We start from the raw sequence: 71,512 nt of genomic DNA, 5'->3' as shown, positions 1-71,512 counted from the left end.
CAGTATGCTGCCACCACCAAGTGTTTTAAACAAAGAACAGGAAAAGAGACCACTTGGAGACGTCTTCACCCAAAATACCCCCCCAAGCCTGACACCCCCTTTCCTGGGGACGGCTTGTTAAGAATCCTCACCAATTGGTACAGGTGAACACAGACCCAAACCTTGGATCTTAAGAACAATGAAAAATGAATCAGCTTCTTAACAGAAGAATTTTATTTAAAGAAAAGGTAAAAGAATCACCTCTGTAAAATCAGGATGGAAAATACTTTACAGGGTAATCAGATTCAAAACACAGAGGATCCCCCCTGGGCAAAACCTTAAAGTTACAAAAAAAACAGGAATAAACCTCCCTCTTAACACAGGGGAAATTCACATAAAACAAAAGATAAACTAATCTGCCTTACCTGGCTTACCTATACTGTTTGCAGTATTAGAGACTTGGATTAGGATGCGTTGGAGAAGATGGATTTCTGTCTGGCCTCTCTCAGTCCCAAGAGAAACCCAACACGTAAACAAAGAGCACAAAACAAAAGCCTTCCTTCCCCCAAGATTTGAAAGTATCTTGTGTTAGAGAGCTTATTCCTTCACTCTCCCACTTCCCTGGTCCTTCTCGCATGAACAGAGAGCAACAATACCCGAAGTCCAAAGGTGCAAACAATTCGATGTTTATTGGGGTGAACTTCCAGCAAGCTTAAATACAAGTTCCTTTTCCTTATTTTCGAATCCCAACTTACTTCCTGTTTGCCCCTAATTTATATAGTAATATTCTTAGCTATACCTTAACCAATCATTCTACTGAAATTTAACTAACCAATCCTAACATATTGTAACATGATTAGCTAACCAATTATATCCCACCACCTTAATTAGATTACACCCAGCAAAATTAATTATACAGCAGACAGGAACAATCACAGAACCAGACAGAGATTATACAGACAAACAATAGCAAAGTGGGAAAACAATACAGAAGTGAGGATTTCACATCCCAGCTATTGATAAGTGAGTTCTTGCCAGACAGGATGCTATCAAACTAAGTTTCCTTTTACATTTTCTAGGCACTTCCCTTTCTTTGGAGGTGATAGGAATTATCAGGACAGGATTGTATTCAGGACAGGATTGTATTCCTAACAGCCCAATAGCACCTTCTTTCAATGTGGCTAGTTTGGAATGTGAGGATGTGACTGTTCGCTTCCTGGCTTATGGCTGCCTCTGCTGCTTAGCCAAAGGCCTTAGCCTAAGAACAGGGCCTCAAACTGTCACAGTAAGAGAAGGCCCTTACACCAGCAGACAGTGATTTTGATTCTTTCTTTTATACCTCTAGAACTAGCCAAGTAATAAGAATACCCCTAAATTCTTAAAGTACAGGCCTTTACAGACAGGCCTGAATATCTATATCCTAACACTCCACCCCTTTTTTTTTCTTTTCTTTTGGGATCCTCCTGCCCAGGTATCCCTGGAAAAGCATAGGACATATGGCGACACATTTCCTGATAGGGCCAGGCATCAAGGTGGAAGGTGTCGATGCTCCATCTGTCCCACTGCCCCTTGTGTAGTACCATGCCCTGCACCTTCTCTCGTACGGGCATACTACACCTATTCCAATTAGTGTTCCAGACTTCCCAGTATAGTGGGCCCGAGAAGGTTGGGTCCGGGTTGTCTAGTACACTTGGGGGGGGCTTACTACATTACTTATAGGTTATAATTAGTGGCTGTTCTCTAGGGGGTTGTGCCCCCCTTGATCGTTTCCATATGCAATGTAACATACATATAATTAACAATACACCAGCTGCTATGATAATCCACAGCAACACCGAGAGTCCTGACCCCTGCAGTATGGTCCAACATCCTGGCCACCACCAAAAACACTGCTTCTCCTCCTTTGATAAGGTTAAAATTTTGTCAGCGCCATCCTGTAGTGTGTATTGTAAGTGTGTCCAACTGTTGGCGCTTGCAGCAAGTTGCTCTTGTAATTTTTGTGTACTTTTGTCCATATTGTGTGTCCATTGAATATCCACAGTGAAATTTGGTATTGTCCAAACCAATTCAACTACTTGGTACGGTATGGGGTAGTAGGTGCTGGTTTGATTGTTTACAACGATTAAGTCCACTGATCCATTGGTGCACCATAGTCCAGGTGGCAGTGTATAGAAGCTCATAATTTTGTCATACACTGGAAGGATTTTGCCTCCTAGTGTTATATTGCAGGATTGGATACATTCCCAACAGAATACACCGTACCCCATATACATTACCCCTAAATGCCCCCCCTTTGCAATAGGCCATTGATCCTGCTCCTCCATAGTCATAGGAGAGGGGCACATCCATATTCCTCCTCTGGATATACAACTGCTTAATGTGATGACAGTCCAGTTTACCCCATTCCATCCCCCCCACCTATTCCCTAGTGGCTCCCAACGTGCTCCCCCTTCCCTACTTTCTCCCATAGGGGTCAAGGGAACCACCTTATTTGCATTTCCTTCCCATGGTATCATAGTAACAATTACACAAGAACTCTCCCCACAGGTCGGGGATGTTATTTTCCAGGTAGATGGGTATGTTTTTGCAATTGTGGATAGATATGGGCTAGCCTCCCGATTTAATACTGAAGGCCATTGTTCTGACCATCTCTCATAATATCCATTAACATTATTAACTGAGCATTTTGAATACCTACGCACACTTCTCCCCATGTTAGTCTTCTGAAGCCATCCTCTACCCATGTCACCAGGTCCCCTGCCCAATGCGTTAACTGCAAGTTTACCTCTACTGCTGTCCTCCACCCTGTGGCAACTGCTGATAGATGCTGTGCCATTAATTCATTAATTTGTTGTTGAAATTTCACATTTTGGCTTACTAATTGTTTGGTTACCCACTCGTCCCCCAGATTCCATGTACCCAGCATAGTGTTCCCAGCTGCCCACAATCCCCTTTTCCGACGACGATTCCAGGTGTGTCCCCTCACCCATGCATTGAATTGTTGTTTCAATCCTTTTATGTACATACTACAATTAGGATGGATTTGGTCCACCCACCATTCCTTGGGGCGTACCACCCATGTAATAGAGTGAAAGGACACGTTAAAAAGTGCAGGCTGCACCTGCTCCCACAATGGCTCCCAGACATTTGCTCGTCGGGGAATATTCTTGGCTCCAGGCTGTGGCCACTTTAAATTTGGATTCTTCCAACTTGGCATCCATATCACCTGTAGGGTTACATTCTGTAAAATGGTTAACTCATCGTACACCCAGCGTCCCAAAGGGGATTTTACACCTAATGTAATATGTACATAACAATCACACCCTCGGGGATTATCTTCCATGGAAGTACCATTGTGGTTACATATGGTAACATCACACCCTAAATGTGGGGCCCTATTTTCCCAAGAGGGTTCATTTGCTCCAGGGGACCAGAGGGTTATATTCTTTGGACCCTCTGTAACAAACCACATAGCTGGGTAACTGTGTTTTCCACTATCGTTAATCATGGCAGCACCCAGGGAGTACCATGCGATATTTCCTGATAAATCTGATATTCTCCACCTGGTTGGGATTCCCCCATCTAATCCATAAACCATATACCGACACTGCCAAATTCCTGTTGGAGTATTAGTGGTACATCTTTCTATGGGGAGATTCTCATAGTCTTCATTAGCTTTATTACCACAGGTTGCATGTGTAGCCGTCCATGTGTTTCCTCCTTTTGACACTTCACATCGTGGGATCTGAATAGAATTTGTAAATGTGACAATTGTGATTAGCACTAGTAATTGTTCCATCCAGGGCCAGGGAATTTTCATCCTTTTCTCCTTTTTGAATTAACCTGTAATACACACATAACAAAATTTACACGTCCCCTTTCCCAATCCCCTGTTTGTACCTTTTTATTTGCGTGCAGTGAACCCACTCCCGTCCTCCATTCTCTGTACCCAGTAATAGCAGACTGGGCCCTAATTGGTCAAGGACAAGATAGGGGCCCTTCCATTTAGGAGCTGGGAATGGATGGTGTTGACCTGGAATCTTGTACATCACTAGATCTCCCACCATGGGTAGATTACGCTCCCCAGGCAGGTCATACCATGCTTTGACTCTTGCTGCTCCTTGCTTGTCTCGCCAGGCCACCGCCTGCTGTACTTGTTTTACATGTTCGATTAAAGTTAAAATCCATTCTTGTGTTGAGCCATGTGTAGTGACTTCCCCAGGTACTGGGGTAAGTAGATTTTCCCACCGTTCCATGGGCCTTCCCATGAGAGCTTCATATGGAGAAAATCCGGTGCCCTTTGATTCTCGGGCCCTTATTCTCATTAAGACAAAGGGCAGTAACTGTGACCAGTTTTTTCCTCCGATTTCCACTCCCTTTCTTAGCTCACTTTTAATGGTGCGGTTCATGCGTTCCACCTGCCCCGCAGCCTGGGGGTGATAAGCAATATGGAACAACTGTGTGATTCCAGTGAGGGCTGATAGCTCCCCTAACAGATCTGACCGAAAAGCAGCTCCTTGGTCTGAGTCAATCACCTTTGGGACCCCCCAGCGAGTGAATACCTCATTTACCAGTATTGCAGCAGTTACCCGGGCAGTTTGATACTTTGTGGGGAAAGCTTCCACCCACCGGCTGAAAGCATCCACTACCACCAACATGAATCGGTTTTTCCTGTGATCTGGTGGTAAGGGTCCTGTGTAATCAATCTGTATTCTTTCCCATGGTCCCCTTGGGGTTTGTCTCATTAATTCTCCCCTTAGCACCTTGTGAGGTGGGCTGTGCCTGGCACAGTCCAAACAACGTTCCAGATGTGATTTTAAATCAGCTGCCATTCCTGGCCACCAGCACAACCTTTTTAAAGTTCCCAGTGCCTCCTCAAACCCAGGGTGTCCCCCTGCCAAGCTTCCATGCACCCAGCTTAAGAAAGCCGTCCGACTTCCCTGAGGGCACAACATTACCGGTCCCTCAATTGTTAAGACACACCAAATCCCTTCCATTAGTTCCACCTTTGGCACATGCCTGTCCCCAAGTTTCATGATGCCTTCCAGTCCTGGGTCGGATTCCTGCAACTCTCGAATTCGCCCTCCCCGATCTGTATCCACCCCACTTCTTGTTATCACTGCTACAGGCACTCTCTCTTCTGGCTCCCAGGGCCATGGGGGTGCCTCTGTTGCAGCCCGCCTGGCCTCTACGTCAGCCAGATTATTTCCTTTGCTTAGGGGTCCTGTTTTCTTGTGTGCCTTTACCTTTACCACATTGATCCGTGTAAAACAGTGACTCAGCTCCTCCACTCGCTTCCACCGGGTAGCATGCTTGATTGTGGAGCCGTCTGTTGCCCTGAAATGATTATCTGCCCACCATCTCAGCATTAATGTGTCACCACGAAATACATAATCTGAATCTACCACCACCCAACATTCTGGCTCCAATTTGGGATCCACTTCATTTAAAGCTGTTAGCAAGGCTGCCAGTTCTGCCTCCTGAGCTGACTTTGCTTCTAGTGAGAAACCAATGGTGCTGACTGTCTCATTTCCTCTGATTCCCACAACAGCTAAGCCTGCAGTTTTCCGTCCCCCTTGATACCTACAACTTCCATCCAAAAACCATACCAGTGTCCCCTCTTTTACCTGATTGGGGTTAGCCGCCCGAAACACCTGATGTTGGGTTTTACCTGGGCTGGCTTCACATTGGTGTGGGGTGCCAGCCAGATGTAATCCAGCTACCCAGACTGTGGGTTCCTTTAACACCTCTGCTGTAATGTTTTCTGCCTGTAGAGCCAGCAACCATTTAGCAATACGCTGCCCACTCACTTGTCCCTGTAAGATAGTGTGCATGTTTAACAGCCGCAGGGGGTCATGATGAGATCGGACTATTACTTTCTGCATTCCTGTAAGGTATTTAAATTTCCCTACCCCCCAGTAGGTGCACAACAGCACCTTTTCACACCATCCGTACTTCAATTCCACAGCACTCAAAAGTCGAGAGGCAAAGGCCACAGGTCGGTCCTTTGCTCCATACTCCTGTGTTAATGCACAACCAATGGTAGTGTCTGATACCAAAGGATACAGATAAAAGAATTTCTCCCCATCCGGGGAGGCCAGCACTGGAGCACTGGCCAGGTTTTCCTTTAGCACTCTCACTGCCTCAGTACACTCTTCTGACCATTCCCAAGTTGAGGCTCGGGTTAGATCAAATAGAGACTGGGCTATTTCTGCATAATTGGCCACAAAATCCCTGCAAAATCCAGTTAGACCCAGAAAACTTTGCAAGCTTTTAACATCCGTAGGCAGTGGCAGGGACTGAATCAGTTGCACCCGTCCCTTATCGATTTCCCTTCCCATCTGAGACACTTCCACTCCTAAGTAGGTCACTCTTGTCTGTCCCATCTGAGCCTTTTTCCCATTGACCTTCAATCCTGCTCTTGCCAAAGCTTGCAGGACCTGCTCAGTTAGTTCCCTGTCTTCTTCCTCTGTCCCTGACATTAGCAACAGGTCGTCTACATATTGTATGCACCTTGCTGAATCCACCCCCTCCAGAGCCTGTCTCATGTATCTGTGAAAAATTGCAGGGGAGTCCCTATATCCCTGGGGTAGGAATGTCCAGCAGAATTGTCTGCCCTCCCATGTGAATGCAGTTTTATACTGACATGAGGTAGCTAGTGGCAGAGACCAAAACCCATTAGCTATGTCCAAAACAGTGAAAATTCGGAATTGGGGTCCAATACGGGCCAACATTTCAGGGTACGCTGCCACCACTGAGGCTGGCGAATTGGCCAGAGCATTTAGTGCCCTGTAGTCCACAGTGAGGCGCCAGGTACCATTTGGCTTCCTCACGGGCCACACAGCAGCATTACAAGGGGATGCAACTGCCCGAATCAGTCCCCTCTGTTCCAATTCCCCAATAGTTGCCCCCACCTCTGCCAATGCCTCCCGAGGAATAGGATACTGTTTCTGTGGGGGAGGGTCCCCTCCCTCCATCAGTACCTCCATGCTGCCCCTACCACAATCCAGGTTATCCTTCGCCCACACAGGGATGTGTTCCCACCCAGCCGGCGGTGGTGGGAGGGCATGTGCCGCTTTAATGGTCATAGTGGCTATCCCCATGGGAATGGTATAGCCCTGACCGTCCTGCGTTTGCCCCAGTAAACACACCCAATTGGCTAAATCCAGTACAAGTCCCAGTTTGTGTAAATCTCCTGCCCCCAACAGATTAAGCATATCATTACAACCCCACATAATCTCCCCTTCCCCCCAGATTCCTTTGATTTGTCCCCGCCTCAGGGTTAACTGTGTCTCCCCTCCTGTTGCCCCTACAATTGTCACAGTCCCTTCTGAGGGTCTCCCCTGCCCCCATGTGGTTAAACTGATGGCTGCTCCAGTGTCTATCAAAAAATCCCTCATGGGACTCCCTTCGATTGCCCCCTGGAGCGTGGGGCGACCAGATGCATCCCGTCCTAAACTGAGAACATGGACAGGACGCCTCCCAGGGCACCCCTAAGTTGCAGCACCCACCTCTGTCCCTCCCACTGGTTCATGGGGGGACCGGGGGTCCTGGCACCGAACACATTCCTGTCTCCATGCAAAATTGTGTGTCTGGCATTTCAGGCAGTCCCAGTCCCTTGGTCTCTGGGACCACTTTCCCCCTGATCTGGTAAAATCATGGGTAGTCAGTTTAGCCTGCAGTCTCTGGATCTGTTGCTCTATAGCTGCCCGCTCGTCCCTGACTACCCTCCCAAAGCCACGAACTCTCCCTCTACCTCCTCCTCTCCAGGCTGACCCACTCCTTTCCACCTTGTATTGATCCCCCGCAGTAATAGCATGGACTGGCTCTTCCCCCTGATGCATCTGCCTCCACACATCTGCCTGTTCCAGAAACTGGGGTAGCTGATTGGGAGCAAGTTCAGGGTGCTGCAACCTTAAATGCCCCACAAACTGCGGATTGCTCAGCTCCAACCATTTCTCCAGCAATTCCACACCCCTACCCTGCTCCACACCCCCACCAGGTCCCGGTGCCCCTGCCTGTGGCAACACCCATGGACCATCCAGGGGATTCACCCAGCACCGTGCCCATGCCTGTATGCGATTAAGTGTATCCCGCCCTGTTTCCCCAGGGATTCGCTTCATCTTATTCATCCCCGCAGTACGAGAGTACACCCCAAACAAGTGTTTTGCCACCTGTCCGGGGATTAGAAATGGGTGTGCCACTCCTGCCACATCGATTCCCAAGGTACCTCGTCCCAAAAGACTACGCCATAAGATCACCTGGTCCTTACGAGTTAGACCCTCCATCTCCCTGTCCACCTCCACTAGCCACAGCACAAACTGATCCCAATCATTCCGGGGTACCTTTCCCAAATGACCCAGTACTGCCTCCCGGTCCTTCAGGGACAAGGGGCGGATTTCTGCCTGTTCTACTACTTGTGGGGCCTGGTCCCCCCACCCCGCAACCGGGGCCACTATTCCTGCCTCCTGCAGCTCCTCCCGGGTAGCCTCTCTCGCAGGGGCTGTAACTGTGGATCGCCGGCTTACAACATCCACCGGCAGTGGTGGGTACAGTGTTTTTTCAGGGTAGGGTGGTGGAGGTGTCTCCTTCAGTTCCATTAGTGGGGCGGATGGTTTGGGGTCCCCAAGTCCATTGCCCCCATGTTTACAATGATACAATTCCTCCTCTAAGTCTCCTACTCTCCCCAGCAGTTCGTCCCTCTCTCTTCGGATTGCCTCACAAGACTCCTCTGTCCGTGCAGCATCCCGTGCCTTCAAATCTGCTACCTCTACTGCTAACACAGATTTTTCTGTTAAAATCCGTTGCTGATCCACAATCCCCTCCAAATCCTTAATGTGTTGGAGGAGATCAGCTTCCCTTTTTACCCAGTATGCCATCCCAGCACACAAACCTTGTAATACCATTCCCTTTTTCCTACACTCCTTTCCCTTGGGGTCTCCCAAAACCTCTCCCATCTCCTTCTCAATCTCATCCCAGGTGAACCCCTGCACCTGGTATGGGCCCTGATTCTTCCTTATCCATTTGTTCAAAAAATCCGTTACCCCAGCTTGCCAGAACCCGCAACTACCATCACGAGAGTTCGCCATACCCCCTCCAAGCAGCTGCGCGGACTGTTGGGGAGGGGGACTTACAGGCTGCCACTCACCTATCCAATGCGATGTATCCAAGTCCCGGCACCAAGATGTTAGAGAGCTTATTCCTTCACTCTCCCACTTCCCTGGTCCTTCTCGCATGAACAGAGAGCAACAATACCCGAAGTCCAAAGGTGCAAACAATTCGATGTTTATTGGGGTGAACTTCCAGCAAGCTTAAATACATGTTCCTTTTCCTTATTTTTGAATCCCAACTTACTTCCTGTTTGCCCCTAATTTATATAGTAATATTCTTAGCTATACCTTAACCAATCATTCTACTGAAATTTAACTAACCAATCCTAACATATTGTAACATGATTAGCTAACCAATTATATCCCACCACCTTAATTAGATTACACCCAGCAAAATTAATTATACAGCAGACAGGAACAATCACAGAACCAGACAGAGATTATACAGACAAACAATAGCAAAGTGGGAAAACAATACAGAAGTGAGGATTTCACATCCCAGCTATTGATAAGTGAGTTCTTGCCAGACAGGATGCTATCAAACTAAGTTTCCTTTTACATTTTCTAGGCACTTCCCTTTCTTTGGAGGTGATAGGAATTATCAGGACAGGATTGTATTCAGGACAGGATTGTATTCCTAACAGCCCAATAGCACCTTCTTTCAATGTGGCTAGTTTGGAATGTGAGGATGTGACTGTTCGCTTCCTGGCTTATGGCTGCCTCTGCTGCTTAGCCAAAGGCCTTAGCCTAAGCACAGGGCCTCAAACTGTCACAGTAAGAGAAGGCCCTTACACCAGCAGACAGTGATTTTGATTCTTTCTTTTATACCTCTAGAACTAGCCAAGTAATAAGAATACCCCTAAATTCTTAAAGTACAGGCCTTTACAGACAGGCCTGAATATCTATATCCTAACATCTTGTCCCCTTATTGGTCCTTTGGGTCAGGTGCCAGCCAGGTTAGCTGAGCTTCTTAACCCTTCACAGGTAACAGGAAGTTGCCTCTGGCCAGGAGGGATTTTATAGCACTGTATACAGAAAGGTGGTTACCCTTCCCTTTATAATTATGACATATGGTAACATTGTAGGAACTATTTCAGGGCAGGTCTCTGGCCTGTGCTATACAGCTGGTCAGACTAGGTGATCACAATGGTCTCTTCTAGCCTTGAGATCTGCCAAGAGGTTTTAGTAGCACTACCCTACTGCACAGGGTATTGTACTAAAAAATATGTTATACATTGTGAGGTTCTCGGATGCTTCAATAATTGGGGCCACAGCTAAGTGCCTTAGAGAGATTTCAGCTCTGTACAGCTCATAAGGATAGTTTTGGGCAGTGGATGGAGAACCTGAATTCCTCAACACCCCTTGCTGATGAGGCCTGTAATTAGAAAGCACATTTAATGAGAGAGTTCTGGACTCCTCCTGCAGCTCGGCAGTAAGAGGGGGAATCAGGACATGGTTTCAGAGAGCGAAGGATTTCGAAAGTGTAGCCTGGCTGAATAGAGCCCTGCAGCGTTGCCCCTTGGTCTGATCCTGACACCACCCTCACCCTGAGCAATGAGATCTGCTTTAGCCCTGGAGACTGACCTCACACCCTTCATCCAAATTTCCCACATCACCAAGTTTGGGGACAGCTAGATCTGGGGGAGAGGGTTGTTTGGTTCCAGTAGAGAGCTAGCTTGCTTGCTTCCTGGGTGTGTGCATGTCTCATGCCTGAACATGAGGAGGAGACACTCTGAACTGTTGCTCAGAAACCAGTGAATCTGCGAGACAGTCACTGTTATGTCCGGCTGCCTGTGGTGTAACCCTGTTACTTACAGCCGAGGTCTCTGTAGCCTAGTGTAGAGGGAACCAGCGTATCTGCCACAAATTAACTCTGTGACCAGAAATGTTCCCTAACCAACCCCTAAGTGTCTTCGTTTGTGGGTGCTCCGCTTGAGATATGGCCAACAGAGCCACTTCCTGGGATTTTACTGGGAGTCTTGCACTATTTCCTGTCTTTCTTAAAGCCCCAACTTCTGGGATCAAGAATCATAGAATATCAGGGTTGGAAGGGACCCCAGAAGGTCATCTAGTCCAACCCCCTGCTCGAAGCAGGACCATTTCCCAGTTAAATCATCCCAGCCACGGCTTTGTCAAGCCTGACCTTAAAAACCTCTAAGGAAGGAGATTCTACCACCTCCCTAGGTAACGCATTCCAGTGTTTCACCACCCTCTTAGTGAAAAAGTTTTTCCTAATATCCAATCTAAACCTCCCCCATTGCAACTTGAGACCATTACTCCTCGTTCTGTCATCTGCTACCATTGAGAACAGTCTAGAGCCATCCTCTTTGGAACCCCCTTTCAGGTAGTTGAAAGCAGCTATCAAATCCCCCCTCATTCTTCTCTTCTGCAGACTAAACAATCCCAGCTCCCTCAGCCTCTCCTCATAAGTCATGTGCTCTAGACCCCTAATCATTTTTGTTGCCCTTCGCTGGACTCTCTCCAATTTATCCACATCCTTCTTGTAGTGTGGGGCCCCAAACTGGACACAGTACTCCAGATGAGGCCTCACCAGTGTCGAATAGAGGGGAACGATCACGTCCCTCGATCTGCTCGCAATGCCCCTACTTATACATCCCAAAATGCCATTGGCCTTCTTGGCAACAAGGGCACACTGCTGACTCATATCCAGCTTCTCGTCCACTGTCACCCCTAGGTCCTTTTCCGCAGAACTGCTGCCTAGCCATTCGGTCCCTAGTCTGTAGTGGTGCATTGGATTCTTCCATCCTAAGTGTAGGACCCTGCACTTATCCTTATTGAACCTCATCAGATTTCTTTTGGTCCAATCCTCCAATTTGTCTAGGTCCTTCTGTATCCTATCCCTGCCCTCCAGCGTATCTACCACTCCTCCCAGTTTAGTATCATCCGCAAATTTGCTGAGAGTGCAATCCACACCATCTGCCAGATCATTTATGAAGATATTGAACAAAACCGGCCCCAGGACCGACCCCTGGGGCACTCCACTTGACACCGGCTGCCAACTAGACATGGAGCCATTGATCACTACCCATTGAGCCCGACAATCTAGCCAGCTTTCTACCCACCTTATAGTGCATTCATCCAGCCCATACTTCCTTAACTTGCTGACAAGAATACTGTGGGAGACCGTGTCAAAAGCTTTGCTAAAGTCAAGAAACAATACATCCACTGCTTTCCCTTCATCCACAGAACCAGTAATCTCATCATAAAAGGCGATTAGATTAGTCAGGCATGACCTTCCCTTGGTGAATCCATGCTGACTGTTCCTGATCACTTTCCTCTCATGTAAGTGCTTCAGGATTGATTCTTTGAGGACCTGCTCCATGATTTTTCCAGGGACTGAGGTGAGGCTGACTGGCCTGTAGTTCCCAGGATCCTCCTTCTTCCCTTTTTTAAAGATTGGCACTACATTAGCCTTTTTCCAGTCATCCGGGACTTCCCCCGTTCGCCACGAGTTTTCAAAGATAATGGCCAAGGGCTCTGCAATCACAGCCGCCAATTCCTTCAGCACTCTTGGATGCAACTCGTCCGGCCCCATGGACTTGTGCACGTCCAGCTTTTCTAAATAGTCCCTAACCACCTCTATCTCCACAGAGGGCTGGCCATCTCTTCCCCGTTTTGTGATGCCCAGCGCAGCAGTCTGCACAGGACATTGCACAGGAATCTCAGCTTTCGGTTTTCTTAAAAAAAAAAAAAGTGAGTTGCAGAAAAAAAAAACTAGAAAACCTGAAGCAGGTGTACCTCAAAGGCTCAAACACCAAAGGCACATGCAAATGACCCCCACATTAGTATATTTTTAAATCTCATTATTTTTAAAGCAATCCCCTGATTTTTTAGAGGTGTGGCTCATACTTGTTAAATGTGGGTTGTGTAACTAGTTCAAAAGACCTGAAAAACAATTAGAAAAGACACAAAAACTAAGAGCAAATATTATGAAGTACAGTGGAAGTGGTCAGCCTGCCAAATGATGAGTGGGGCCCTTGGAAGATTGAAGAGTTAAAGACGCACTCAAGGAAGATTAAGCTGTTGCAGGGAGGATAAATGGTCTCTTTGCATCAGTCTTCATTGCAGGGGATGTGAGGGAGATTCCTGCACCTGAACCAATCTTTTTAGGTGACAGATCTGAGGAACTGTCCCCAATTGAAGCGTCAGTAGAGGTGGTTTTGGAACAAATAGACAAAATAAACAGTAACAAGTAGCGCCGTTGATCAATCACAGCTAACTTACATGATTAATAAAAAGATTAATCACAATTTAAAAAATTAATTGTGATTAATCACACTGTTAAACAATAGAATTCCAATAGAAATGTATTAAATATTTTGGATTTTTTTCTACATTTTCAGATATATTGATTTCTATTTTAAACACAGAAAACCAAGTGTACAGTGCTCACTTTATATTCTTTTTTATTACAAATATTTGCACAGTAAAAATGATAAAAATAGTGTTTTTCAATTCACTTCACACAAGTACTGTAGTGTAATCTAAAACTTTAGATCCTACAACTTCGCTCAGTTCTATTTCTTATTGAGCCAATCACTAAAACAAACAAGTTTGTTTACATTTACGGGAGATACTGCTGTCTGCTTCTTATTTACAATGTCACCTGAAAGTGAGAACAAGTGTTCCCATGCCACTGTTGTAGCCATCATTGCAGGGTATTTACATGGCAGGTATGCTAAACATTAATATGCCCCTTCATGCTTCAGCCACCATTCCAGAGGACATGCTTCCATGCTAATGATGCTCATTAAAAAAAAGCATTAATTAAATTTGTGACTGAACTCCTTGGGGGAGAATTGTATGTCTCCTATTCTGTTTTACCCACATCCTGCCATATATTTCATGTTATAGCAGTCTTGGGTGATGATCCAGCACATGTTTGTTTTAAGAACACTTTCATAGCAGATTTGACAAAGCACAAAGACGATACCAATGTGAGATTTCTAAGGATAGCTACAGCACTCAACCCACAGTTTAAGAATCTGAAGTGACTTCCAAAATCTGAGAGGGATGAGGTGTGGAGCATGCTTTCAGAACTCTTAAAAGAGCAACATTCCAATGTGGAAACTACAGAACCCGAGCCACCAAAACAAAGAAATCAACCTTCTGCTGGTGGCATCTGACTCAGATGATGAACATGCATCAGTCTGCTCTTCTTTGGATCTTTATCGAGCAGAACCCGTCATCAGCATGGACTCATGTCCTCTGGAACGATGCTCGCAGCATGAAGGAACATGTGAATTTTATCATATCTGGCAAGTAAATATCACACGGCTACAACAGTTCCATGTGAACACCTGTTCTTATTTTCAGGTGATGTAAACAAGAAGCCAGCAGCAAATTCCTGCAAATTGTAACCATACTTGTTTGTCTTAACGATTGGCTGAAGTAGGACTCAGTGGACTTTTCGGCTCTAAAGTTTAATATTGTTTTATTATTGAATGCAGTTATTTTGTACATAATTTTATATTAGTAAGTTCAACTTTCATGATAAAGAGATTGCACTACAGTAATTGAAAATACTTTTCTTTTTTTTTTACAGTGCAAATATTTGTAATCAAAAATATAGGGAGCACTGTACACTTTTTATTCTGTGTTATAACAGAAATCACTATTTGAAAATGTAGAAAACATCCAAAAATATTTAAATAAATGGTATTCTATTATTTTTAACATCATGATTAATCATGAGATTAATCTCAATTAATGTTTTAATCATGTGATTAATCACAATTCATTTTTAATTGCTTGACAGACCTAGTAATAAGTCATGAGGCCCAGATGGGATTCACCCAAGAGTTCTGAAGCAATTCAAACATCAAATTACAGAATAACTAACTGTGGTAAGTTACCTATCACTTAAATCAGCCTGTGTACCAGATGACTGGCAGATGTGATGCTAAACATTTTGAAGCCTATTAGCTAAATTCAGTACCATGCAAATTGGTTGAAAATATAGTAAAGAACAGAATTATCAGTTACATAGATGAACACATTTTATTGGGGAAGAATCATCACAGTTTTTCAAAGGGAAATCATGCCTCACCCATCTATTACAATTATCTTGAGTGGGTCAACAAACATGTGGACAAGAGTGATCCAGTGGACATAGTGTACTAGGACTTTCAGAAAGTCTTAAAGGTCGCTCACCAAAGGCTCTTAAGAAAAGTAAGCAGTCATGGGAGAAGGAGGAAGGTCATCTCATGGATCAGTAACTGGTTAAAAGAGAGGAAACAAAAGATAGCAATAAAGGATGAGTTTTCAGAAGAGAGAGAGGTAAAGAATGGTGTCCTCCTGGAGTCTGTACTGTTCATCATATTGATAACTGATCTGGGAAAAAAAGGGTAATTAATGAGGTGGCAAAATTTGCAGACAAGACAAAAGTACTCAATGTAAAGTATGAGATCTTGAAGGCATTGTGGATAGCTCTCTGAAAACATCCATTCAGTATGCTGCAGCCGTCAAAAAAAGCTAACAGAATGTTAGGAACATTAGGAAAGAGATAGATAATAAGACAGAAAATAGCATGCCTGTATATAAATCCATGGTATGCACACACCTTGAATACTGTGTGCAGTTCTGGTCACCCCATCTCATATAAGATATATTAGAACAGGAAAAAGTACAGAGAAGGGTGACAAAAATGTTCAGGGCTATGGAATAGCTTCCATATGAAGAGAGATTGAAAATTCCCAGACTTTTTAGCTTGGCAAAGAGCTGACTAAAGGGGGTATAACAGGATGCTCACCATGCCCCACTGGTTCAGCCTCCTTGCCCCACTTCCCAATGAGTCAGGACCACTGCAAGCTGGTGCTATACCTGTGCTCTTTATTCATGTATCTGGTTCCCACCCCCAAACTCCCACTATTTACAGACTATTTTTAGGTCTGGCTTTAGTGGAAACAGAGTAACAGGTTCCTAGCTCCTTCTGAGCTTACTCTCCCCTCCTGGTCTCCACCCCCCAGACTCACTTCCTCCCAAGCTTTTAGACCCTGTTAACAAGGCTGGCAGGTGTTGCCAGTTTCCAGGTCAGTCCTCACTAGTTGCCCAGCCCCAACCTATTTCCCCTGATTAGGACTGGAGTGGTAGGAGCTGATTGCAACTTTCCGTACAGTGTCCTATGTAACAAAGCTGCCTCTGGTGGGACACTGCTGAGAGTATGAATTCAGGACAAATTATTTAGAGCAGGGAAGTTATAGCCCAAGGCTGGGGTTTCTCTACTTCCAAGGCACACCAAACCTGCCAGACAGAGAGGACTTCAGTTTTACCAAACTGGCTAACCAGAAGTCATACAAGAAATTCCCTTAGATACTCCAGTTTCCCAGTATCACCACCAGTGACACTCCTTATGGGGATGAATAGTTATGAAAGCCAATACCCCAGTAAAAGAAAAAGGTTCTCCCAATCCCAAAAGACCAAGCCCCAGACCCAGGTCAATACACAAGTCTGATCTTACCCACAAATCATGCTGTTGCCAGTCCTTTAGAATCTAAAATCTAAAGGTTTATTCATAAAAATAAAGAAACATAGATGAGAGCTAAAATTGATTAAATGGAGTCAAATACATACAGTAATGGCAAAGTTCTGGGTTCAGGCTTGTAGCAGTGATGGAATAAACTGCAGGCACAAATCAAGTCTCTGGAGTACATCCACAGCTGGGATGGATCATTCAGTCCTTTGTTCAGAGCTTCAGTTTGTAGCAAAGTTCCTCCAGAGGTAAGAAGCAGGATTGAAGTCAAAATGGAGGGTTTCTAGGGCATTTTATATCCTCTGCCATGTGGAAGGACCCCTTTGTTCTTACTGTGGAAAATAACAGAAGCAAGATGGAGTTTGGCATCACACGGGCAAGTCACATGTCCATGCATGACTCAGTTTGCAGGCGGCAGCCTTTGCTCACATGCTACCTTGAATGTTCCCAAGAAGGCTCGTCAGATGTAGATTGGAATCTTCCAAGGTCCATTGTCAGTTAAGTGTTTCTCCTATCTCAAGAAGCTGACCAAATGCTTCACTGATGCTACTTAGAATCAAACACATTGAGATACAAGTACATAGCCAATATTCATAACTTAAAATACAAAAATGATACACACATACAGACAGCATAATCATAATCAGCAAATTACAGCCTTTTCATAGACACCTTACTTGATCTCCTTTGTACAAGATTTGGTGCCACTTTCAGACCTTGGTTGGGACAATTATCTATACAGTAACAGTTCATGTCAATAACGTCACACTCTGACACAGGGGGCTATGACAGAGGTCTATAAAATCATGAGAGGTGTGGAGAAAGTGAATCAGGAAGTGTTATTTATCCCTTCACATAACACAACAATCAGGGGGTCACCCATGAAGTTAATGAGCATCAGGTTTAAAACAAACAAAATAAAGTATTTATTCACACAATGCAGAGTCAGCCTGTGGAACCCATTGCCAGGGGATGTTGTTAAGGCCTAAAGTACAACTGGGTCCAAAAAAGAACTAGGTAAGTTCATAGAGGATAGGTCCATAAATAGCTGTAAGTCAAGATGATCATGGATGCAGCACCATGCTCTGAGTGTCTGAAAACCTCTGATTGCCAGTATATGGGAGCAGATGGCAGAGGATGGGATCACTCGAAGTATCTGCACTGGCCACTGTCAGAAGATGGGACACTGGGTTAGATGGACCATTGGTCTGAATCATCAGTATGATCATTCTTGTGTTCTTAAATTGTTGCGCTAATGGATGGGCTGCTGCAGACAAGCCTTTTCCAGGGGCTCCCTCTGTTATAAAGCTGGTGTAACCACCGTAGTAGACGTCTGTGGTAGGGTGACCACACGTCCTGTTTTGGCTGATACAGTCCATTTTTTAAGCCCTGTGCCAGCTGCCCTGACTCCCCCCCCCCGCCCCCCCAAAAAGGAGGCATTTATCCCAATTGCTCTTGCTGACTTAATTAGTTGGCAAGAGCAAACAGGACAAATGCCCACTTCTGTCAAAAATGTGTGGAAGTGGGTTACGGAAGAATATTCAGGGAAGGCAAAACTTGATACTACACTTGATCTGAGATCTGAGTGGCCCCTCGCGCATGGGGTCGGGAGAGATTGGGAAAGCAACTGGGGGTCTCCTGTTCACCCTAGTCCAGGGCCTGCTGAGTATGGGAGACTGATGCAGGGCGAGTGCTGGCACCTAGGGGCATGATCCTGTAGCACGTGGGACAGACCCTCATGATTTGAGCTAGAGTTGGGATAACAGAGATATTTCCCCGCATGAAAAATTTTGACCCAAACAAAAATGTTTCCTTTTCACCCATTTTTTGAGGTGAGTTTTCACTGAAAATGGATCATTTTTTCTCTGTAAGCTCAGCTGCCAGGATGCTGCCCAGCTACAAGTGCCAGGATCCCCAAGAGAAGTTGGAGGCTTTTCATCTGTCTCTTCCTCATATAGTAAATGAAGGTTGCACTGATGGAGTCTCTGGCTGCACTCTGGGTATGGAAAGGTCAAAACTTCCTGACCAGTCTAGGGCTGGGATATTGAGCCCACCAGCTACTCTAACCAGCCCTCCCATCTCTGTGCAGCCCTCTCCACCCTCTACAACACCCCTTCAGAAGGTCCTGCGGGCAGTGGCTACTGTGACAGGCTCTGGTACCACATCTCTGTTGAGCCTGTGCTAGCAGGGAGCTAGAGAGGGTCCTAGAACAGTTGTGGAGGCCTAGAGATTGTGGGTGGGGGGCCTAGCTACCAGTGGATCACTGAGATCTATGCTTAACTTTGGGGATTCAGTGATCCTGGGTCCCCCTTTTCATGCCTTAGAGAGAAGGGAAGGGATCTCGCATCGTGGAAATTTCCATGAAGGGAGCCTTGTGGAATCTCCCTTCTGTGGCCTCCACCCTGGATTTGTAATGCAGGAAAGGGGGCTGCCGGGGAGAAATTTGGTCCTACGTTATTATTAATTAATTAATTATTATTATTATTACTATTATATTTTATTTCAGCAAGATCACAGCTGTGGCGGCTTTGTGCTTACCGCTTCGCCACTCTTGAGGTAGCCATGTGACTAACTGGAACCATACGAACAGTGATGGCAAGCCCTCATTCCAGGAATAGTTCCTGCAGCAGGGCTGGCGCTGCAGTCCAATTAGGTATCATCACCACGCATCCCCTGTGGTTTGGACTCCTGCAGTTTGTCATTGGCCATGACGGGGTTAAAGCTGATGCACACGAAGCCAAGCAGCTGATGTTCCCTGATGGCCAAGTGGACCCCAAGGAAATTTGCATGCATGCTTCATAAAGACACCTGCCTCCCTGTCTGAACAGATACTGCCTGCTGCCCATGTAACCTCTCAGATAGCTCCTTGTCCTTTCGGGTGAAGACCTCTGGTGTCAGCAGCTCCACGCCGAGCAGGAACTGGGTATGTTGGCAGGTTTCACTGTCTTTAAAATACGAAGTGAAGGGGAAAGGCTGGAAGCTGTTTCCATTTTCAAACGTTCTGTGCAGTGACAGAGGACTCAGCTGGGCTGTCGGGGTGACTCAGTGACGGGGCTGGAGGGCAGGCAGCGCTAGGTAGCTTGGGAACCCCTCCCCTACATCTGATCATGCTCCATGGTGGGCTCTTCAAGCTACAGAGAAATCTAAGATTCAAAGCAAGCTCGGAGTGTTAAAACCCTGATGCCTCAAGTCAGGATTTCTCTAGTGTCCCTGTTCTAGAGGTACCATGTGCTCTGGGCCCAATCCTGCCAGGGGCTGAGCGACATGAGACCCCCCCCCCCCCGGAATCTCAGTGACTAGTTCCCAAATCGCCTCAGGTTTATTTGCTTCTGGAAATGTAATCAACAAATGCATTTTCAAAGGGTTTATTCTCTGGCTCGATTGTGAACACAGAAATTCAGAGCTGTTTTGCTCTGTGGTAACAGGTCAGATAGGTTTCAGAGTAGCAGCCATGTTAGTCTATCCGCAAAAAGAACAGGAGGACTTGTGGCACCTTAGAGACTAACAAATTTATTAGAGCCTAGGATTTTGTGGGCTACAGCTCACTTCATCAAATGCATAGAATGGAACATATAGTAAGATGTGCCTGTCAACCTGAAGAGCTCCTCAGCAACAGCTGCCAAACCTCTGGACAGACTCCCAGCACTGGCAAAACAAGCTGTGTAATGTGGCTGGAGCCCGGAAATAGGCTCTTCCCAGCTTGTAGCTCCGTTGTGTTCTCTCAACCTCCCTTGTGTGGTTACTGAGTGGTGGCTTTTCTTGAGCTCTTGCTTCCCTTCCTTCATGTTTTCCAGCAGCCTGCTATTAAACTAAGAAGAGCCACACTGGTTTTACCCAGTACAGCCATAACATAAACATCCCAATACTTAACCCTATATAGCTCTTCAGCAAACATCCCAACAACTGGGTTTAACATTCGCATTCATTATGGCAGCTCAGCTCCACGTCTGTGTCAATGCCTGTCCCGGGTGCTACAGATTTTACGAATACAGGACAAAGACAGCCGGAGACAGAGAGAGCAATAGGCTACTTTCCTGTGGGAAATGAAGTTCCATTTCCATGAACACTCATGCATTTGACATTGAAAATCATTTCCTGCAAACCCGCATTGCGGCTAAATAATAGTTGCTGGGATTACTATGTATGAGAGTGTGGGAGCTCAGGGAATGAATATTTTCTTACTGATGCCAATGCCTGTTACCACTTTGGGTACAGGCTACAGACTGACAGAACAGAACCCGAGGAGACCCAGTCAGCGATTAACCCAGGGACAGGGGAGCTACTAGACTTCTGTTTGCTCACAAGTGACTGAATGAGGGGTGAGACGCTGCGAAATTTTCAGGTTCTGAAGAAATCCAGATGAGAGATATTACATTTTAAGTCACACTCTAACCTGAGAAATCACTCTTGTCAAGGTTCCTTCCCCACTTTGAACTCTAGGGTACAAATGTGGGGACCTGCATGAAAACCTCCTAAGCTTACTTTTACAAGCTTAGGTTAAAACTTCCCCAAGGTACAAACTATTTTACCCTTTGCCCTTGGACTTCCACTGCCACCACCAAATGTTTATCTGGGCTTACTGGGAAAACATGGTTTGGAAATGTCTTTCTCCCCAAAATCCTCCCAATCCTTGCACCCCACTTCCTGGGAAAGGTTTGGTAAAAATCCTCACCAATTTGCCTAGGTGACCACAGACCCAAGCCCTTGGATCTTAGAACAATGAAAAAAGCATTCAGTTCTTGAAAAGACACATTTTAATAGAAGAAACAGTAAAAAGAAAAGGATCACCTTTGTAAGATCAGGATGGTAAATACCTTACAAGGTGATTTGATTCAAAATATAGAGAATCCCTCTAGGCAAAACCTTAAGTTACAAAAAGACACACAGACAGGAATATTCATTCTATTCAGCACAACTTATTTTCTCAGCCATTTAAAGAAATCATAATCTAACGCATATCTAGCTAGATTACTTACTAAGTTCTAAGACTCCATTCCTGTTCTGTCCCCGGCAAAAGCCTCACCCAGACAGACACAGACCCCTTTGATGTTCTCCCTCTTTCCAGCTTTTGAAAGTATCTTGTCTCCTCATTGCTCATTTTGGTCAGGTGCCAGTGAGGTTATCCTAGCTTCTTAACCCTTTACAGGTGAAAGGATTTTTCCTCTGGCCAGGAGGGATTTTAAAGGTATGTGGAGGGATTTTAAAGGTATGTACCCTTCCCTTTATACGTATGACACCTCTGAAGGAAGATCAGAGAGGAAAGAATGGGTTGACATCTGTGTGCTAGAGTACAGATGTGTAAATGTTATGCCAAATACTCCAAATACTGTTTGCAATTGGTTTTGGTATTAACTCTTTTGTCAGTGAAAAGCTGTATGATACTGTCTCCTGGTAAACTCATGAGAAGTTGTTTCAAACATTTATATTCAGAGCCAGGCACACAATAAATGCAGTACCTGGGCAAGACTTTCCAAAAAATCATGAAAGAGCAAAACTGCTGGTCTGTATTTCAGCAAAGAGGAGAGCTGGTGTTCAGGAAAGGAGAGTGTTATAATCCTTTTAAATAATTTATGCCCATCAGCTGTCACATGCACATGGCTGAGGTAACTTGTCCACTCAACTGGATATTAGTTGAAACCCACTGTTTGCACTATTCACCTATGTAAATTCTTTCCTGGGTATCTGGCTGGTGAATCTTGCCCATGTGCTCAGGGTTTAGCTGATCACCATATTTGGGGTTGGGAAGGAATTTTCCTCCAGGGCAGATTGGAAGAGGCTCTGGAGGGTTTTCGCCTTTCTCTGTAGCATGGGGCATGGGTCACTTGCTGGAGGATTCTCTGCTCCTTGAAGTCTTTAAACCACGATTTGAGGACTTCAATAGCTCAGACATAGGTGAGAGGTTTATCGCAGGAGTGGGTGGGTGAGATTCTGTGGTCTGTGTTGTGCAGGAGGTCGGACTAGATGATCATAATGGTCCCTTCTAACCTAAGTATCTATGAATCAATGAATGTGTGGGACGCATCCCTGCCCTGCAGAGCTGAAGTTACTGTCCGTGTCAGCTTGTAACTTCCAAAATATCTACAGACCCTTGCATGGGGAGAGGATGCAGGTCATGTGAGAATAAAGAGAAGCCTGTAGGATGATTGAAATCTCTGGAGTCAGTCAACAATGTCCAGGCCAAGCATCTCAGCTCGCAGGTCAGAATATCATCTGGAGCATTTTGTAAGGGAAAGTTAATAGAGCCCGGTTTGGATAGAATTTACCAAGTAAATGTGGAGTGACATAGTTAAAGTCACTGTTATTGAATTAAACACCTGTCACTAAGAATTTATCCCACGTGCTGGAAAGAGTCAGTGGCATAACTTGGACTCTCAGGAGTGGAGAAAATTTTAAAAAAAATATATAATGAGGCAATGAAATACGTTTATATATAGCTTCAATGCAGGACAGATAAATACAATGACCATATTTCCCATGCATTTGCCATGTATTTACCCACATGTCATGATACAATAGTCCACACTCAGAAGTGGAGGGCCAGAAAGGTGTCTATGGTAAGGTCACAATTATACAATCATACAGTGACCAAGTGGACTGTGTCACTCCCAGACTAAAGATGTCAATGTGGCAAAGAGCTTAGCAGGATTCCTCTTTGATACTTCCTCTGAATACTTATCTGCATAACCAGGAAATCCAGCTACAGTAGTGAGGACTATTTTTAAAAAAAACAAATTTGGAGGGGCAATAAAACTTCCTGATTAACACCACAAAATATCTCAAACTAGTGCGTGTCAGGGGGAAACTTTCCTTTGGAGCAGGTTTTCCCATAGCTGCCTCTTGCAGGGCTGTTTCGACCTTCCTCTGAAGCATTTGGAACTGGCCACTGGTTCTTGACTAGATGAACTGCAGGTCTGATCCAACCTGGCAATGCCTATCTTCCTATCAGTGGTGTAAATCCAAGACTATATTTGTGCTGATCTTCCTTGAGCTCCTGGGAGTCTATAGACTTGCACTGAGAGCAGAATAATGCCTTACTAATTATCATCGAGTCTCCTGTTCTTTTTCCTTTCAGAAAGGAAAGTTCAAATCTCCTTGGACCTGCCCAGTACATTATGTCAGCTGTCAATGACACCAAATTCAAATTTGCAGTGTTTCTTCTCACTGGGATACCTGGCCAGGAAGACGTCTATCTCTGGATCTCTATCCCCTTCTGCTTAATGTATCTTATTTCGATAGTAGGAAATTCAGTCATTCTGTTCATTATAAAAACAGATCCAAGCCTCCATGAGCCCATGTACATTTTCCTTTCCATGTTGGCCGTCACAGACCTTGGCTTATCAATAGCCACCATACCGACGATACTGGGCACATTCTTGTTTAATGTTAGGGAGATCAGCCTGGATGCCTGTTTTGCCCAGCTTTTCTTCATCCACTCACTTCAGTGCACTGAATCCTCCGTGCTCTTGTTGATGGCCTTTGACCGATTCACTGCAATCTGTAACCCATTGAGATATGCTTCCATCTTAACCCTGCCGAGAATATCCAAGATGGGACTGGTGTGTGTGCTAAGAGGGGTGGCCATAATATTCCCACTCCCCATTCTCCTGAAACGGTTCCAATACTGTCGTTCCAATGTCCTCTCCCATTCCTACTGTCTGCACCAGGAGGTCATGAAAAAGGCTTGTTCAGACATCACAGTGAACAACATCTATGGCTTATCTGTTGCATTCTTTACAATGTGGTTGGACTCGCTGCTCATCTTCCTCTCTTATGTGATGATCCTCAAAACAGTGCTGAGCATCACGTCCAATACAAAGTGCCTCAGGGCCCTGAACACCTGCGTCTCCCACCTCTGCGTTGTCCTCCTCTTCTATATACCAGAGTTGGGCTTGTCTCTGATACACAGATTCTGGACGGGCTCTTCTCCCTTGCTTCAGATTCTCCTGGGCGACATCTACCTGCTGGTTCCACACCTGATGAACCCAATTGTGTATAGCGTGAAAAGTAGACACATTCGTGCTAGGATAATCAGGGTGTTTGTCAAATGAAGGGTCAGTTCATCACCTGGCTCCAGTGCTGGTGACACCAGAGATAAAAATAATGGCAACATATTCCATCCTGGACCCTTATATCCGAGATGACATGAGCTACTGATTTCCATTCTGTAGAGCACAGTTCTGATGGGGTATGAGGCCTGGAGCAATGGGTCAGGGGATGGTGATGGAGGACAACACACTGGAGGACGGCGAACAAGGCAGGCAGCAGGATTTACAAAGTGACTGTGTTCATGGAGAGCCAGGGCAATGGTAGGAGTTTGGCCCATAAAGATCCATATCAGTGGCTGTTCTGACCTCAGAATTCTTCTTGATACAGTCAATAAAGAGAAGGGACGTGGATGTTGTTTCCCATTACACCTAGCCTGTCCCTGTCCCGTCTCTGGTTAAACATCCATGGGCCATGAGAAAAGCTGCAGAGCTGTTCTGTAGTCACAGTTCTGGTCCTTCCTGAGTGCTCAGGGTGCTGCGTGATCCATGAGCACAAATACCCACCCTTCCCCTACTTTTCAGCTAGGAAACCCAGGAGAAGCCATTCACATAGCCCCCCGCTACCTCTGTTGATGTCTCTGCAGAGAGAACACCTGCTGAACCCACTCCCCACAGAGGCAGAGCCGAGCGGCATGTGTGAGTGAGTGTCTGACTCAGAGGAGTCCTGGAAAGAGACTCATACCCACATCCCCTCCGCAGCCCTTCTGTTTGTGCTGCCCCATCTGTTGCATAGGGGTTGAGATGGTCCTCAGCTCCCGCACAGAGTCACAGCTAGCTCCTATCCCAGCCCATGCCATTCAGTGTAGGGTGACCACCTTTTCAAAAGGCAAAAGCAGGACGATGCAGGCAGGATCCCCGTCCCCTCTGTGACCATGCCCCTGCCACTCTTCTTCCCACTTGAGGCCCCACGCCCTGTTCCGCCTCTTTCCCTGAGACCTCACCCTCTGCCCCATCTGTTTCCCCAAGACCCTGCCTGTAAAATCTATCTTTCTGTAGTTAATAAACTTGTTTTATGCTTTATCATAACCAGTGTGTTTTGAGTGAAGTGTCTGGGAAAATCTCAGCTCTGTAAACAATGGCTGTTGCATATCTTTCACACATCGAGGGGAAAGCGACCTATATCAAGAGTTTGCATTGTACAGATCCCTGTGCATTTCAAGACCATATGATTCTGGGGTTATACTCAAGCAAGTGTGCAAGGGTGGGGAGCTGATAAATTAGGGGACTCAGAGGTTGCACCAACTTCCAGACTGCACCCCAGGGGTGACAACCCATCACAGAAGTTTTAGAACAAACTGATAAATTAAATGGTAAATGTCCCCAGGACCAGATAATATTCACCTAAGAGTTTCGAAGCAATTCAAATATCAAATGTCAAAACTACTAACTGTGGTAAGTTACCTATCACTTAAATCAGCTTCTGTACCAGAGAACTGGCAAATAGCGAATGTGATCCTGATTTTTTTAAAAAGACTTCAGAGGTTATCCCAGCAATTACAGACCAGTAATTCTAACTTCAGTACCAGGCAAATTGGTTGAAATTATAATAAAAAACAGAATTTTAAGACACATACATGAACATGATTTGTTGTGGAAGAGTCGATACAGCTTTTGGAAAGAGAAATCATGCCTCACCAATCTATTAGAATTCTTTGAGAGGGGGATCCAGTGGATATAGTGTACTTAGATTTTCAGAAAGTCTTTGAGAATGACCCTCACCAAAGGATCTTAAGCCATGTAAACTGTCACAGGATAGGAAGGAAGGTGCTCTCATGGATCACTAACTGGTTAAAAGATGGAAAACAAAGTGTAGGAATAAATGGTCAGTTTTCAGAATGGAGAGGGGTAGTTAGTGATATGCTGTTCCACATATTCATAAATGATCTGGAAAAAGGCATAAACAGTGAGGTGGTAAAATTTGCATATGATACAAAATTATTCAATATACTTACGTCCAAAGCAGACTGCAAAGATCTTGGAAGAGTGACTGGGCAACAAAATGGCAGATACAATCGTTGTCAATGAATGCAAAGCAATAGACATAATCCGCACTATACGTACAAAATGATGGTTCCAAATTATCCTTTACCACTCCTTAAGAAAGAGATGTTGGAGCCATTGTGGATAGTTCTCTGAAAACATCCCCTCAGTGTGTGCAGAGTCAGTCAAAAAAAAGTAACAGAATGTTGAAAACCATAAGTGGCGGATATAATGATCTAGGACAGGCTAAGCCTCCCCTGGCACAGCTGCAGCCGCCAGACACTGGATGCCAGTTGCGGGGTTTGCTCAGGGAAGTTTTTGCTTCTTATTATGCACTATGCAGGTCCAGGGTAGCTGAGGAGGCAGTATGTGCTACTCAGCTTCTTCAGTAATCTCGCTGCACTCCATGGAGATTACTGATGAAACCAGGAAGCTGAGAAACACAGACCGCTGTGACAGGGTGCAGTCTGGGAGCCATGGGAACAGCTGTGACCCTTAACCCTTCATCTGGACTAGCCAATCTTACGCTGCTTTGTTGGTGACACAGCCAGTGTCTTCAAGCCCTGCTATCACCCACCATGACAGCAGGTGGTGCCACACACCTAACTAAGGTGCCTGAATGCTTTACCTAAGCCACTCAAAGTCAGGCAGGAGACAACAGCCAATTTCCCATCTCCCCGACCTTGCATGTTTGCTGGACTATAACACAGTATTATACTGTGATGGGTTGCCCACCACCTTCTGGGGTGCTACCTGATGTACTGGAGTTACACTGAGCCTGCCTGTTTCACCAGCCTGGGCTCCCTCATCCTTTCCTGCTGTGCATGGCCCTCAAGCTTCCTAGAGCACACACACAGGTAGGGACATATCCAGCTGCAGACAGACACAGATACTGAAATCAGCTCTGCATGGGAAGGCTTTAAGCTAAAGAATTGCCCAGCACTCAAGTGCATGCCCCCTAAACCTAAATTTGTATTGTCTTGCACTGCACAGAGAACTGTACAGTGTAAGCTAATTAAAACTCACCTCCTCTCTCAATGTGGAGGAAGATATGCACAGCCTTTTGCTCGCTCTGCCCCCCCCCCCAGTTATAAATTCCAAAAACTGGGTTTAGACAAAATAAAACAATTTTATTAGCTACAAAACCAGTTTTTGAGTGATTATAAGGGATAGCAAACAGATCAAAGCAGATTACTGAGCAGATAAAACAAACATGCCAGTTAAGCTTAATACATGAAAGACACTGGCTGCAAATAGTAATTTCTCACCCTAAATGTTGTTTTAAGGAGGTTGCAGAGTTTCTTGAAGACAAACTGCTCTTTCTTGCTGCTTAAAACTCCAGGCATTCCTTTCACAGGCCAGACACCTTTTCCAGCCTGGGCTCAGACTCCCAGCCTGCCCTTTGTCCTTGTTTCTTAGATATTTCCAGCAGTCATCCGGGGAAGTGGGGGGGGGGGGGAGAGGTGAGGGATTAAGTGAAAAAAAGAACCCTGATTATCTCACTCCCCAGCCTTAAATAGGATTTACATATAGCGGGAATCCTTTGTTTCCCAGTTTGATCCCCACCCCCTAGTGCAAAAATACTAGCAGTCCAGGACGGAGTCCAGTACATGTCAGACACGTGTCAAAGGTTGTTTGGAGCATCCCAGGAATCTTTCCAGGAAGGTGGAATGGCTCATTGACTAACCAATGAGACTGATTGCATTTTTTATTCTGCATGTTCCCCAGGTGCAAACACTTTTGTAACTGATACATAGTCAACATTCCTACCTTCAGATGCAGAAATGATACATGCATACAAATAGGATAATCACATTCAGTAAATCATCACCTTTCCAATGCTATCTTACTTGACCCATCTCGCATAAACCAGTTCTTAGTTATGCCAAAATTATATTATAGCAATATTTCTATGAAAATTATGGGGCGTAGTGCCACATATACCGTCTTGCACTGCACAGGAGTTTGTACAGCATAAGCTCCATAGTATAGGTCACTTTCCTCTTGATGTGGGAAAGATGCAACAGCCTTTGTACAAAGAGCTTTTTCCACTGATTGTTGCTCAAAACATGCTGGTAAAGATAAAGCATAAAACAAGTTTATTAATGACAAAAATAATTTTAAGTGATTATAAGTGATAGCAAACAGATCAAAGCCAATTACCTAACAAATTAACAAAACCACAAACTAAGCCTAAGCTACAAGATAGATTGGGTATGAATTAGCAATTTTTCACTCTGACTGATGATATAAGCAGTCCACGAAGTTTCCATACACAGGGTAGAAATCCCTTTAGCCTGGGACCAGCACTTCCCCCAGTTCAGTCTTTGTTCCTGGGATGTTTCCAGGAGTTCTCTTGTGTGAGGAGTGAGGCCAAAAGGTGATGTCACAACCCACCTAATATAGTGGGAAAATACAAGTACCAAAATGGAGTTTAGTGACATTTGGTCTGGTCACATGCCGTTGCCTGCCTCAATCATAGCATCCGTTATCCATATGCAGTCTGGAGCGTTCTCAGGAAGGCTCACCAGGTGGGGGATAAGCTTCTCCTCAGGCCTATTGCTTCCCCTAATGGCCCATTACCCTGAATAGGCCCTTCACAACCAGCTGTCTAGACTGGAAGCATTTTGCCTAGTGGGTGTCACCCAGGTGTAACAACATTTGAAATAGAGATACATAGTCAATAGTCATAACTTCAGATCCAAAAATGACACATGCACACAAATAGGATCATCATATTCTGCAAACCATAATTGTTCCAGACACCTCACAAATCATGTTTTGTACAAGATACATCATACCTAAGTCATAACCATATGGGGGTAGTGTCACAACTGCCTCCTCATATGCCCTGGATCCTGCATGGCACATATAAAAATCTCAGGTTCCTGGGGAATCGCAGAATCATAGGACAGGAAGGGACCTTGAGAGGTCATCAAGTCCAGTCCCCTGCACTCATGGCAGAACCAAGCACCATTTAGACCATCCTTGACAGGTGTTTGTCTAACCTGCTCTTAAAAATCTCCAATGATGGAGATTCCACAACCTCCCTAGGCAATTTATTCCAGTGCTTAACCACCTTGACAGTTAAGAAGATTTTCCTAGTGTCCAACCTAAACCTCCCTTGCTGCAATTTAAGCCCATTGCTTCTTGTCCTACCCTCAGAGGTTAAGGAGAACACATTTTCTCTCTCCTCTGGTAACAATCTTTTTATGTACTTGAAAACTGTTATCATGTCCCCTCTCAGTCTTCTCTTTTCCCCATGAGAAGACACAAGCTTTTTCCAAGAGGCAGCTCAGGGTCCCAGCAGAGGGTTCCAGGTGCGGCTGCGCGGGGGGCTCTGGCTGACTCGGGGCTTCTCCCACCGTGGGGGCTTGGGTGCTGTTTGGGACTCCAGCCTTGGGGGCTGGGGAGGCGCTGGGGATCGCCGAGATGTGGGGGCATGGTCATGGCGGGGTGCCTCAGGCAGAAGCGCTGGGTCTGGTGGGGCTAGCCTCCCCGAAGGGGGGCGGCACTCACTGCCCATTGGGAACCATTAGGAAAGGGATAGATAACGAGAGAGAAAGTACCATATTGCCTCTGTACAAATCCAAGATAGACCCACACTTTGAATTCTTAGTGCAGATCTGGTAGCCCCATCTCAAAAAAGATATATTTGAACTGAAAAAATACTGCAAAGGATGACAGACGTGTTTAGGGGGATGGAACAGCTTCCAGATGAAGAGACACTAAAAGCCTGGACTGTTCAGCTTGGAAAAGAGCCGACTAAGCAGGGATGTGGTTGAAGTCTATAAAACCATGAGTGGTGTGGAGACAGTGAATATGGAAGTTTTACTCACCCCTTCACAAGAACCAGGGCTTACCCAAATGAAGTTAGTAGGCAGCAGGTTTAAAACAAACCAACAAAAGTACTTTTTTCACGCAACCCCCAGTCAACCAGAGGAACTCATTAACTAAGAATGTTGTGAAATCCAAAAGTATAACTGGGTCTAAAAAAGGTTTAGATAAGTGCATGGAGGACAGGTCCAACAATAGCTATTAGCCAAAATGATCAAGGATGCAGCCGCATGTTCTGGGTGTCCCTAAAGCTCTGACTGCCAGAATCTGTGAGGAAACGCAGGGGATGGATCACGTGGTAATTGCCCTGTTGTGTTCATTCCCTCTGAAGTATCTGCACTGGCCGCTGTCACAAGACAGGACACTGGGCTAGGTGCACCATTGATCTGACCCAATATGGCCATTCTTAGGTTCTTAAATTGTGCCATTGATGGATGGGCTGCTCCAGACAAGTCTTTTCCAGGAGCTCCCTGTGTTACAGACCTGGCATAGCCACCGTAGAAGACGTCCAGGGGCTGCTCTGTGTAAGAAGCCAATGGAAGGAGAGTGCTGCCCCCTTGGGGCATAGTTCTGTAGTACAAGTCACAGGGGCTCATGGTTTGAGCTAGAGCTGGGCTGGAAAACAGAGTCCCCCCCCATGAAAAAAATTGACCCAAACTAAAATGTTTCATTTTCATCCATTTTTGGGAGGTGAGTTTTCATAGAAAACAGATAGTTTTTCTTTGTAAGCTCAGCTGCCACGATGCTGCCCAGCTGCAACTGCCTGGATCCCCAAGCGAAACTGGAGGCTTTTCATCTGCTTCTCCCTCGTAACATAAATGAAGGTTGCACTGACGGAGTCTCTGGCTGCGCTCTGGGCATGGAAAGATTGAAACCTCCTGCCCAGTCTAGGGCTGGGGTACTGTGCACATCAGCTACTCTAACCAGCCCTCCCATCTCTGTGCAGCCCCCGCCACCCTGTACAACACCCCCCTCAGCAAGTCCCTTGGGCAGTGGCTACTGTGACAGGCCCTGGTAGCACATCTCTGATGAACCTGTGCTAGCAGGGAGCTGGAGAGGGTCCTGGAGTGGTTGTGGAGGCCCAGAGTTTGTGGGTGAGTGGGCCTAGCTACCAGAGGATCATTGAGATCTGTATATAACTTTGGGAATCTGCGGATCCTGGGTCCCCCATTTCATTCCTCAGGGAGAAGGGACAGGACCTCCCCTCCTCGAATGATCTGAGGTAAATTTCCATGGGGGAGCCTTGTGGAATCTCCCTTCTCTGGTCTGAACCAAGAGTTTGTAATGCAGGAAAGGGGGCTGCCGGGGACAAATAGAGTTGTTGTTTATTATTATTTTTTATTATTATTATTACTATTTCAACAGGTTTCTACCTGCCCCCAAGGATTCCAGGAATGGAGCCTGCAACAGGGCATTTGCTGCAGTCTAGTTAGGTAGCACCACCACCCATCCCCTGTGATTTGGCCTCCTGCAGTTTGCCATGGGCCATGATGGGGACTAAAGCTGGTGAGCTTTCCTGAGGTTCCCTGATGGCCAAGTGGCCCCCAAGGCAATGTGCAGGCATGCTTCATAAAAACGAGCCTCTATAAAAGCCTCCCCTATCTGAACAAATATTGCCTCCTGCTCGTGCCACCTCTCTGATGACTCCTTCTCGTTTCAGGTGAAGACCTCTGGTGTCAGCGGCTCCCCATCTAGCAGGAACTGGGTACGTTGGCAAGTTTCACTATCTTTAAAACGTGAAGTGAAGAATAAAGGCTGCGAGTTGTTAACATTTGCAGATGTTCTGTGCAGTGGCAGAGGACTCAGCTGGGCTCGGATTAGGATTGTGCTCGGACTAGGAAGGACTAGTCCGTGAAAGAAGCTTATTGAAACATCTTTGAGGGTGATTTTACATGTAACAATTTCTTAGCGTATTAAGCTTAGCCATGCGTGTTTGTTTTATTTTGCTTAGTAACCCACTTTGTTCTGTCTGTTATCTCATATGATCACTTAAATCCTACCTTTTGTACTTAATAAAATCACTTTTGTTTATTAATAAACCCAGTGTAAGTAATTGTTACCTAGGGGGCAACCAGTCTGTGTATATCTCTCTTTACTTTGAGAAAGAGGGTGAATAACATCAATGAATTTATCTGGGGTTCAGGCTCCCAGAAAGGCTGTGCACTGGGATGCTGAGGCAAGTCCCTTTAACCGAGTCTTCCCAGAATGGAGCTGATCTCAGTGTCTGTATTTTGCAGAGGGGTGTGGCCCTATCTCTGGGTCTGTGCTGGAGGAAGCCAGGAGGGTCTAGCTAAGGAAGACAGAGTTAAGGAGTGTCCATGTTGGCAGAAGGGTAAGGCTCAGTGGAATCTCAGCAAATCAAGTGACAGTCCCAAGGGGGTCCCAATGAGAGAACCCATCATATAAATACTAGACAGTGAGAGCTCAGGGAATGAGTATTTTCAATATTGATCTTAATGCTGCAGATAAAGGCTATAGACTGACACAACAGAACCTGAACAGAACCAGTCAGCTATTAACCAAGGGACAGAGGAGCTCCTGGATTTTTGTTTGCCAACAAGTGACTGAATGAGGGCTGAGACATTGCAATCTTTTCAGTTTGTGAAGAAATTCAGATGACAGACTCTACATTTAAATTTCAGAAATCATTTCTGAAAAAAGATCAGAGGGGAAAGAATTTGTTGACATGAGTGTACTAAAGTACAGAAGTGTAAATGTTATGCTAAACTTTTCATTGTAATACAAATATTGCAAACCACACTTTCATGACTTGGCATGAATATTGAAAGCCAGCAGCAGAGTTGTTGGAATCTCTACAGGAAGGAGGAGTGACAGCTTTATTGCTTAATGGCTTTTGTTTTACAAAGTAGTTCTGAACATACAGTGACATGAGCCTGGCTAAAGTAACTTGCACACTCAAGTGGATACTAGTGCAACCGTAGTGTTTGCACAACTCAGTCATTTGTGACACCAACCTCTCCCCCACACAGGTGAAGCAGCCCTCTGTGTTAGCTTATAAGTTCCAGATATCTACAGACCCTTGCATGGGGAGAGGATGCAGGTCCTGTGAGGGTGAGGAGAAGCCTGTAGTCTGATCAGACCTTCTGGATTCAGTCAACATTGGCCAGGCAAAGCACTTCCGCACCTGTTGGAGGGATTCTTGGGGGTCAGAGTGCATCACAGGGGAGTATTTGGTAAGAGAAAGTTAATATAGCCCAGTTCTGACTGAATTTACAAATGTAAATCTGGAATGACACAGTTGAAGTCAAAATTATTGAATTAAAATCTTGGCTCTAAGAATTTACCTCATGTACTGCAAGGAGGGAGTAGCTTAATTTGGACTCTCAGGAGTGGAGAAAATGAAATAGATAGATAGATAGATAGATAGATAGATAGATAGATAGAATGACTGTTTTCACCATGCACTTCCCATGTGTTCATAAATACATCATCATATAATGGGCCATACTCAGAAGTAGAGGGCAAAAAAGGTTGTCTGTGGTAAATTCACAACTGAAAATCACAGAGCGCTCAAGTAGGCTGCGGAACTCCCAGCCACAAGATATCAATGGGGCCAAAAGCTTAGCAGAATTCAAAGAGGGACTGGATGTTTATATGGATAACAAGAAAATACAATTACAGTAGTGAGGATGGTTTTAAAAACTCTTGGAAGAGATCTAATCCTTCTTGATTTACATCAAAAATGTGTCTAATGGGTATAAGGGGGAAACTATCCGTGGGAGCAGGTTATCTCATAGCTGCCTATTGCAGGGCTTTTTCCACCTTCCTCTGAAGCACGTGGAACTGGACACTGGGCTAGATGGACTGCTGATCTGATCCAGTCTGGCAGTGCCTATCTTCCTATTGGTTGTGTAAATCCAAAACTATATTTTTGCTGATCTTCCTTGAACTCCTGGGAGTCTCTAACTTGTACTGAGAGGAGAAAGATGTCTAGTTAAATACAATTTAGTCTTCTGTTCTTTTTCCTTTCAGGAAGGAAAGTTCAAAATTCCTGTGACTTGCCCAGTCCATTATGTCAGCTGTCAATAACACCAAATTCAACTCTGCAGTGTTCCTTCTCACTGGGATACCTGGGCAGGAAGAAGTCCATCTCTGGATCTCTATTCCCTTCTGCTTAATGTATGTTATTTCGATAGTAGGAAATTCAGTCATTCTGTTCATTATAAAAACATATCCAAGCCTCCATGAGCCCATGTACATTTTCCTTTCCATGTTGGCTGTCACAGACGTTGGTTTATCGATAGCCACCATGTTGACGACACTGGGTATATTCTTGTTTAATGTTAGGGAGATCAGTCTCAATGCCTGTTTTGCCCAGGTGTTCTTCATCGACTTGCTTCAGTGCACTGAATCCTCCATGCTCTTGTTGATGGCCTTTGACCGCTTTGTTGCAATCCGTGACCCGCTGAGATATGCTTCCATCTTAACCCCACAGAGAATAACCAGGATGGGACTGGTGTTTATGCTGAAAGGGGTGGCCTTAATATTCCCACTCCCCTTTCTCTTGAAACGGTTCCAATACTGTCGAACCAATGTCCTCTCCCATTCCTACTGCCTGCACCAGGAGGTCATGAAGATGGCTTGTTCAGATATCACAGTCAACAGCATCTATGGCTTGTCTGTTGCACTCTTAACAGTGGGGTTGGACTCGCTGCTCATCTTCCTCTCTTATGTGATGATCCTCAAAACAGTGTTGAGCGTCGCATCACCCATGGAGTGTCTCAGGGCCCTGAACACCTGCGTCTCCCACCTCTGTGCTGTCCTCCTCTTCTACACACCAATAATCGGACTGTCTGTGATACACAGATTCGGGAAGGGCCCTTCTCCCTTGCTTCAGATTCTCCTGGGCTACATCTACTTGCTGGTCCCACCTCTGATGAACCCAATTGTGTACAGCATGAAAAGCAAACACCTTCGTGCAACGATAATCAGGGTGTTCACCAAGTGAAGGGTCAGTTCATCACCTGGCTCCAGTGCTGGTGACATGGGAGATGAAAAACACAGGCCACCTTGTAACAAAGTGGTCTCTGGCGGGACACAACTGAGAGTATCAATTCAGTCACAGCCCAGGGCTGGGGGGGTTCCTTACTACTAAGGAAACTACTACTACTTACACCAAACCAGCCAAACAGAGTGGACTTTGGTTTCACCCCACTGGCTAACCAGAAGTCATACAAGGAATTCCCTCAGATACTCCAGTTTCCTAGTATCACCACCAGCGCCGCTCGTTTTGGGGATGAATGGTTATAAAAACCAATACCCAGTTAAAAAAAAAAGGATCTCCTGATTCCAAAAGACCAAGACCCAGACCCAGGTCAATATACAAGTCAGATCTTACCCACAAATCACGCTGTTGCCAATCCTTTAGAACAGGGGCTGGGCAAACTTTTTGGCCTGAGGGCCGCATCGGGTTTTGGAAATTGTATGGAGGGCCGGTTAGGGGAGGGGGTCATGGCCCAGCCCCCATCTCCTATCCACCCCCCCCCGGGGACTCCTGCCCCCATTCAACCTCCTGTTCCCACCCCAATCCCTATCCACACACCCACCCTTTGACCACCACCCCAAACTCCCCTGCCTTCTATCCAACTCCCCCTGCTCCGTGCCCCCTTACCGCACTGCCTGGAGCACTGGTGGCTGGCGGCTCTACAGCCGTGCCGCCCGGCTGGAGCCGGGCCATGCTGCCGTTGCCATCTTGCAGCACAGAGCACCAGGTCAGGCCGGGCTTTGCAGCTGCACTGCCCCAGGAGCTCACAGCTCCACCGCACAGAGCATTGCCCCGGCGGCGAGGTGAGGCTGTGGGGGAGAGGTCAGGGGTAGCCTCCCCGGCCAGGAGCCCAGGGGCTGGGCAGGAGGGTCCTTCGGGCCGGATGTGGGTCCCGGGCCGTAGTTTGCCCACCTCTGCTTTAGAATCTAAAATCTAAAGGTTTATTCATAAAAAGTGAGAAATACAGATGAGCGTTAAAATTGGTTAAATGGAATCAACTACACAAAGTAATGGCAAAATGCAGTGCACAGTTCTTGTTTCAGGCTTGTAGCTGTGATGGAATAAACTGCTGGCTTAAGTTTAAGGCTCTTGAGTACATCCACAGCTGGGATGGGTCATTCAAGTCCATTGTTCAGAGCTTCAGTTTGTAGCAAAGTTTCTCCAGAGATAAGGAGCAGGATTGAAGACAAAATGGAGAAGATGCAGCTGCCTTTTATAGTCCCTTACCGTGCAGCCTGTGCTTCCTTTGTTTCAAACACAAGGTGCCCAACATATGGCTTGGAAGCCTTAGAGTTCTGTCCATAGGCATGTCCCTGCATGCCTTGCTGAGCCACAAGGTGGATCTGCCTTCTCTCAATGGGTCAGTTGTATAGTTGATCGTCCTTAATGGGCCATGAAGCAGGCTAGGAGTGCTGATGCCGAACAGTCTGGGGTTGTCACTCAGAAGCATAGCACCAGTTTGAAATACAGGTTTTAGAGTAACAGCCGTGTTAGTCTGTATTCGCAAAAAGAAAAGGAGTACTTGTGGCACCTTAGAGACTAACCAATTTATTTGAGCATAAGCTTTCGTGAGCTACAGCTCACTTCATCGGATGCATACTGTGGAAACTGCAGAAGACATTATATACACAGAGACCATGAAACAATACCTCCTCCCACCCCACTCTCCTGCTGGTAATAGCTTATCTAAAGTGATCACTCTCCTTACAATGTGTATGATCATCAAGTTGGGCCATTTCCAGCACAAATCCAAGTTTTCTCACCCTCCGCCCCCCCCCACACAAACTCACTCTCCTGCTGGTAATAGCTTATCCAAAGTGACAACTCTCCTTACAATGTGTATGAAAATCAAGGTGGGCCATTTCCAGCACAAATCCAGGTTTTCTCACCCCCCCCGACCCCCATACACACACAAACTCACTCTCCTGCTGGTAATAGCTCATCCAAAGTGACCAGCCTCCCTACAATGTGCATGATAATCAAGGTGGGCCATTTCCAGCACCAATCCAGGTTTTCTCCACCCGCCCCCCCCCCACACAAACTCACTCTCCCGCTGGCAATAGCTCATCCAAACTGACCACTCTCCTTACAATGTGTATGATAATCAAGGTGGGCCATTTCCAGCATAAATCCAAGTTTAACCAGAACGTCTGGGGGGGGAGTGTAGGAAAAAACAAGGGGAAATAGGCTACCTTGCATAATGACTTAGCCACTCCCAGTCTCTATTTAAGCCTAAATTAATAGTATCCAATTTGCAAATGAATTCCAATTCAGCAGTTTCTCGCTGGAGTCTGGATTTGAAGTTTTTTTTGTTGTAAGATAGCGACCTTCATGTCTGTAATTTGAAATACAGACATACATACATATCTATAAATCAGAATACAAAGGCGATACAAACATATAAACAAAATTATCATATCTGGCAAATTATAGCATTTTTGCAGATATCTTACATGGCATATATCATAAATATAAAGGGAAGGGTAAACCCCTTTAAAATCCCTCCTGGCCAGAGGAAAAATCCTCTCACCTGTAAAGGGTTAAGAAGCTAAAGGTAACCTCGCTGGCACCTGACCAAAATGGCCAATGAGGAGACAAGATACTTTCAAAAGCTGGGAGGAGGGAGAAAAACAAAGGGTCTGGATCTGTCTGTGTGATGCTTTTGCCGGGGACAGAACAGGAATGGAGACTTAGAACTTAGTAAGTAATCTAGCTAGGTATGTGTTAGATTACAATTTCTTTAAATGGCTGAGAAAATAGCTGTGCTGAATAGAATGACTATTCCTGTCTGTGTGTCTTTTTTGTAACTTAAGGTTTTGCCTAGAGGGATTCTCAATGTTTTGAATCTAATTACCCTGTAAGGTATCTACCATCCTGATTTTACAAAGGTGATTCCTTTACTTCTATTAAAAGTCTTCTTGTAAGAAAACTGAATGCTTTTTCATTGTTCTAAGATCCAAGGGTTTGGGTCTGTGGTCACCTATGCAAATTGGTGAGGATTTTTACCAAACCTTCCCCAGGAAGTGGGGTGCAAGGGTTTGGAGGATTATGGGGGGAAAGATGTGTCCAAACTATGTTTCCCAGTAAACCCAGTTAATGTTTGGTGGTGGCAGTGGAAATTCCAAGGGCAAAGGGTAAAATTAATTTGTACCTTGGAGAAGTTTTAACCTAAGCTGGTAAAAGTAAGCTTAGGAGGTTTTCATGCAGGTCCCCACATCTGTACCCTAGAGTTCAGAGTGGGGAAGGAACCTTGACAGCATATCTGGCTGATTACTTCGTGGGCGTTACCCCAGGAGCCAACATTTGAAACAGGTATAGAGCCAATACTTATAACATTAAATACAAAATGATCCATGAATACAGATAGCATAATCATAACAAGCAAATCATAACCTTTTCATAGACACGTACTTGACCTCCTTCGTACAAGATTTGGTGCAACTATAGGACCTTGGTTGCAACAATGGTCTATACAGTCACAGTTCACGTCAATACTGTCACACATCTAATTCATCCTAGACCCTTACATCCGAGATGGCTTAAGCTACTGATCTACACTCTGTAGAGAGAGGTTCAGATGTGGTATGAGACCTGAAGCAATGGTATAGTCGCCATTCCCACCTGCTGGTGAGTGAGGACAGCGCACTTGGGGGAAGGAGACCAAGGCAGGCAGCAGCATTTACAAAGTGACTGTGCTCATGGAGAGCCAGGGGACCGCTGGGATGTTGGCCCATAAAGAGCCGTTTCTGTGGCTGCTCTGACATTAGAATTCCTCCTGATACAGTTAATAAAGAGAAGGGACAGGGATGTTGTTTCCCGTTACACCTGGCCTGTCACTGTCCCGTCTCTGGCTAAACGTCCACGGGCCATGAAAAAATCTGTGGGGCTGTTCTGCAGTCAGAGTCCTGGCCCTTCCTGAGTGCTCTGGAATCTGTGTGATCCAGGAGCTCTGCTCCAGCTGTGGACAGGCGTATTCAAGGGGCTCAGATACCACCCCTCCCCTATGTGCTCAGCCATGTGCACGTGACTGAATCCTGTCAGAGACATGATTAATGCAGCAGTCCCCGGAGAAGCCATGTGGGCAGCCCCTTTGATGGCTCTGCACACCGTACACCTGCTAAGCCCACTCCCCACCAAGGCAGGGAAGAGCGGCATGTGTGAGTGCGGGTCTGACACAGAGGAGTACTGGCAAGAGGCTCCGGCCCAGATTCCCTCCTCCTCCATTTGTGCTGCTCCAGCTGCTTCTAAAGGAGTGGAAATAGTCCTCAGCTCCCTCACAGAGGCATGGCTGTCTCCTATCCCAGCCCAGCCCATTCAGTGCAGGGTGACCACCTCTTCAAAAGGCACAAGTGGGACACAGGCAGGAGTCCTGTCCCCTTTGTGACCTCGCCCCATTCCTCTCCTTTCCCCTTGAAGCCCCACCCTCTGCTCATCTTCACCCTCTGCCCCACCCTCTGCCCCATCTCTTCTCCCAGGACCCCACCCCCTGCTTCTCCTCATTACCCAAGGCTCCACCCCCTCTCCAGACCAGAAGCCAGCGCCGGGCCATGGTAAGAGCTGTCCACGGAGCCAGAGCCATTGTGAGGAGCCCCCAGCCTGGGTCCCTGCCCCCCCAGGATGAACTCCCAGGGAAGGTGGAGAGTCTGGGCCTCCTCACAGCGGCTTGGGCTCTTGGGGTAGCTCTTACCACAGTCTGGCTCTGGCCTGGCCGAGGTAAGGAGCCTCTGGGGTACAGGGGGCAGGGCTTAGTGGGAAGAGATGAGGCAGGGGCAGGGCCTCCAGGGAAAAAGAGGAACAGGGGTTGCAGCAAGCCTGAAACAAGGCTGACCCCAGCAGGGACGTCGGTGAGGGGGCTCCTGAGTAAAGGAGGAGAATGGGGCCAGAGGGTAGGAAAGCCTTTGTTTTAGAGAGCTCCACCCACTGGAGAGGCCAGAAGCCAGATCTGCTTTGGAGAACCCGGGACCCTTCACCTGCCTCGAGCTGGGGGCAGGGCCTTCGGGGAAAGAGGAGCAGGGGGCGGGGCTTCATAGTGAGGGGGCGCTAAGGACCACCTCAGCATCCCTACCTGGAAAAGGGCGGTGCTTCCTATGAGCCTCTGTCCATTGTGGAGCATCACTACAAGGAATTTGGGACAAATGTTATCCTGGAGTCATTTAGCCTGGGACCAGGAATCAAACTCTGTATTTCAGGTCTCTCCTGCCCAATTTGGGATGGGTGATCACCCTAATTCAGTTGCCATTAGAGATGGTATGTTGGAGACTCTCCGCTTTATAGGTAGGAAAGATTAGAGGGGTCATTCAACCTTTGCTCCAGGGTGTGGCCCTTTAAGCTTCCTGTGACTTTTGGAGCTGACAGAAGTCTTGTAGAGACAGCTACTGGGAGAAAGGAAGATGGTCCTGGGTAATAGTTAAAGCTTTGGGAAATTCCACCCTACTGTTTCTTTAAGGGCCTGGGGCTGGGACCTTGTAGTACAGGGCAGGGGGCTGTGTCCTCTTTCAGAACATGGGTGTCACCAGCAGGGGAAGGTCTGCCCAGTGGTATTAATAGCTCTGCCCTACCGCAAAGGGCTGTTATGCTGGTAAATATGTTACAGATTGAAAGCTGCTTGGACTCTGCAATAATTGAGACCACAGCTAAGTGTCTCACAGAGATTTCAGCTCTGTTTGCCTCATATGGGTGATGTGGGACACTGGGTGGAGAACCTGAACTCTTCCCAACACCCCTTGCTGATAAGCCCTGTCATTAGCACAGCTCCCTTTGACAAGGGAGTTCTGGGCCCCTCCTGCAGCTCGGCAGTAAGAGGGGGAATCAGGACGTGCTTTGAGAGAGCGAAGGATCTGTAGAGTGTTGCCTGCCCGAACAGAGCCCTGCTGTGATGCACGTCTGTCTGATCCTGACCCCCTCCGCTCCACGAGCAACGAGAGCCACTCTAGAGCTGGAAATAGACCTTCCACCCTGCATCCAAATTTCCAGCATCACCAAGTAGCTGGGAGTAGCTGGATCTGGGGGAGGGGTTTGTTTGGTTCCCAATGAGAGTGAGCAGCAGGCATTTGGAGCTGGGCTGGGGTCACCCCCCTTTCTATTAAGAAATTGCATGGCCTTGCTTAGCTGGCGTGTGCGTGTCTCATGACTCAACATGAAGAGAGACCGTCTGAGCTGTGCCTCAGGTACCAGTGACTCTGAGAGCCTGACACGGTTATATCTGGCTGTCTTGGCATAACCCTGTTCCTTACAACCGCGGGCCCTGTAGCCCAGTGCAGAGGGCAAAGGGTGTCTGTCACTGATAGACTGTGTGACCAGAAATGTCCACTATCTAACCGTCAGTGCCTTTGTTTGTGGGTCCTCTGCTTGAGGTGCAGCCAGCAGCACCAACTCCTGGGATTTTATTGGGAGTCTCACACTCATTCCTGTTTTTCTTAAAGCCCCAACTTCTGGAATCAAGAAACTAGACAGGAATCTCAGCTTTCAGTTTTTTTTTTAAAGTGAGTTGCTGAAAAGCTAGAAAACCTGATGCAGGTGCACTCCAAGGTCTCAGACACCAAAGACAAATGAAATCCACTCCCTACCCCTCACTGTCATCCCTGAGCACCCCCACATCTGTCACAGACACCCAGGTGCTAGAGTCATGGGGCTTCCCAGAACCAGCTGTCACAGGGGGCTGTGGTAAGAGGCCTTTTCTAGACAAAGTTGTTGCTCTGGGAACGCTGACATAGTCCTGATTTTAGGGTCTCACAGTATCTGAACACCTTGAATGTATTTATCTTCCCGTCACCGCTGTGAGGCAGGGCAGGACTATTATCCACCTGTGCAGAGGCTCAGAGACAGCCAATGGCTTGCCCATGGTCACATATGACAAGGGAATCAAACTCAAATCTCTTGAGTCACACAGCAGTCCTAGACCACCGGACCAGCCTTCCAAGCAGTGACAGGCCCGGCTGGATTCTCTGGTGCACCAGCAGAGCTCCCCCCTGCGCTGCAGAGAGTGGGGATGGCACGGAGCCAGCTACACGGGTTTAATTCATTGGCCTGTTCTCCCCCTGGCTCAGAGGTGTTTAGAGCAGCCTGGGGGCTGGGCTGACCTCCGCCCATTGGTAATGGCTCCCAAGAGTTCAGCTCACTCTGTCCAAGTCTGAATTCTCTGCAGTACTGCTCCGCTCCTACCTGACACTCATGGGCAGTGCCAGCTCTACCTGGTGTGTGTGGGGGGCTGAGTAGATACTTAGGTCCCCCTCACAATGAGGTCCTGCCCCTGGTCCTCTTTCCCCCCAAGGCACTGCCACCATCCCAGGGCAGGTGGAGGTTCCAGGGTCCCCCCAGCCCCCGTAGCCCCTTCTCCCTGGGCAGCTCTTACATCGGCCTGGCTCTGGCTTCTGGCCTAGCCAGTGCTTAGGGCTTGGGGGAAAGAGAAGGGACAGGGGGTGCAGGTTTGAGGTGAAGAAGAGGGGTAGGGGTGGGATCAGGGAAGAGATGGGGCTCCTACATGTGTCCTACTTTTCCCTTTTGAAAAGGTGGTCTCCCTACCCTGAATGGGCTGGGCTGGGCTGGGAGCTAACCGTGGCTCTGTTGGGGAGCTGAGGCCTGTTTCCACCCCTTTGCATTAGTCTCTTGCCAGGACTCCTGTGTATCAGATCACCATTCACACACACAGCTCTGCTCTGCCTTGGTGGCATTATGGCCAGCTGGGTTTGGGATAAGCAGGCGTGTTGTGTGTGCAAAGCCATAAACAGGGGTGGGCTGCCTGAATGGCTTCTTCTGGGGTTCCTGCATTTATCAAGTCTGGGACACGACTCAGTCACAAGCACCTGGCTGAGGGCATGGGGGAAGGGTGAGTGTCCTTGTCCCTTGAATAGCCCCTGTCCACAGCTGGTTCAGCACCTATGGATCACACAGTACCCAGAGCGCTCAGGAAGGGCCAAGACTGTGACTGCAGAAGACCTCTGCAGCTTTCTTCATAGCTCATGGATGTTTAACCAGAGACGGGACAATGACAGGCCAGGTGTAATGGGAAACAACATCCAACACTTTTCTCTTTATTGACTATATAGACAGGAATTCTGAGAGGGGAGCAGCCACTGATAGGGCTCTTTATGGGCCAACATCCAACCAGTCCCCTGGCTCTCCATGAACACAGTCACTTTGTAAATGCTGCTGGCTGCCTTGCTCTCCATCCGCCAGTGAGCTGTCCTCCTTCACCCACCTCTGTCCTTAGACCCCACCTGAACCTCTCTCTACAGAGTGGAGCTCAGTAGCTCATGTCATCTAAGATGCAAGAGTCCAGGTTGCATTAGGTGGCCCGTGTTTTTCATCCCCTGTGTTACCAGCGCTGGAGCCAGGTGATGAACTGAACCTTCACTTGATGAACACCCTGATCATCCTCTCACGAAGGTGTTCGCTTTTCACGCTGTACACAATTGGATTAATCAGAGGTGGGATCAGCAAGTAGATGTAGCCCAGGAGAATCTGAAATAAGGGAGAAGAGCCCTTCCCAAATCTGTGTAGCACAGACAAACCAATTTCTGGAGTGTAGAAGAGCAGGACAGCGCAGAAGTGGGAGACACAGGTATTCAAGACCCTGAGGCACTCCACCTGGGACGCAATGCTCAGCACTGCTTTGAGGATCATCACATAAGAGAGGAAGATGAGAAGTGAGTCCAAACCCACTGTTAAGAGTGTAACAACCAAGCCATAGATGCTATTGAATGTGATGTCCGAACAAGCCATCTTAATAACGTCCTGGTGCAGGCAGTAGGAATGGGAGAGGACATTAGCTCGACAATACTGGAACCGTTTTAGGAGAAAGGGGACTGGGAATACTATGGCCAACCCTCTTAGCACAAACAGAAATCCCAGCTTGGCTATTCTCTTCTGGGTTAAGATGGAAACATATCTCAGTGGGTTACAGATTGCGACGAAGCGGTCAAAGGCCATCAGCAAGAGCATGGAGGATTCAATGAATTGAAGCGAGTGGATGAAGAACAGCTGGGCAAAACAGGCATCAAAGCTTATCTCCCTAGAGTTAAACAAGAATATGCCCAGTATCGTCGGTATTGTGGCTAACGATAAGCCAAGATCTGTGACGGCCAACATGGAAAGGAAAATGTACATGGGCTCATGGAGGCTTGGATCTGTTTTAATAATGAACAGAATGACTGAATTTCCTAATATCGAAATAAGATACATGAAACAAAAGGGGATGGAGATCCACAGATGAACGTCTTCCTGCCCAGGTATCCCGGTGAGAAGGAACACAGCAGATTTGCATTTGGTGTCATTTACAGTTGACATAATGGACTGGGAAGGTCCAAGGAGTTTTGGACTTTCCTTCCTGCAAGGAAAAAGAACAGGAGACTAGATGAGAATTAGTGAGGCATCTTTCTGGTCTCAGCGCAAGTCTAGAGACTAGGAGCTCAAGGAGAATCAGCAAAAACATTGTCTTGGATTTACATCACTGATAGGAGATAGGCACTGCCAGACTGGGTCAGACCTGCAGTCCATCTAGCCCAATATCCAGAGGCCAGTTCCAGAAGCTTCAGAAGAAAGTTGAAGGAACCCTGCAATAGGCAGCTCTGAGATAACCTGCTCCTTGGGAAAGTTTCCCTCTGATGCCCCTAGCTAGACATATTTTGTGGTGTAAATCAGGAAGGTTTAGAGCCCTTCCAAGACTTTTTTCAAACACTCCTCAATACTGGAATTGGATTTTCTGGTAACACACATAAACATCCAGTCCCTCTTTCAATCCGGCTAATCCACTGATGTCTTGTGGCTGGGAGTTCTGCAGCCTGCTTGAACGCTGCATGATTTTACAATATTGACCTTACCACAGACACCTTTCTGGCCCTCCACTTCTGAGTGGGGCCTACTGTATCATGATATATGGGAAAACACATGGGAAATTCACGGGGGAAATGGTTACTGTAAATATCTCTTCTGCATTAAAGCTATTTATAAATGTGTTTCGTTGCCTCATTATATATTTTTTTCTCCATGCTTGAGAATCCAAATTAAGCCACTTCCTCTTTGCAGCACGTGGGGCAAATTCTTAGAGCTAGGATTTTAATTCAATAACATTGACTTAAACTATCGCACTCCAGATTTACATGTGTGAACTGGGCTCTGTTAACTTTCCCTTAACAAGTGCTTGTGGTGATATACTCAGACCCCCAAGAATCCCTCCAAGAGAAGCTGAAGTGCCTTTGCCTGAATCCAAAGAGTTCGATCATCCTAAAGGCCTCTCATCATGCTCTCAGGAACTGCATCCTCTCCCCATGCAACGGTCTGTAGATATCTGGCAAGTTACAAGCTAACGCAGACAGTTACTTCAGTTGGGCGGGGGAGGAGTAGGTGGCAAAGATGGGTGAATAGTGCAAAAACTATGTTACTATGTTTGCTCTAATATCCAGCTGAGTGTGCAAGTTACTTCAGCCATGCTCATGTAAAATGTAAGGGACATAAATTACTTACATCCACAATTACACTCCCCTTTTTTGCCCCTCAGCTCTACTCTTTGCTGAAACACAGACCAGTGGTTCTGGTCTCTCAGGACTTTTTGGAAAGTCTTATGTTCTTGCACATGTATTGCAGAGTGATTGAATGGACAACCCTGAATGTAAGTGTTATAAGCAGCTTCCGGTCAGTTACCAGGAGACAGTATCATACAACTCTTCACTGCACAAAGAGTTAATAGCACAAACCCATTGCAAACATAATGTGTAGTACTTCTATAATACTTTCTAAAGCCAAAGCCATTAAGCAGTAAAGTTACTGCTGCTCCTTCCTGTAGAAATTCGAACAACTCTGCTGCTTGCTTTAGATATACAGGCATGTCATGAATATTTGGTTTGTAATATTTGTATTACAATGAAAAATTTTGACATAACATTTACACATCTGTACCTTAGCACACACACATCAACCCATTCTTTCTCTTCTGATCTTCTTTCAGACGTGATTTCTCAGGTTGGAGTGGGACTTAAAATGTAGCATCTCTCATTTGGATTTCTCCTGGCTGGGATGATTTAGTTGGGGATTGGTCCGCTTTGAGCAGGGGGTTGGACTAGATGACCTCCTGAGGTCCCTTCCAACCCTGATATTCTATGATTCTCTGTCCCTGGGTTCATAGCTGACTGGTTCTCCTTGGGTTCTGTTCTGTCATTCTGTAGCCTGTATCCGGAGTGGCAACAGGCCTTGGGATCAGTATATAAAATATTCATTCCCTGAGCTCTCACTCTCTAGTACAGAGTAACCCCAGCAGCTGTTATTGAGGCACGATGAGGGTTTGCAGGAAGTGGATTTGAAAGTCAAATGCATGAGTATTCATGGAAATGAAACTTCATTTCACATGTGAAAGTAGTCAATTGCTCGCTCTCTCTCTCTCTCTGGCTGTCTCTATCCTGTACTCATAAAATCTGTAGTACCCAGGAATGGCATGCTGTCAGACATGGAGCTGAGCTGCCATAATGTATGAACATGTTAAACCCAGTTCTGGGGATGTTTGCTGTAGAGCTGTATTGGGTTAACAATTGGGATGCTTATGTTATGGCTCTATTGGCTGAAACCAGTATGGCACTTCTTATTTAACAGCAGGCTGCTGGAAAACAAGCAGGAAGGGAAGCAACAGCTCAAGAAGAGCCATCGCTCAGTAACCACCCAGGGAGGGTGAGAGACCACACTGGAGCTACAAGCTGGGAAGAGCGTATTTCCGGGCTCCAGACACGTTACACAGCTTGTTTTGCCAGTGCTGGGAGTCTCTCCAGATGCTGGGCAGCTGTTGCTGAGAAGCTCTTCAGACTGACAGGCACAGACACCGCTGGGAAAATTTGAAGGCCCTCGGCCTGCCTGGGTCTCCATCAGAGTGGGAGGACTTGGGGTCAGAGAACTTCTTATTCTCCCATGTTACGCTTTCTTCCTGCTGTTCAGATTAAACAGTATTTTGGTTCTAGAAAGCTGACTGGTCACTTGTCTCACCACTCGTCACTGACTCCCAAAGGGAAGAACCTCAGGTGCTGAACCCACTCGGACCTACTCAGCAAGCACAGTTGACCTCCGGAGTGCTGTAGCCCAGGGCCCAGTCTGAGGGTGGAGGATCCCGAATTTCCACCTCGTGAGTGTGAAGGCTACAAAGAGTCCTGTCTGAGGATGGCAGGTTAGGGGGATTCCACCCCACAAGTGGGTAGGCTATGATGCTTGACATCTGGCACTCGGAGACCAGAGAGGGGGCAGAGATGCCAGTAACCCTGTAACTCTGAGGGGTATCTACGGGATAAAAAACCTGGAGCCCTCAGCCAATCAGGAAACAGAAATATGCCTTATCAGCCCTGTTACCACAGAGCAACACAGCTCTGGATTCCTGCCTTTACAATCGAGCCAGATTATAAAACCTTTTAAAATGCATTTACTGATTAAATTTCCATGAGCAAATAAACCTGAGGCGATTGGGAACTAGTCACTGACATTCTGTGGGGTCTCCTCTTGCTCAGCCCCTGGCACGATCGGTCCTAGAGCAAACGGCACATCTAGAAATGGGACCTGGGTTTTTAATATTCCAAGCTCACTTTGAATATCAGATTTATGTGTAGCATGAATAGCCCACCGAGGATCCTGGCTACATGTAGGGGAGGGGTTCCCAAGCTACCTAGCGCTGCCTGCCCTCCAGTCCCTCACTGAGTCACCCCGACAGCCCAGCTGTGTCCTCTGCCACTGCACAGAACATCTGCAAATAGAAACAGCTTCCAGCCTTTCCCCTAAACTCCACATTTCAAAGATGGTGAAACCTGCCAACATACCCAGTTCCTGCTAGAAGGGGAGCTGCTGACACCAGAGGTCTTCACCCTAAAGGACAAGGAGTCATCGGAGAGGTTACACAGGCAGCAGGCAGTATCTGTTCAGATAGGGAGGCAACTCTCCTTATGAAGCATGCCGGCACAGTCCCTTGGGGCCACCTGGCCATTAGGGAACCTCAGCTGCTTGGCTTACTCTGCACCAGCTTTAACCCCTGTCACGGCCAAGGGCAAGCTGCAGGAGGCCAAATCACAGGGGACGTGTGGTGATGCTGCCCAACTGGACGGCAGCACAAGCCCGGCTGCAGGCTCTGCTCCTGGAATCCGGGCTTGTCATCACTGTTTGTATGGTTCTGATTAGTCACAGGGCTACCTCGGGGGTGACCAAGTGGTAACAAAGTTGTCACAGCTTGATCTTGCTGAAATAATGATAATAATAATAATAATAATAATAATAAAAATATTAATTAATAAATATAGATTCAGATTTCTCCCCAGCAGCCCCCTCTCCTGCATTGCAAACCCTACGTGCAGCCAGGGAAGGAAGATTTCACAAGGCTCCCTACAGGGAAAATTCCCTCCTACTGTTTTCATAGGAGAGGTTCCTTCCCTTTTCCCTGAGGAAGAAACAGTGACCCCCAGAATACAGGGATCCCCAAAGTTAGGTACAGATCTCAGTGATCCACTGGTTGCTACCCTCCCCCAATCTCTGCACCTCCACAACTGCTCTAGGATCCTCTCCAGCTCCCGGCTAGCACAGAATCATCTCAGATGTGCTACCAGGACCTGTCTCAGTAGTCTCTGCCTGCAGGATCTGTTGAAGTGTCATTGTACAGGGTGGCAGATGCTGCACAGAGATGGGAAGGCTGGTTAGAGTAGCTGATAGGCACAATACCCCAGCCGCAGACTGGTTGGGAAGTTTAGACCTTTCCTTACCCAGAGTGCAGCCATACACTCCGTCAGTGCAACCTTCATTGACATTATAAGGGAGAGGCAGATTAAAAACCTCCAATTGCTCTTGGGGACCCAGGCAGCTGCAGCTGGGCAGCATCATGGCAGCTGAGCTTTCAGAGAAAAAATGATCTGTTTTGTATGAAAAAAACTTACCCGCAAAAAATGGATGAAAAGGAAACATTTTAGTTTGGGCCAAAACTTTCATGGGGGGCAGGGACTCTCGGTTTTCCAGCCCAGCTCTAGCTCAACCCATGAGCCTCTGTCCCTCATGCTACAGGACCCTAGGTGGCAGAACTCACCCCCCCCAATCAGCATCCCACACTCAGCACCCCCTGGAGTCTTCTAGGGTGGCTACGCCAGCAGAGGGAGCCCCTTGAAAACGCTTGTCTGCAGTAGTCCCTCCATCAGTGGAACAATTTAGGATTAGAAGAACAGCCATATTTGTTCAGACCATTGTTCTATCTAGCCCAGTGTCCTGTCTTCTGACGATAGCCTGTAAAATTCTTCAGAGGGAAGAAACAAAACAGGACGATTATCGAATAATCCATATGCTCTCATCTGCTCCCAGTTTCCACCAGTCAGGGTTTAGAAACACCCAGAGGATGGGGCTGTATCCCTGACCATCATTTAGACCCCACCATTGTGTCTGTGTAGGTGGGATGATGTTTCCCAACGTGCGTTTCTCAGCACTTCTCAGCACTGAATTTCACCTGCCATTTTGCTTGCCCAGTCATCACATTTTGTATCATCTGCAAATTTTACCACCTCCCTCCATCCCCCTTTTTCCAGGTCATTTATGACTATGTTGAACAGCGCTGGGCCCAGTACAGATCCCCACCACTAGTTACCTCTCCCTCCCTTCTGAAAACTGACCATTTAGTCCTACCCTTTGTTTCCTGTCTTTTAACCAGTCGCTGAAGCAGGAGAGACGCTGTTGTGTGACATTACCCCATAACGTACCCCATATCTGCTCACTTTGCTCAAGAGCCTTTGGTGAGGGACCTTGTCAAAGGCTTTCTGAAAGACCCAGTAGACTATATACCCTGGATCACCCTTGACCACATGTTTGTTCACCCCCTCAAATCATTTTAATAGATGGGCGAAGCATGATTTCCCTTTCAAAATCTATGTTGCTTCTACCCCAACAAATCGTGTTCATCAATGTGTCTAATTATTCTGTTCTTTACTAAAGTATCAACAAATTTGCCTGTTACTGAAGTTAGGCTTTCTGGCCTGTAATTGCTAGGAAACCCTCTGGAGCCTTGTTTAAAAATCAGAATCACATTAGCTATCTGCCAATCATCTTGTACAGAGGCTGATATAAGTGATAGTTTACATACTACACAGTTAGTAGTTCTGCAGTTTGGTATTTGAGTTCCTTCAGAACTCTTGGGTGAATCCCATCTGGTCCTGGTGATTTAATATTGTTTAATTTGTCAGTTTGTTTCAAAACCTCCTCTACTGACACCTCAGTGTGGGACAGCTCCTCACATCTGTCACCTAAAAAGAATGGCTCAGGTGTGGGAATCTCCCTCACATCCTCTGCAGTGAAGATCAAGGCAAAGAATTAATTTAGCCTCTCTGTTCCAGCCTCATCTTCCTTGAGTGCACCTTTATTTATTTAGTCACAGAAAATTTCACTGTTAAGCCAAGCTGTTTGCCTGCCATATTTGCTATTCTTTCTGCACATTGGGATGGTTTATTCCTGTGCCCTCAATAAGGCTTCTGTAGCAAAGTGCTGACTCACTGCCACAGTGCCTCCTGCTGGTTATACCAGGAATTAGCTCTTCCAGCTCTGGAGCACCCTCTGCTGGCCGGTATTTCACTTGCTGCTACCTGCTTCTCCCTTTTCTCCACCTCATCACTTCTGTTAGTTGTCTGAAGAAAGCCTTGTCTACCTCATCCTCCTGGTCTGGTGGTCTATAGCAGATGCCCATCACAACATCACCCTAGTTGCTATTGCCTCTAAAGAAAACTCTCAACAGCGGTGTCATAAAAATAAAGGGAAGGGTAACCACGTTTCTGTATACATTGCTATAAAATCCCTCCTGACCAGAGGCAAAACCCTTTCACGTGTAAAGGGTTAAGAAGCTAAAGGTAACTTCGCTGGCACCTGACCAAAATGACCAATGAGGAGACAAGATACTTTCAAAGCTGGAGGCAGGGGGGAACAAAGGGTCTGTCTGTCTGTGTGATGCTTTTGCCAGGAACAGATCAGGAATGCAGTCTCAGAAATTCTGTTAAGTTAGTAAGCAATCTGGCTAGAAATGCGTTAGATTTCCTTTTGTTAAATGGCTGGTAAATAAGCTGTGCTGGATAGAATGTATATTCCTGTTTTTGTGTCTTTTTGTAACTTAAGGTTTTGCCTTGAGGGATTCTCTATGTTTTGAATCTGATTACCCTGTAAGATATTTACCATCCTGATTTTACATAGGTGATTCTTTTACCTTTTCTTTAATTAACATTCTTCTTTTAAGAACCTGATTGATTTTTCATTGTTCTTAAGATCCAAGGGTTTGGGTCTGTGTTCACCTGTACCAATTGGTGAGGATTTTTATCAAGCCTTCCCCAGGAAAGGGGGTGTAGGGCTTGGAGGGATATTTTGGGGGAAGATGTCTCCAAGTGGGCTCTTTCCCTGTTCTTTGTTTAACACGCTTGGTCGTGGCAGCACAGGGTTCAAGGACAAGGCAAAGTTTGTACCTTGGGGAAGTTTTTAACCTAAGCTAGTAGGAATAAGTTTAGGGGGTCTTTCATGCAGGTCCCCACATCTGTACCCTAGAGTTCAGAGTGGGGAAGGAACCTTGGCAAGGGGTTTCTCCAGTTTCATACTGGAGCTCTGAGCAATCAAACTGCTCTCTTACATATAATGCAAATACTTAGTTGCTACTTAATGGGCAACATGGCTATGCCCCGCCACTATTGCAGTGCCTGAGCACCTCTCAATCTGTAACATATTTATCTATACAACACCTCGTGCAGTAGGGCAGTGTTATTAACAACATGGGGCAGATCTCTAGGCCAGAAGGCATAATTGTGATCACGTATCACTCTATAGCACAGGCCAGAGACCTACCCTCACTTAGGGCAGAGCTGTTAGAACAAAATCCTGTCTTGATTTAACAATTGTCAGTCATGGAGAATCTACCATGGCCCTTGGTAAATTGTTACAATAGTTAATTATGGTTATTGTTAAAAAAAAACACCTTAGTTCCAGTCTGAATGTGTTTCGCTTCAGCTCCCAGCCATTGGATCCTGTTATAACTTTTTCTGCTAGATTGAAGGGTCGATTGTTCATCCTTTGTTCCTCCTCCAGGTACTTACTGATTGTGATCAAGTCACCCCTGAACCTTCTCTTTGTTATGCTAAATCGATTGAGCTCCTGCAGTCTTTCACTCTAAGGCAGGTTTTCTAATCCTTTAATCATTCCCATGGGCTCTTCTCTGAACCCTCTTCAATTTATCGACACTCTAGACGCCAGAGTTAGACACAGGATTCCAGCACTGGTCACAGCAGGTCCAAATACAAAGGTAAAATGATCTCTCTGCTCCTACTGAGATTCCCCTGGTTCTGGGTTCCAGATTGCCCCAGCTTTTTCAGCCATAGCATTGCCCTGGGAGCTAATGTTCAGGTGTTTATGACACATCCCCAGTTTTTTTCTTCCCAGATGTAAACCTTACATTGATCCATAATAAAACACATATTACTGAGGCACAAAGTGAGTTGCCCAAGGTCACGGAAGAAGTCTGTGGAAGAGCCTGGAACTGAAGACAGTTCTTCTGAGGGCCAGGCCAGCACTTTAACCCTGAATCATCCTTCCTCTCTGGGGCTAGTGGCTGGGGAGGGGCAGCTGGCAGCTCAGCATGTTGAGATTACCCAGAGCAGGGTCATAGCAGGCAAGCAACTCCACATGAGCTCCCAATGTGATGCAAAATGGGTGAATGTGACCCATCAGATGACCTAGAGCAGACAGTCATCAAGTGATCCATCCCCTGTTGCACATTCCCACCTTCTGGCAAACACAGGCTAGAGACACCATCCATGCCCAACCAGGCTAATAGCCACTGATGGTCCTATCCTCCATGAACTAATCCAGTTCTTTTTTGACCCCAGTTGTAGTCTTTGCCTTCAGAACATCCTCTGACAAAAAGTTCCACAGATTGACTGTGGTCCATCTCTGGCTTCCAGCCTGGCCAGTGAGCAGAGACTGAGGGGAAGAGGAGCAGATATGGGTGGGGTAATAGAGGGGATGGGGCTCCTGCCTTTCACCTGCTCTCGCCTTTTGAAAAGGTGGCCATCCTACACTGAATGGGCTGGGCTGGGATAGGAGTGAGCTGTGCCTCTGTGGGGGAGCTGAGGCCTGTTTCCACCCATTTGCATTGCTGGGGCAGCACAAACGGAGCGGCCAGGTTGGGAGCGTGGGCCTTAGTCTCTTGCCAAGACTCCTGCGTGTCAGACCCTCACTAGCACATGCAGCTCTGCTCTGGCTAGGGAGCATTGCAGTCAGATGGGGGTGAACTCAGCAGGTGTGCAGTGTGCAGAGCCATCAGTGGGAGAGGGGCTGCCTGAATGGCTTCTCCTGGGGCTCCAGCATTAATCAAGTCTCCGACATGACTCAGTCCCAAGCACCTAGCTGAGGGCGTAGGGGAAGGGTTGGTATCCGTGCTCCTCGCATGGCCTCTGTCCACACCTGGTGCAGGGCCCATAGTTCACGAAGAACCCAGAGTGCTCGGGAAGGGCCAGGATTGTGAATGCAGAGCAGCTTTGCAGATATTGTCATGGCCCTTGGATGTTTAACCAGAGATGAGAAAATGACAGGCCAGGTGTAATGGGAAAGAACATCTACGTCCCTTCTCTTTATTGACTGCATTGACATAAAATCTAAGGTCACAGCAGCAACTGATACAGCTCTTAATGGGCCCAAATCCTACAGGATCCCTGGCTTTCTATGGACACAGTCACTTTGTAAATGCTGCTGCTTGCCTTGGTCTCTTTCCCGCAGTGCCCTGTCCTCCAACATCAGAGCCTCTCTGCTGGCCACAAGCCTTAGAACCTCTCTGAACCTCTGTCTATAGAGAGAAGATCAGTAATGCATGTCATCTCAGGTGTAACGGTCCAGGATGGAATAGGCAGCCTGTGATTTTTGTCTCCTGTGTCACCAGTGCTGGAGCCTGGTGATCAACTGAACCTTCACTTGACGAACACCCTGATTATCCTCGCACGAAGAAGTCTGCTATTCACACTGTACACAATTGGGTTCATCAGGGGCGGGACCAGCAAGTAGATGTAACCCAGGAAAATCTGAGGCAAGGGAGAGGAGCCCTTCCCAAATCTGTGTATCACAGACAGGCCAATCATTGGCGTATAGAAGAGCAGGACAGCACAGAGGTGGGAGACGCAGGTGTTCAGGGCCCTGACACGCTCCGCGTGGGACGCAATGCTTAGTGCTGTTTTGAGGATCATCACATAAGATAGGAGGATAAGTAGTGAGTCCAAACCAACTGTGGAGATTATTATGAACAAGCCATAGATGCTGTTGACCGTGATGTCTGAACAAGCTATCTTCATGACATCCTGGTGCAGGCAGTAGGAATGGGAGAGGACATTGGCTCGACAGTATTGGAACCGTTTCAGGAGAAAGGGGAGCGGGAATATTAAGGCCACTCCTCTTAGAACAAACACCAGTCCAATCTTGGCTATTCTAGGTGGGGTTAAGATAGAAGCATATCTCAGAGGGTCACGAATCGCAACAAAGCGGTCAAAGGCCATAGACAGGAGCACAGAGGATTCAATGAATGAAAGCGAGTGGATGAAGAACAGCTGCGCTAAACAAGCATTGAAACTGATCTCCCTAGAGTTAGACCACAATATGCCCAGTATTGTCGGTATGGTGGCTATCGATAAGCCAAGGTCTGTGACAGCCAACATGGAAAGGAAAATGTACATAGGCTCATGGAGTCTTGGATCTGTTTTTATAATGAACAGAATGACTGAATTTCCTACTATTGAAATAACATACATTAAGCAGAAAGGGATAGAGATCCAGAGATGGATGTCTTCCTGCCCAGGTATTGCGGTGAGAAGGAACACTGCAGAGTTGAATTTGGTGTCATTTAGAGCTGACATCATGGACTTGGAAGGTCCCAGGAGTTTTGAACTCTCCTTCCTGAAAGGAAAAAGAACAGGAGACTAGATGATATTTAATGACACATTTTTCTTCTCTCAGTGCAAGTCTAGAGACTCCCAGGAGCTCAAGGAGAATCAGCAAAAACATAGTCTGGATTTACACCACAAACAGGAAAACAGGCGCTGCCAGACTGGATCAGGCCTTTAATCCATCTAGCCCAGTGGCCAGTTCCAGATTGTAGAATCATAGAACTGGAAGGGACCTCGAGAGGTCATCAAGTCCAGTCCCCTGCATGCATGCCAGGACCATTACCATCTAGACCATCCCTGACAGGTGTTTGTCTAACCTACTCTTAAAAATCTCCAATGATGGAGATTCCACAACCTCCCTAGACAATTTATTCCAGTGCCTAACCACCCTGACAGTTAGGAATATTTTCCTAATGTCCAACCTAAGCCTCCCTTGCTGCAATTTAAGCCCATTCCTTCTTGTCCTATCATCAGAGTTTAAAGAGAGACATTTTTCTCCCTCCTCCTTGTAACCACCTTTTAGGAACTTGAAAACTGTTATTATGTCCCCTCTCAGTCTTCTCTTTTTCAGACTAAACAGACCCACTTCTTTCAATCTTCCCTCATAAGTCATATTTTCCAGACCCCTAATCATCCTTTTTGCTCTTCTCTGGACTCTCTCCAACTTGTCCATATCTTTCCTGAAATGTGGTGCCCAGAACTGGACACAATACTCCAGTTGAGGCTTAATCAGTGCAGAGTAGAGTGTAAGAATTACTTTTCATGTCTTGCTTAAAACCTCCTACTAATACATCCGAGAATGATGTTTGCTTTTTTTGCAACAATGTTACACTTTTGACTCATATTTACCTTGTGGATCACTAGGACCCCCAGATCCCTTTCTGCAGTACTCCTTCCTAGGCAGTCATTTCCCATTCTCTATGTGCATCTGATTGTTCCTTCCTAATTGGAGTACTTTGCATTTGTCCTTATTAATGATTCAGAGGAAAGTGGAAGAAGCCCTGCAATAGACAGCTCTGAAAAAACCTGCTCCCAGAGCAAGTTTTCCCCTGACACACGCTAGTTAGCCATATTTTGTAGTGTAAATCAGAAAGGTTTAGAGCCCTTCCAATACTTTTAAAGTAATCCTCACTACTGTAATTGGATTTTCTGGTTACCCATAAACACATCCAGTCCCTCTTTGAAAGCTTCTAAGGTCATGGCTCCATTGATATCTTGTGGCGGGGAGTTCCACAGCTTACTTAAGCACTATGTGATTTTACAATTGTGACCTTCACACAGACTCACTTTTTGGACCTCCACTTCTGCGTTTGGCCCATTGAATCATGACATGTGTAGAAACACATTGCAATTGCATGGTGAAAATGGTCATTGCATTTATCTGTCCTGAATTAAAACTATTTATAAACTTTTCATTGCCTTGTTGTTTATTTTCCCCACTCCTGAGAATCCAAATTATGCCACTGCCTCTTTGCAGCATATGGGATACATTTTAGGACCACATTCTGAATTCAATAACATTGGCTCCAAGCACATCACTCCACATTTACATGTGTAAATGCTATCCGAACAGGGCTCCATTAACTTTCCTTCACCAAATTCTCCCAGTGATACACTCTGACCTCCAAGAATCTCTCCAGGCTTTGCCTGGCCAGTATTGACAGAAACTAGAGATATAGATCATCCTCACAGGACCTGCATCCTCTCCCCGTGCAACAGTCTGTAGATATCTGGTAAGTTACAAGCCAACAGACAGTTACTTCAGCAGGGCATGGGAAGGGTTGGTGTCACAAAAGGGTGAATAGTGCAAACACTAGTTTTGTACTTATATCCAGGTGAGTGTGCAAGTTACTTCATCCATGCTCATGTAACAGGTGTTGGGTTTAAATTACATGCAAGCACTACTGCACTTCCCTTTCCTGCACCTCAGCTCTACTCTTTGCTGAATCACGGACCAGCAGTTCTGTTGGCTTATGACATTGAAAATGCATTTGATGATTAAATTTCCAGGAGTAAATAAACCCAAGGAGATTTGAGAACTAGTCATTGATATTCCGTGTGGTCTCCTCTCACTCAGCCCCTGGCAGGGTCGGCCCCAGAGCACATGGCACCTCTAGAAATGGGACCCCTTGAGAAAACCTGACTCAGGGCATTGGGGTTTTAACACTTGAATGTCAGATTTCTGTGTAGCTTGAGTAACCCACCATGGAGGAGATGTAGGGGAGGGGTTCCCAAGTCATCTAGTTCAGCCTGCCTCCAGCCCCGTCACTGAGTCACCCCAATAGCTCCGCTGAGTCCTCTGCTACTGCCAGAACAGCTGCAAATGGAAAGAGATTGAAGCCTTTCCCCTTCACTTCGCATTGTGAAGATAGTGAAACCTGCCAACATACCCAGTTCCTGCCAGAAGGGGAGTCGCTGACATCAGAGGTCTTCACGGTAAAGGACAAAGAGCCATCGGAGAGGTTGCACGGGCAGCAGGCAGTATCTGTTCAGATACGGAGGCAACTGTCTTTATGAAGCCTGCCGGCACTTTTCCTTGGGGGCCACATGGCCATCAGGGAACCTCAGCTGCTTGGCTTAGCACGCATCAGCTTTAACCCCCGTCATGGTCAATGGCAAACTGCAGGAGGCCAAATCACAGGGGATGTGGTGATGCTGCCCACCTGGACTGCAGCGCCAGTCCTCGTACAGGTTCTATTTTTGGAATCCGCGCTTGTCGTCACTGTTCATATGTTTCTGATTAGTCATATGGCTCCCTCAGGGGAGGCCAAGTGGTTATGATGATGCTGTCAGAGCTGTGTCTTGCTGAAATAAAAACAACATAGGACCAGATTTCTTCCCAGCAGCCCCCTTTCCTGCATTACAAACCCAGGGTGCAGGCCGGGGAAGGTAGATTCCACAAGGCTTCCCACATGGAAATTTCCCTCCGATCACTCCAGGACAGGAGGTCCCTTCCCTTCTCCCTGAGCAATGAAAAGGGAGAGCAAGGGTCCAGGGATCCCCAAGTTATGCATGGATGTCAGTGATCCACTGCACAGGGTAGAGGGGGCTGCACAGAGATGAGAAGTTTGGGATCCAGGGAGCTGCAGCTGGGCAGCATCATGGCAACTGAGCACTCAGAGAAAAAATATATAAAAAAAATGGATGAAAAAGGAAACATTTCAGTTTAGATCAAAATTTATCATGGGCAAAAAAAACCCCTCTCTGTTTTCCAGCCCAGCTCTAGCTCCAAGAATGGGCCTTGATCACTCATGTTACAGGAACACGCCCCTAGGAGGCAGCACTAGCCCCCCATCAGCCTCCCACACAGAGCAACCCCTGGATTTCTGACTGGGTGGGGCTGTGCCACCTCTTTAACAGAGGGAGCCACTGACCATCAGAGGTTTAGAGACATTGAGACCATTTGCCTGCATCCCTGACCATCTTGGCTAACAGCTGCTGATGGACCAATCCTCCAGGAACTTACCTAATTCTATTTGGATCAGTTCTAGTTTTGGCCTTCACAACATCTCTTGGCAATGAGTGCCACAGGCTGTGTGTTGTGTGAAGAAGTACTTTCTTTTATCTGTTTTAAACCCTTCCTGGTTTGTGAGCAGCAGGTCCACAAGAGCTCCGCCCGTAGTTCTAGCCAGCTTTCTATCCACCGTATAATCCAGACTTCTTTAACTTGCTGGAAAGAATACTGTAGGAGTCCATATCAATAGCTTTGCTAAAGTTAAGATATATCAAGTCCACCGCTTTCGCCATATTCACAGAGCAAGGTATCTCAATATAGAAGGCAATGAGATAGGTCATGCATGACTTGCACTTGGTGAATCCATGTTGACTGTTCCTGATTACCTTCCTCTCCTCCAAGTGCTTCAAAATGGACTCCCTGAGGATCTGCTCCATGATTATACCAGGGGCTGAGGTGAGACTGACCGGTCTGTAGTTCCCCGGGTTCTCTTTTTTCCCTTTTTTAAATATGGTCACTGCATTTTCTTTTACAATCATCTGGGATCTCTCCTGATCACCACAAGTTTTCAAAGATAATGTCCAATGCTCTGGAATCTCCTCAGCCAACTCCCTCAGCACCCTCAGATACATTAGATCTGGACCAATAGACTTGTGAATGTCCAGCTTTTCTAAATAGTCCTTAACTTGTTCTTTCACCACTGAAGGCTGCTCACCTCCTCCCCATTCTGTGCTGCCCTGTAGAGCAGTCTGGGAGCTGACCTTGTCTGTGAAGATGGAGGCAAAAAAAGCATTGAGTACTTCAGCTTTTTCCACATCCTCTGTCACTACGTTGCCTCCCCCATTCAGTAAGGGTACCACACTTTCCCTGACCTTGTTGCTAACATACCTGTAGAAAGCCTTCTTGCTACCCTTCACATCCCTTGCTAGCTGCAACTCCAGTTGTGCTTTGGCCTTCCTGATTTTACTCCTGCATGCTCAAGCAATATTTTTATATTCCTCCCTAGTCATCTGCCCAAATTTCCACGTCTTGTAAACTTCCTTTTATTGTTTTTGCTCACCAAAGGTTTTTCTGTTAAGCCAAGCTGGTCGCCTGCCATACTTCCTGTTCTTTCTGAACATCAGGATGGTTTGTTCCTGTGCCCTAAATAAGGCTTCCTTAAAATACAGCCAGGTCTCCTGGACTCCTTTTCCCCTCATATTAGCCTCCCAGGGGATCCTGCCCATCAGTTCCCTATGGGAGTCAAAGTCTGCTTTTCTGAAATCCAGGGTCCATGTTCTGCTGCTCTCCTTTCTTCCTTTTGTCAGGATCCTGAATGCGACCATCTCATGGTCGCTACTGCCCAGGTTGTCATCCAATTCTACTTCCCCTACCATTTCTTCCCTGTTTGTGAGCAGCAGGTCAAGAGGAGCACGGCCCCTAGTTGGTTCCTGCAGCACTTGCTCTCGGCAGTTTTCCTCAACACTCTCCAAGAACTTCCTGGATTGTCTGTACACTCTTTTATTGTTCTCCCAGCAGATGTCAGGTGATTGAAGTCCCACATGAAAACCAGGGCCTGTGATCTGGAAACTTCTGTTAGGTGTCCAAAAAAAGCCCTTATCTATCTCCTCCTCCTGGCCTGGTGGTTTATAGCAGACTCCCAGCACGACATCACCCTTGTTGCTTTTCCCTCTAAAGAAGACTCTCAACAGGCTTTTCTCCAGTTTCATACTGGAGATCTGAGCAATCAAACTGTTCTCTTACATACAGTGCAACTACTTAGCTGCTACTTAATGGGCGACAGGGGATAGCTACGTAGCCATGTCCCGAACTATTGCATAGTTTGAGCACAGCACAATCTGTAACATAGTTATCATTACACCACCCCGAGCAGTAGGGAAGTGCTATTAATACTACTGGGCAGATCCCAAGACCAGAAGGCACCACTGTGATCACATATCACTCTATAGCACAGGGCAGAGACCTGGCCTGACGTAGGGCAGAGCTGTTAGAACAAAATCCTGTCTTGATTAACAATTGTCAAACATGGAGAATCTACCACGGCCCTTGGTAACTTGTTCCAATAGTTAAGTATGGTTATTGTTAAAAAAAAAACCTTAGTTCCAGTCTGAATGTGTTTCGCTTCAGCTTCCAGCCATTGGATCCTGTTATAACTTTCTCTGCTCGATTGAAGGGCCCATTGTTAAACTTTTGTTCCTCATTCAGGTAATTGCAGACTGTGATCAAGTCACCCCTGAACCTTTTCATTGTTATGCTAAATCGGTTGAGATCCTGGAGTCTATCACTCTAAAACAGGTTTTCTAATCCTTGAATCATTCCCATGGGCTCGTCTCTGAACTCGCTCCAATTTCTCAAAACTCTAGGCACGAGAGTTAGTCACAGGATCCCAGCACTGGTCTCACCAATGCCAAAATCAGATTTAAAATAACCTCTCTGCTCCTACTGAGATTCCCCTAGTTCTACATCACAGATTGCCCCTGCTTTTTCGGCCACAGCACCACTCTGGGAGCTAATGTTCAGGTGTTTCTGACCCGCCCCCAGTCTTTTTCAGACTCACTGCTTCCCAGTATTGGGTCCCCCATCCAGTAAAGATGGCCTCCATCCCTTCTTCCTAGATGTAAACCTCTACACTGATCCGTAATAAAACACAGATTGCTGAGGCACAAAGTGAGTTGCCCAAGGTCACAAGGGAGTCAATGGACGAGCCTGGAATCATAGAATCATAGAATATCAGGGTTGGAAGGGACCTCAGGAGGTCATCTAGTCCAACCCCCTGCTCAGAGCAGGACCAATCCCCAACTAAATCATCCCAGCCAGGGTTTTGTCAAGCCTGACCTTAAAAACTTCTAAGGAAGGAGATTCCACCACCTCCATAGGTAACGCATTCCAGTGTTTCACCACGCTCCTAGTGAAAAAGTTTTTCCTAATATCTAACCTAAACCTCCCCCACTGCAACTTGAGACCATTACTCCTCGTTCTGTCATCTGCTACCACTGAGAACAGTCTAGATCCATCCTCTCTGGAACCCCCTTTCAGATAATTGAAAGCAGCTATCAAAACCCCTCTCATTCTTCTCTTCTGCACACTAAACAATCGAAGTTCCCTCAGCCTCTCCTCATAAGTCATGTGTTCCAGTCCCCTAATCATTTTTGTTGCCCTCCGCTGGACTCTCTCCAATTTTTCCACCTCCTTCTTGTATTGTGGGGCCCAAAACTGGATACAGTACTCCAGATGAGGCCTCACTAATGTCGAATAGAGGGGAACAATCACGTCCCTCGATCTGCTGGCAATGCCCCTACTTAAACATCCCAAAATGCCATTGGCCTTCTTGGCAACAAGGGCACACTGTTGACTCATATCCAGCTTCTTGTCCACTGTAACCCCTAAGTCCTTTTCTGCAGAACTGCTGCCAAGCCATTCAGTCCCTAGTCTGTAATGGTGCATGGGATTCTTGCGTCCTAAGTGCAGGACTCTGCACTTGTCCTTGTTGAACCTCATCAGTTTTCTTTTGGCCCAAGCCTCTAATTTGTCTAGGGCCCACTGTATCTTATCCCTACCCTCCAGTGTCTACCTCTCCTCCCAGTTTAGTGTCATCTGCAAACTTGCTGAGGGTGCAATCCACACCATCCTCCAGATCATTAATGAAGATATTGAACAAAACCGACCCTAGAACCGACCCTTGGGGCACTCCACTTGATACTGGCTGCCAACTAGACATGGAGCCATTGATCACTACCCATTGAGCCTGACAATCTAGCCAGCTATCTATCCACCTTATTGTCCATTCATGCAGCCCATATTTCTTTAACTTACTGGCAAGCATACTGTGGGAGACCGTGTCAAAAGCTTTGCTGAAGTCAAGGAATAACACGTCCACTGCTTTCCCCTCATCCACAGAGCCAGTTATCTCGTCATAGAAAACAATTAGATTAGCCAGGCATGACTTGCCCTTGGTAAATCCATGCTGACTGTTCCTGATCACTTTCCTCCCCTCGAAGTGCTTCAGAATTGATTCCTTGAAAACCTGCTCCATTATTTTTCCCGGGACTGAGGTGAGGCTGACTGGCCTGTAGTTTCCAGGATCCTCCTTCTACCCTTTTTTAAAGATAGGCACTACATAAGCCTTTTTCCAGTCGTCCGGCACCTCCCCCGATCACCATGAGTTTTCAAAGATAACGGCCAATGGTTCTGCAGTCACATTCACCAACTCCTTTAGCACTCTCGGATGCAGCGCATCCGGCCGCATGGACTTGTGCTTGTCCAGCTTTTCTAAATAGTCCCGAACCACTTCTTTCTTCACAGAGGGCTGGTCACCTCCTCCCCATGCTGTGCTGCCCAGTGCAATAATCTGGGAGCTGACCTTGTTCGTGAAGGCAGAGGCAAAAACAGCATTGAGTACATTACTTTTTTCCACATCCTCTGTCACGAGATTGCCTCCTTCATTCAGGAAGGGGCCCACACTTTCCTTGACTTTCTTCTTGTTGCTAACATACCTGAAGAAACCCTTCTTGTTACTCTTAACATCTCTTGCTAGCTGCAACTCCAGGTGTGATTTGGCCTTCCTGATTTCACTCCTGCATGCCCAAGCAATATTTTTATACTCCTCCCTGGTCATTTGTCCAAGCTTCCACTTCTTGTAAGCTTCTTTTTTGTGTTTAAGATCAGCAAGGATTTCACTGTTAAGCCAAGCTGGTCACCTGCCATATTTACTATTCTTTCTACACATCGAGATGGTTTGTCCCTGTAACCTCAATAAGGATTCTTTAAAATACAGCCAGCTCTCCTGAACTCCTTTCTCCCTTATGTTATTCTCCCAGGGGATCCTACCCATCAGTTCCCTGAGGTTGTCAAAGTCTGCTTTTCTGAAGTCCAGGGTCCGTATTCTTCTGCTCTCCTTTCTTCCCTGTGTCAGGATCCTGAACTCGACCATCTCATGGTCATTACCTCCCAGGTTCCCATCCACTTTTGCTTCCCCTACTAATTCTTCCCAGTTTGTGAGCAGCAGGTCAAGAAGAGCTCTGCCCTAGTTGGTTCCTCCAGCACTTGCACAAGGAAATTGTCCCTGACACTTTCCAAAAACTTCCTGGATTGTCTGTGCACCTCTGTATTGCTCTCCCAGCAGACATCAGGGTGATTGAAGTCTCCCGTGAGAACCAGGGCCTGCGATCTAGTAACTTCCATTAGTTGCCTGAAGAAAGCCTCATCCACCTCATCCCCCTAGTCTGGTGGTCTGTAGCAGACTCCCACCACGACATCACCCTTGTTGCTCACACTTCTAAACTTAATCCAGAGACTCTCTGGTTTTTCTGCAGCTTCAAACCGGAGTTCTGAGCAGTCATACTGCTCCCTTACATACAGTGCAACTCCCCCACCTTTTCTGCCCTTCCTGTCCTTCCTGAACAGTTTATAACCATCCATGACAGTACTCCAGTCATGTGAGTTATCCCACCAAGTCTCTGTTATTCCAATCACATCATAACTCCTTGACTGTGCCAGGACTTCCAGTTCTCCCTGCTTGTTTCCCAGGCTTCTTGCATTTGTGTATAGGCACTTGAGATAACTTGCTAATCGTCCCTCTTTCTCAGTATGAGGCAGGAGCCCTGCCCTGTCGCGCGCTCCTGCTCGTGCTTCCTCCCGGTATCCCACGTCCCCACTTACCTCAGGGCTTTGGTCTCCTTCCCCCGGTGAACCTAGTTTAAAGCCCTCCTCACTACGTTAGCCAGCCTGCCTGCGAAGATGCTCTTCCTGAAGCCAGTTCTTCTGAGTCGCAGGCCAGCACTTTATCCGCTGAGCCATCCCTCCTCTTTGGGGTTAGTTGCTGGGGAGGGAGCAACTGACAGCTCAGCATGCTGAGATAACCAGAAATTTAGGGAATTATACTCCTGTGATATCCTTGAACAATAACCCAAGAACAATTCCCTTGCCAGATGATAATGCTGAGTTCTGCTTTCTCCTGAATCTATTGAGGGACAGATACATTTGCCAGGGCACAGAGCAGGGGTCCTAGTGGATGAGCAACTCCACATGAGCTCCCACAGTGACGCAAAATAGGTGAATATGATGCACAGACACATAGGCCTGAAAGAGACCTCCTGGGTCAATGAGTCCTGTCCCCTGCTCTGGCAGGTATCCCTGGCATATAGCCCAGTGCTTAAACCTGTCAAGCTCAATCTTAAAATGAGCTGGGTTGTTTCCCTCCCCCCCCACACACTGCTTCTGTTGGGCGGCTGTTCCAGAGCCTCCCTCCTCAGATGGTCAAAAACCTCCTTCTTCTTTCCAGCCTCAGTTTACTCCTGGCCAGCTTCTCCCATTTTGGGGAGGAGGCTATACTGTCCTTTAGCTTCAAGAGTTCTTCTACCTCTGTGGTCTTTCCCCCATCCCCTGATGTATTTATAGAGCAATCCTAGCCCCACTCAGCCTGCCATGTGTTAGGCTAAACCTGCCAAGCTCTTTCAAAATCTCCATGTAAGACAGGACCTCCATTCACTTGCCCATTGTGGGAGCTCTTCTTGGCATTTGTTCCAGTCTGAATTCATCTTTCTTGAATATGAGTAAGACCATAAGAATGGCCCTACTGGGTCAGACCAAAGGTACATAGAGCCCAGCATCGTGTCTTCCGACAGTGGCCAGTGTCAGGTGCCCCAGAGGGAATGAACAGGACAGGGAATCATCAAGTGATCCATCCCCTGTCGCCCATTCCCAGTTTCTGGCAAACACAGGCTAGGGACACCATCCTTGCCCAACCTGACTAATAGCTATTGAGAAACTATGAACTAATCTAGTTCTTTTTTTAACCCTCTTAGAGTCTTGGCCTTAAACAGCATCCTCTGTCAGGGAGATCCACAGGTTGACTGTGTGTTTTATGAATAAAACAAACAAAAGGAAGTATTTCAACCTGCTGCCTACTAATTTCATTTGGTGACTCCTAGTTCTTGTGTTATGAGAAGGAGTAAATAACACTTCCTTATTTATTTTCCCCCACACCAGTCATGAGTTTAGAGACCGCTATCATATCCCCCCTTAGACATCTCTTTTCCAAGCTGAAAAGTCCCAGTCTTATTAATCTGTCCTCATATGGAAGCCGTTCCATATCCCTAATCATTTTTGTTTTCCTTTTCTGAATTTTTTCCAATTCCAATATATCTTTTTTGTGATGGGGTGACCACATCTACGCACAGTGTTCAAGATGTGGGAGTACCATGGAAATATACAGAGGCAATATGATATTTTCTGTCTTATTATCTATCCCTTAATTAATGATTCCCAACATTCTGTTCTCTTTTTTGTCTGCCGTTGCACATTGAGTGGAGATTTTTAGAGAACTATTCACAATTACACCAAGATCTCTTTCTTGAGTGGTAACAGCTAATTTACACCCCATCATTTTATATGTATATTTGGGATTATGCTTTCCAATGTGCATTACTTTGCATTCATCAACATTATGAATAGGACTATTCCCAGTACAGACCGCTGGGGGACACCACTATTTACCTCTCTCTGCTCTGAGAACTGACGTTCACACATGTGATCAGTTATCACCCCTGGGTTGTAGTCTGGGAGCTGGGGAAACACTAAGCCCCCTGACCCACCAGCCTGGGTTCCCTCTCACACTGTACTGCTGTTACAAGTTGCAAAGCCCTCCAGCCTGCGTTTTCACCAGAACACACATAGGTAGGGACACACCCAGCTGGTTACTTGCGGTACACAGTTAAGGCAACTCCCAGCTTCCCCAGGCACACCCCACCTCTGGAGTATAAACCAAAAATTATACCGTCTTGTGCTGCACAGGGAACTCCCTCAATTTGGAGAGGAATACGCAATAGTTTTTACCCCAGAGTTATGATTTGCTCATACTTCACTCCAATTCACTGGTTTAGATAGAGAAAACCAAGTTTATTTACTACAGAAGGTAGATTTTAAGTGATTATAAGTGATAGCGAACAGATCCAAGCAGATTACCTAGAAAATAAATAAAAAACACAAACTAAATTTAATAGATTAAATATGAATGTCAGATTCTCACCCTAAAAGATTATACAAGCAGGCTGCAGATTCTGAAGGAGGAACCCGCACTTGCATTACAGCTTGAAAGCCCCAGGTGTTTCAGCCAGGGTCCAGCACTTCCCCCAGTTCAGTCTCAGGTGTTTTTCTCGGGGTCTTCTTGGGTGATGAGTCAAGAACACCAGATGATGTCACTCCCTGCCTTATACAGTTTTTCATATGGTGAGAACACTTTCATTTAAAGCTTGGTTCCCAGACCAATCTGTTGAAATACTGACTTTTGAAGATGGAGTCACAGCAGCCATTACTTGCCGGTTATCTGTAGCATTCACAGAAAGACTCACCAGGTGGGAGATAAGCTTCTCGTAAGGTCTATTGTTTTTTTCCTAATGGCCCATTGCCCTTAACAGGCCCTTCCACACCCACTATCTAGACTGAAAACATCTTGTCTAGTGGGCATTGCCCAAGTGTAACTACAGTTGAAAAACAGTTACTTAGTCAACATTCAAAACTTCAGATACAAAAATAATGCGTGGATACCAGTAGGGATAATCAGATTCAGTGAATCCTAACTTTTCCAAAGACACCTCAAATGACTTATCATAATTATGCCGTACTCATATCGTAATAATATCGCTGTGAAGAATACGGGCGTGCAGTGTCACAGTGCTGCCCTTCATTGTGTCCGTAAAACTGTACGACCCACTGCCCCCTAAACACATATATTGATATATGCCATGTCGGTGCTTCATTCAAATCAGTTTCAGCTTCTTTGTCTTTCACTTGAGTTTTTGTTGTTGCACGAATGAACCAATGATCCTTTGTACTAAAGGAAAAAGAAACAGATCTATGTACAGATGTTAACGACTTTATATAATGCTGTTCAAGCATAGGAGAAATCCATCCAAATGACACCTGGAGTCAAACACACAGCGTCGTCTGAGGAATGGATCTCTCTGGAGGAATCAGATTTGCTAGTTATCATTACGGTCAGTAAAATGTGCACAGTCAGTTTTTTTTCCCTAAAACTTCTCAAGCCTCCCTCTGAATATATTCCACACTCCTCAAAGGGGGGCTGCCCCCAGGTTAAGAATCTCTGGACAAGGTTATCTAATGGCTCCGTCTGGTCTTAAATTCTGAATCTATGAATCATTGGGCAGGTGTACACTATGGGGACAGGCCTATCTAAGCTATACAGTTTGAGTTATGTTAGCAGTGTAACTTAGATCGACGTAGCTTAGATCTACTTACCGCAGGGCCCACAGCACGCTGGGTCAACAGAAGAAACTCTCCCGTTGACTCCCCTTACTCATCTCATTCTGGTCGAGTACCGGAGTTGATGGGAGAGTGATTGGTGGTCAATTTAGCAGGTCTTCACTAGCCCTGCTAAATCGACCCCCAGTGGATCGATCACCATGCATCGATGAAGACAAGCCCATTATCTTGAGTGGATCATTATCTTGGCTCCAACTTGAACAGGTTGCTACTCAGAACATTCATTCTTTTGTGAAGCCAAGAAGATCTTTTGGACCCAGCCTAGTTTCTCTGGTCTCTGAGAGCATCTTCCCCTCTGTTTGCCCCTTTCTTGCTGAAGCAGCCTTTGCTGAAATCTGTGTGAACCTGGGCCCAGTCACCATAGTGCAGAGGCTCAGAGACATCCAATGGCTTGACCAGAGTCACATATGGCAAGGGAATCAAATCCAGATCTCTTGAGTCACACAGTGATGCCCAGACCACAGGACCAGCCTTCCGAGTAATGACAGGCCCACCTGTATTCTCTGCTGCACTGGCAGAGCTACCCCCTGTGCTGCAGAGAGCGGGGCTAGCAAGGAGCTAGTTAGAGGGGTTGGATTTTCTAGCCTGTTCTTCTCCTGCCTCAGTGGAGTTTAGAGCAGCCTGGGGGCTGGGTGGAACTCCACCTGCTGGTAATGATATCCAAGAGCAGAGCACACTCTGGCCAAGTCCCTGCACACACGTGCCACTGCAGAGTACCAAAGGGGGCCTGAGGTAGCCCTGCAGCTGCCCTGTCCTTCCCTCTAAGTTCCTTGCAATGACTTACTCTCAGCCTGGAATACCTAAAACAAGAGCCCCTTTATGGGTTCACATTAATTCAGTCTTGTCCAAAACACAAGGTCTCCGATCCTCCAGCCCCATCCTCCTCCTTTACTCAGGAGCCCCCCACCACCCTGCTAGTTGGATCAGGCTTGCCGCACCTTCTACCCTTCTCTTACCCTGAGGCATCACCCTCCAGCCAGGCTGGGGCTGGGCCATGGTAAGAGCTGCCCAGGGAGGCCATGCCGCTGTGGGGAGCCTCAGACTCTCCACCTTCCCTGGGAGGGGCTTACTGGGGGTTGGGAAGACAGGCTGGGTTCTGCTCATGGGTCCCCTGCCCAACACAGGTGGAGGGTCTGAGGTTCCTCACATTAGCTCTGGCTCCCTAGTTTCTGGCTTCCAGCCTGACCAGTGAGCAGAGCCTGAGGGGAAGAGGAGCAGACATGGGTGGGGTCACAGAGCAGATTGGGCTCCTGCCGTTCACCCACTTTTGTCTTTTGAATAGATGGTCACCCTACACTGAATGGGCTGGGCTGGGATAGGAGCCAGCGTGCCTCTTGGGGGGGCGGAGGCCTGTTTCCACCCCTTTGCATGGCTGGGGCAGCATAAAATAAGTGAACGGGGAGGGAACCTGAGCCTGAGTCTCTTGTCAGCTCTGCTGTGTGTCAGACCCTCACTAGCACACGCAGCTCCGCTCTGGCTACGGAGCATTAGAGTCCGATGTGGGTGAACTCAGGAGGTGTGCAGAGGCATCAGTTGGGGAGGGGCTGCCTGAATGGCTTCTCCTGGGGCTCCAGCATTAATCATGTCTCTGACACGACTCAGTCACAAGCACCTGGCTGAGGGCGTGGGGGAAGGGCGGATGTCCGTGCGCCTTGAATGGCCCTGTCCACAGTTGGTGCAAGGCCCATGGATCACGCAGCACCCAGAGTGCTCAGGAAGGAGAAGGACTGTGAATGCAGAACAGCCCTGCAGATATTGTCATGGCCCCTGGATATTTAACCAGAGCTGAGACAGTGACAGGCCAGGTGTAATGGGAAACAGCATCCACATCCCTTCTCTTTATTGACTGCATTGACATAAAATCTAAGGTCACAGCAGCAACCGATATGGCTCTTAATGGGCCAAAATCCCACAGGACCCCTGGCTCTCCATGGACACAGTCACTTGGTAAATGCTTCTGCCTGGCTTGGCCTCCTTCTCCCATTGCCCTGTCCTCCCACATCAGTGCCTCTCAGCTAGTCCCAGGCCTTGAACCCTGTCTGAACCTCTCTCTACAGAGTGAAGATCAGTAACTCATGTCATCTCAGGTGTAAGGATCTAGGTCACCTGTGTTGTTTGTCTCCCATGTCATCAACGCTGAAGCCGGGTGATGAACGAACCGCTCATTTGATGAATGCCCTCATTATCCTTGCACGAAGATGTTTGCTTTTCACACTGTACACAATTGGGTTCATCGGGGCGGGACCAGCAGGTAGACATATCCCAGGAGAATCTGAAGCAAGGGAGAAGAGCTATTCCCAAATCTGTGTATCACAGACAGGCCAATCATTGGCGTGTAGAAGAGCAGGACAGCACAGAGGTGGGAGACGCAGGTGTTCAGGGCCCTGACACGCTCCACATTGGATGCAATGCTCAGCACTGTTTTGAGGATCATCACATAAGATAGCAGGATGAGCAGGAAGTCCAAACCCACTGTGGAGACTATTATGAACAAGCCATAGATGCTGTTGACCGTGATGTCTGAACAAGCCATCTTCATGACATCCTGGTGCAGGCAGTAGGAATGAGAGAGGACATTGGCTCGACAGTACTGGAACCGTTTCAGGAGAAAGGGGACTGGTAATACTACAGCCAACCCTCTTAGCACAAACACCAGTCCCATCTTAGCTATTCTCTGCATGGTTAGGATAGAAGCATATTTCAGTGGGTGATAGATCGCAACAAAGTGGTCCAAGGCCATTAACAGGAGCACAGAGGATTCAATTAATGAAAATGAGTGGATGAAGAACAGCTGGGCCAAACAAGCATTGAGGCTGATCTCCCTAGAGTTGAACAAGTATATGCCCAGTATTGTCGGTATGGTGACTATCGATAAGCCAAGGTCTGTGATGGCCAACATGGAAAGGAAAATGTACATGGGCTCATGGAGGCTTGGATCTGTTTTTTTAATGAACAGAATGACTGACTTTCCTACTATCAAAATAACATACATTAAACAAAAAGGGATAGAGATGATCCAGAGATGGACGTCATCCTGCCCAGGTATCCCGGTGAGAAGGAATGCTGCAGAGCTGAATTTGGTGTCATTGACAGCTGACATAATATAGTGGGCAGGTCCAAGAAGTTTTGAAATTTCCTTCCTGAAAAGAAAAAGAACAGGAGACTAGATGATATTTAACAAGACATCTTTCTGCTCTCAGTGCAAGTCTAGAGATTCCCAAGAGCTCAAGGAAGATCAGCAAAAATTGTTTTTGATTTACACTGATAGGAAGACATGCACTGCCAGACTGGATCAGATCTGTAGTCCATATAGCCTTGTATCCTGTGGCCAGGTACAGAGGTTTCAATGGAAGGTGGTAGAAGCCTTGCAATAGGCAACTCTGAGATAACCTGCTCCCAGGGAAAGTTTCCCCAGACACCCACTAGTTAGACATATTTTGTGGTGCAA

At 46.6% G+C, this 71,512-nt stretch overlaps 5 protein-coding genes across 5 annotated transcripts; 2 read left to right on the top strand and 3 right to left on the bottom strand.

Annotated features, from left to right (window-relative positions):
• The first annotated feature begins 23,660 nt into the window (after window positions 1-23,660).
• LOC102935276 (olfactory receptor 51G2-like) lies at window positions 23,661-24,629 on the top strand. The gene has a single exon (XM_007071014.4). It carries the CDS (start codon window positions 23,694-23,696, stop codon window positions 24,627-24,629), a length of 936 nt encoding a protein of 311 aa, XP_007071076.4. The 5' UTR covers window positions 23,661-23,693.
• Window positions 24,630-34,446: 9,817 nt separating this feature from the next.
• Window positions 34,447-35,412, top strand: LOC102935498 (olfactory receptor 51G2). Its single transcript, XM_007071015.3, has one exon. It carries the CDS (start codon window positions 34,477-34,479, stop codon window positions 35,410-35,412), a length of 936 nt encoding a protein of 311 aa, XP_007071077.2. The 5' UTR covers window positions 34,447-34,476.
• An 8,385-nt stretch (window positions 35,413-43,797) lies between these two features.
• On the bottom strand, window positions 43,798-44,766 carry LOC102935717 (olfactory receptor 51G2). Its single transcript, XM_007071016.3, has one exon. The coding sequence runs from the start codon at window positions 44,731-44,733 to the stop codon at window positions 43,798-43,800; it is 936 nt and encodes a 311-aa protein (XP_007071078.2). The 5' UTR covers window positions 44,734-44,766.
• A 9,599-nt stretch (window positions 44,767-54,365) lies between these two features.
• LOC102935938 (olfactory receptor 51G2) lies at window positions 54,366-55,304 on the bottom strand. Its single transcript, XM_007071017.3, has one exon. The coding sequence runs from the start codon at window positions 55,302-55,304 to the stop codon at window positions 54,366-54,368; it is 939 nt and encodes a 312-aa protein (XP_007071079.3).
• A 14,990-nt stretch (window positions 55,305-70,294) lies between these two features.
• On the bottom strand, window positions 70,295-71,164 carry LOC102936167 (olfactory receptor 51G2-like). The gene has a single exon (XM_037889618.1). It carries the CDS (start codon window positions 71,162-71,164, stop codon window positions 70,295-70,297), a length of 870 nt encoding a protein of 289 aa, XP_037745546.1.
• Between the last annotated feature and the right edge of the window lie 348 nt (window positions 71,165-71,512).

The sequence above is a fragment of the Chelonia mydas genome, chromosome 1 (genome assembly GCF_015237465.2).
Source record: "Chelonia mydas isolate rCheMyd1 chromosome 1, rCheMyd1.pri.v2, whole genome shotgun sequence".
NCBI lineage: Eukaryota > Metazoa > Chordata > Testudines > Cheloniidae > Chelonia > Chelonia mydas.
Note: the sequence above shows the minus strand (reverse complement) of the source record. Positions and strands in the feature narration are given on the sequence as shown.

What these genes read in the sequence shown, in the direction of transcription:
- LOC102935498 (XM_007071015.3), top strand. Translation starts at nt 34,477, where the DNA reads ATGTCAGCTGTCAATAACACCAAATTCAACTCTGCAGTGTTCCTTCTC.
- LOC102935276 (XM_007071014.4), top strand. Translation starts at nt 23,694, where the DNA reads ATGTCAGCTGTCAATGACACCAAATTCAAATTTGCAGTGTTTCTTCTC.
- LOC102936167 (XM_037889618.1), bottom strand. Translation starts at nt 71,164, where the DNA reads ATGTCAGCTGTCAATGACACCAAATTCAGCTCTGCAGCATTCCTTCTC.
- LOC102935717 (XM_007071016.3), bottom strand. Translation starts at nt 44,733, where the DNA reads ATGTCAACTGTAAATGACACCAAATGCAAATCTGCTGTGTTCCTTCTC.
- LOC102935938 (XM_007071017.3), bottom strand. Translation starts at nt 55,304, where the DNA reads ATGATGTCAGCTCTAAATGACACCAAATTCAACTCTGCAGTGTTCCTT.